At 37.7% G+C, this 69,065-nt stretch overlaps 6 protein-coding genes, 3 non-coding genes and 1 pseudogene across 13 annotated transcripts in view; 4 read left to right on the top strand and 6 right to left on the bottom strand.

The window, feature by feature from the left end:
• Window positions 1-16,152: 16,152 nt before the first annotated feature.
• On the bottom strand, window positions 16,153-30,286 carry LOC103940119 (annotated as a pseudogene).
• A 1,562-nt stretch (window positions 30,287-31,848) lies between these two features.
• On the bottom strand, window positions 31,849-34,910 carry LOC103940107 (probable E3 ubiquitin-protein ligase BAH1-like 1). The gene is made up of 6 exons (XM_009350190.3): window positions 34,479-34,910; window positions 33,017-33,261; window positions 32,672-32,920; window positions 32,448-32,585; window positions 32,271-32,329; window positions 31,849-32,190 (listed from the first exon to the last, which is right to left on the bottom strand). The coding sequence occupies exons 1-6, from the start codon at window positions 34,684-34,686 to the stop codon at window positions 32,088-32,090; spliced, it is 1,002 nt and encodes a 333-aa protein (XP_009348465.1). The 5' UTR covers window positions 34,687-34,910; the 3' UTR covers window positions 31,849-32,087.
• Window positions 34,911-40,443: 5,533 nt separating this feature from the next.
• Window positions 40,444-42,457, top strand: LOC103940097. Of its 2 annotated transcripts, none has more exons than XM_048576340.1 (2): window positions 40,444-40,726; window positions 41,288-42,457. In XM_048576340.1, the coding sequence occupies exon 2, from the start codon at window positions 41,322-41,324 to the stop codon at window positions 42,111-42,113; it is 792 nt and encodes a 263-aa protein (XP_048432297.1). In that variant the 5' UTR covers window positions 40,444-40,726; window positions 41,288-41,321; the 3' UTR covers window positions 42,114-42,457. The 2 variants fall into 2 exon arrangements, with proteins under 2 accessions (XP_048432297.1, XP_009348455.2); XM_009350180.3 differs by having other exon boundaries at window positions 40,450-40,726; window positions 41,311-42,457.
• Window positions 42,458-44,714: 2,257 nt separating this feature from the next.
• On the bottom strand, window positions 44,715-47,049 carry LOC125473539 (photosystem I assembly protein Ycf3). The gene is made up of 3 exons (XM_048576480.1): window positions 46,846-47,049; window positions 45,910-46,137; window positions 44,715-45,166 (listed from the first exon to the last, which is right to left on the bottom strand). Exons 1-3 carry the CDS (start codon window positions 46,967-46,969, stop codon window positions 45,012-45,014), a joined length of 507 nt encoding a protein of 168 aa, XP_048432437.1. The 5' UTR covers window positions 46,970-47,049; the 3' UTR covers window positions 44,715-45,011.
• A 531-nt stretch (window positions 47,050-47,580) lies between these two features.
• On the top strand, window positions 47,581-47,667 carry TRNAS-GGA. The gene has a single exon. It is a non-coding gene; the product is annotated as a tRNA-Ser (tRNA).
• A 1,286-nt stretch (window positions 47,668-48,953) lies between these two features.
• Window positions 48,954-49,026, bottom strand: TRNAT-UGU. The gene has a single exon. It is a non-coding gene; the product is annotated as a tRNA-Thr (tRNA).
• Window positions 49,027-53,563: 4,537 nt separating this feature from the next.
• On the top strand, window positions 53,564-57,696 carry LOC103965097 (probable glutamate carboxypeptidase AMP1). Of its 2 annotated transcripts, none has more exons than XM_048576478.1 (10): window positions 53,564-54,610; window positions 55,094-55,336; window positions 55,489-55,641; window positions 55,765-55,833; window positions 55,930-56,017; window positions 56,112-56,195; window positions 56,283-56,392; window positions 56,741-56,854; window positions 57,090-57,224; window positions 57,363-57,696. In XM_048576478.1, the coding sequence occupies exons 1-10, from the start codon at window positions 53,642-53,644 to the stop codon at window positions 57,543-57,545; spliced, it is 2,148 nt and encodes a 715-aa protein (XP_048432435.1). In that variant the 5' UTR covers window positions 53,564-53,641; the 3' UTR covers window positions 57,546-57,696. The 2 variants fall into 2 exon arrangements, with proteins under 2 accessions (XP_048432435.1, XP_048432436.1); XM_048576479.1 differs by having other exon boundaries at window positions 56,304-56,392.
• Window positions 57,697-58,558: 862 nt separating this feature from the next.
• TRNAR-CCU lies at window positions 58,559-58,631 on the bottom strand. Its single transcript has one exon. It is a non-coding gene; the product is annotated as a tRNA-Arg (tRNA).
• A 92-nt stretch (window positions 58,632-58,723) lies between these two features.
• LOC103963343 lies at window positions 58,724-61,350 on the top strand. Its single transcript, XM_048576396.1, has 7 exons — window positions 58,724-59,062; window positions 59,143-59,236; window positions 59,322-59,383; window positions 59,536-59,655; window positions 59,764-59,876; window positions 60,684-60,832; window positions 61,005-61,350. The coding sequence occupies exons 1-7, from the start codon at window positions 58,753-58,755 to the stop codon at window positions 61,060-61,062; spliced, it is 906 nt and encodes a 301-aa protein (XP_048432353.1). The 5' UTR covers window positions 58,724-58,752; the 3' UTR covers window positions 61,063-61,350.
• A 602-nt stretch (window positions 61,351-61,952) lies between these two features.
• LOC103963322 (ubiquitin C-terminal hydrolase 12) overlaps window positions 61,953-69,065 on the bottom strand; it is a 10,370-nt gene continuing 3,257 nt past the window's right edge. For all 3 annotated transcript variants that reach the window (XM_009376156.3, XM_018651451.2, XM_009376139.3), the window contains exons 9-32: window positions 69,058-69,065; window positions 68,436-68,545; window positions 67,813-67,887; window positions 67,332-67,410; window positions 67,090-67,236; window positions 66,937-67,017; window positions 66,707-66,826; window positions 66,476-66,598; window positions 65,895-65,972; window positions 65,692-65,780; window positions 65,497-65,605; window positions 65,264-65,332; window positions 65,034-65,144; window positions 64,889-64,944; window positions 64,615-64,792; window positions 64,419-64,520; window positions 64,257-64,328; window positions 63,885-63,950; window positions 63,614-63,679; window positions 63,292-63,378; window positions 63,009-63,125; window positions 62,817-62,891; window positions 62,632-62,718; window positions 61,953-62,518 (exon numbers count right to left, since the gene is read on the bottom strand). The exon at window positions 69,058-69,065 is cut by the window's right edge and continues 91 nt beyond it. In XM_009376156.3, coding sequence (XP_009374431.2) covers window positions 62,477-62,518; window positions 62,632-62,718; window positions 62,817-62,891; window positions 63,009-63,125; window positions 63,292-63,378; window positions 63,614-63,679; window positions 63,885-63,950; window positions 64,257-64,328; window positions 64,419-64,520; window positions 64,615-64,792; window positions 64,889-64,944; window positions 65,034-65,144; window positions 65,264-65,332; window positions 65,497-65,605; window positions 65,692-65,780; window positions 65,895-65,972; window positions 66,476-66,598; window positions 66,707-66,826; window positions 66,937-67,017; window positions 67,090-67,236; window positions 67,332-67,410; window positions 67,813-67,887; window positions 68,436-68,545; window positions 69,058-69,065 — 2,147 coding nt within the window. In that variant the 3' untranslated portion in view covers window positions 61,953-62,476. The remainder of the gene's footprint in view (window positions 62,519-62,631; window positions 62,719-62,816; window positions 62,892-63,008; window positions 63,126-63,291; window positions 63,379-63,613; window positions 63,680-63,884; window positions 63,951-64,256; window positions 64,329-64,418; window positions 64,521-64,614; window positions 64,793-64,888; window positions 64,945-65,033; window positions 65,145-65,263; window positions 65,333-65,496; window positions 65,606-65,691; window positions 65,781-65,894; window positions 65,973-66,475; window positions 66,599-66,706; window positions 66,827-66,936; window positions 67,018-67,089; window positions 67,237-67,331; window positions 67,411-67,812; window positions 67,888-68,435; window positions 68,546-69,057) is intronic.

The following is a 69,065-nucleotide window of genomic DNA, read 5'->3' on the forward strand; positions in this document are numbered from 1 at the left end:
AGAAAAAAAACAAGTGTCAACAGGCTAATTTGTACAAAGCAAAAAGCAGCAATAAAATACTTGAATACCTGAATATGATCCTGAACAGAAAGATGTGCCATCTCTATGGTCGCTGTTGCCTGAGAAGAAGTAGGCAGCTGACCTAAGCAGCAGCCTGAGAAGCCCTCGGGCTAGTCACCTCTGAGACCACAAGGATCTCAAAGACTATGGGCTCCTTAAATAAAGTTGATGGTGGTTGATTGGTCCCCTGTGCTAGGAAAGACTAGAAAAGCAAATAAAAGTATAAGTATAAACAAAGAGAGAAAACTTTAATCATAAAAAGGATTCAAGTTAGGGATGTTCACCAAGTTACTTTCATCTTCCACATAGTGACACATCTCCCCAGTCTTTGGATTAAACTGGGAAGTTGGAGTCACTACCAATGCTGGTGGGGAAATCGAGGGAGTAGGATCATGGTTTTGCATGATTAAGGAAGTCGAGGCCCTAACCTTCGCCTAAAAAGAAGAATAAATAAATTAGTTAGCATTGGTTTATTAGTTGTTGGATGATCACAAGCTTAGTTAGAGGAAGATAAAAGTAAGCATACCTTTTTGGGCTCGAGAAGGAGGAGAAAAAGGCTCGAGCTGAGTGGTTCTTTCACCTCTAATATCCTGTTTCAAAACATAAGATAGAAGTCAGTACAAATATTAAGGGAAGAAATGGTGAGTGACAACTGAGGACTCAAAGGGTGCAGGCCATACCTCCAACTCCTCAATGATAGTATCAAGGAGAGGCTTGTCCTTCTAATACATCTCTGCACCCAATGGCTCCTCCCTTGATGCAAAAATAGGCTTCTTTGTTGCTTGAGGCCCTAGCGACAAAATGAAAGAGAAAATATCAGCTTATAGTCCAAGAGAATTTGAAATTCCAACTAAACAAGAAAAAGAGGATAACTTATTGGAAACCTTCTATTTTTTCCTACTCGGCTCAGCTACAGAAGCAAAGGACTTAGAAGATTTAGAGGCTTTCGAGGATTGAGCCCTAATTCTTTTCTTTGTAAGGGTTGCCCGCGAACCTGGTATGGAGAGTTGAGCTCGAGATTGCTCATCAGGCTCAAACTTAAAGGATTCCACCACTGTTGCCCTTGTTCGCTGTATTGCTCGAGCCACGCAGTCGCGGCAGCAGCCTCTTCGAGCATAAGCATGTCTGCAGCTTCTTCTTCTAGCCTGACGTCCACCATTTTAGTATTGTCTTAGGTTGCAAAGTTCAAACAACTAAGAGAAGGGTTAACGAAGGCCAGATCATAAAATTATTATAAAATACGAGTCAAGAAAAGAAGAATACCTATTAAAAGAAGCTGGTTCTTCTGATGGATCATGTCTTTCCAGCCTTCAAGCTTGCTCGGATTGGGATATAACTTGATTGTAAGCTGCACGAACAAATGATCGTGGCCTTCTAAGAGGTCTCCTCCGTACTTCTTGGACCACTTGGTTTCCCACCAAGTGGAGAAGGTTGGAGTACATTCAAAGTTAGAGCCATGGGCTTTTGGGCAATCTTGCTTATAACTTTAAGACTGCGTCGGGCAGCCCAAAATGTGACTTCTTGTGGAAAGCGAAGAAGATATGAAGTGCTACAGTGCATAGGGTAAAAAAGGGGACTGAAATGGCTTGCTTGAAACCTAGCTGTCTACTACAAAAGTTTAGATGATAAACCTCCAACTCGTGTTCATAACGGTCGATCCTTACACCCGAGGCCAAGTCTCTCGGCTGAATGCAACTTATGAACCTTTCCTTGTAGAAGGCACTGACATTATCCCCGAAGGCATCCTGGAAGATTTGGTCTAAAAACCAAGGGTATCTTCTTAGTACTGAAACTCTTCATTCTAAGTTTGCCTAAGTGCAGCAGGTTCTGAAGAAGAATAGACAAGCCAATGTAGAATGGTTGGTGGAAGAAGTCTTAGCTAAGATTCGGGCATGAGCAACACCCTCAGGGAACTCCAAATTTAGTGCCCGAAGTTCAGGGAAATACCATTGTAACCACAATTGGACCATCCAAATTAGCCTATTAAGGTTGGTCTTGAAGGGTTCACCCCTAGTCATCTCAAAGAGGAGGTGATAAAGGTGAACGAGAATGAAGGGGCCCGTAGCCACATCATGAAAGTGATGGAGAGCTTCCACCAAGGGGATCTACTCGACCTTCATTCCTTTGGACTTGTTGGGGAAGAAGTGTTTGTTGAGCCAGTACAGAAGAAAGTACATATGCTCTTGATCTCTGTTAGCATTAGAGAAGAAGGGGCCAAAGTTCTTCTTAATAAGCTAGATGAATCCCGTGAAAGAGGTCTCATAGCTCTTAAAAGTAGAAGAGTTGTACTCCAGTCGAGTCATAAGATCAGAGGTGCCCGAGCTCTCAGCAGTTGGGCAAGAAGAGAGAGACTAGTTGTGGGTAACATCCACGACTTTGCCCGAGGGCCTTAGCCTGAAGACCTAAGCCATGTTGAGGATGGTTGGGGACATAGAACCCATCCTGAAATCAAAGGTGTTGGTCCCCAAATTCCAGAAGAGAAAAACTATGGTTAGCAGTTCGAGTTTGGCAATAACGGTGGTCTTGGAGAGCATTATGAGTTCCTATATGCCATTGTTCATCCATTTCTTCTTGAAGATGGGCTCGAACTCGTTTATCCACTGCGTCCAGTCCTTATTTTCATCAAAGGGAAGCCTCTTCGAATGTTCGACCACTTATAAGCTGAAATATCAGCCTCAGCAGAATATGGGTTGAGAGTAAACCAATTAGCCTTGGGCATATTGTTTTCTCCTGCAATTGGAACCTAAGACGTCCATACAAGTCCCAGGGAGTGCACTCCCCCTTCCTTGAAGAAAATAAAAGTATTCAAGCCAGCCCGAGGGCGATGAAGGCCTTTGAGCAAACAACGCATAGTGGCAATACCCTCGCCAAATTCATAGGATGATTGGGTAACTTTAGGTGCCATTGGATGATTTTGAAAAGAAAATGAGAAGAAAATTGGGACTAGAAGCAAGAACTGAGAGAACAAGAAAGAGTTCTAGGAAATTTGGAAAATCTAAAGGCTCTGGAAATTCGAACTATTAGAACTGGTAAGGTATTTTGGCCGAGAGTTTTAAGTGGAGGTATATAGTAGACAGTTAGTTAACGTTGAAAATCATGGGTTAGTGCAAAGGTTTAGTTAACAAAATGACTGTTTTGAATGGTGCAAGTCCCGAGTGAAAATATGATGCAACTGTTTAATCATCATTAACGCCTCAATTTGCAGACTCAACAATGATTAAAGGGGGCACTGTTTGGGTTTATATTTGAATATTGGGTTAGACTGAAAGAAGGCCTAAATGTGTCAAAACAAGGCGAATCTACCCGAAGCTCAGCATCAAGCCCAAAAGCAAATTGAAGTCTTCTCAACCAAAACATCAACCACGTATCTATGATAGAAGTGACAAATGATGGAGACCAACCTACTATGAGCCAAAAAGCATTTTCCAGTGGCACTACAAGTAAAAAGTTGATGATTCACTACCCTCCAAGAGATTTCGGGCAAGGGCAATGCCCTGACCCTTGGGCCAAATTGCCTATAAAAGGAAGAAAAGACAACAGAGACAAGGACACTCAACCAATCAAACAAACAAGCAAACAAACTTTGCTTTTAAGCTAGTTCGTACCCTTTAAGCTGAAATTAACCCAGATTCAGTCTTTTTAGCAAATAGTTTCCTTAGAAAAGTTATCTTTTCTCTAGTATAAAAGTTCGGCTACCATTCCCAATGCTGTAGCATTGATTCTCTAATGTAAATTTGTTTACCATCCATCCCTTTTAAGCATACAACCCCTGTAAACACAAAGAGAAGTGGATGCAAGAAGTTCAATCTTGACAGACAAGGTGAAATCTTGCCCGAGTCTCTTTGTTTGTTCTGTAAATTAGTAAATCTATTGATTAATGCACTCTTTAGCATGTATTCAAGTCATTTCCACCTATTTTTCTATTATAAGAGTCTCATTTGCATTTGGATCTGGTTAACTTAATAGGTATGTTTTCGTTAAGAGCAATTTGGAACCAAATAAATGACTTAAGGGGCTCTGGACTCCCTTCATTCGAACATACAAGATCATGAACTAAAAGTCCTTGTTTACAACGCAAGAAAAAAAACTTAATACAGACTTAACCCATCTATGACAATCCTTTGATAACAAGAAGTTTGAGTAACTTGGAGTGCAAGTAATCGACTTAAAACACACTTGTTCTACATCTTCTATACTGAGATAGCAGTGGCACACCTAAGCATTTAGTTAGTTTTGATTGCGAGCCTTAAGGCTTACACCTAAGGCCTCACAAAGGCACTTTTCAGAACTAACTTTAAGCTCTTATTGCAGTACACAAGGCAAGAAGGAGCCCGACTACCATACATACACATTCAAATTGCCAATATCTTGGGGAGCTGTGCTGAGGTCTAGAGACATTCTCCAGATAAATCTTTGCTCGAAATAGTTTTGGCATGCCCGATGGGATCTCATTAGTCTTGTATGCCAAGAAGAAAGAGGAAGGACCGAACCTCTAGGTGGAATACAGAATACGGGCCACCCTAGTGTCTATTTAGGTTAGAAATGACAGATCATCCAGAAAATTTTCCCTCCCTACAAGGACCAGCTATTCTAAGAAGCCCGACTTCATTTAAGAAGTCAAGAAGAAAGGTGACCAATGAAGACTTGAAGGCCACAATGGTGCAAGTGTTGAAAAGATGGAGAAGATCTCTCTGGAGACCAGAGAAGAGGTGAGTAAGCTCTGTTCCTTAACAGGAAGTTTGCAGAGAAGACTAGATCTGGAGTACTTTACTCCAAAAGACAGTCATGCTAGAAAGATGATAAGAGAAGGAAGCTGATGCGAGAATTATACGCACACAAATTAAACCCTCTTTTTATCAATTGTAGTAAGTACGTAAGTAGGGATCGTTCTGGACCGGGGATTAGGAGGGATTGTTAATCACTTGGATTCGACTCAAAAACGTAAAAACACAATATAAAACACTATACTAGACTCAAAGAATGCAAAACTAAACTTTAAAACACCAAAACAAACCAAAAGACTCAAAACAGCACCAAAACACTCAAAACTGCCTTAAAAACACTTTCTGGGCAGTTTTGAGCACTTTGAGTACTTTGGACGAATTTGGGTAATAACTTGAATCAAAACACTTAGAAACACAAACTAAGACACTTTCTAACTTATTTGGACAATACAAAGACTCAAAGGACTCAAAACAGGTTCAAAAGACTCAAAGGACTCAAAACAAGTTCAAAAGACTCAAAACTGCCTAAAAACACTAACTAGGCAGTTTCTGACCTTAAACCCAATTTTGGACGAAATTAAGTTGTAACTTGACTCAAGACTCTTAAAAACACAAACTAAATTGATTTCTAACTAATTTGACAATAAAGTAAAGGGGGATTTAGGGTTTGACGAACTTAAACTAAATGAACAAATTGCAATTAAAACAGAATGTAAATATGAAATTGATGAAATGGAATGAATGGATGCTAGCCAAGGGGTTCATCTCCACATATGTTACACTTGCATAATAAAAAGATTTCCAATTGCATTTCAATAAACCATGAATTCTCAACACCCCAAGTTAATTAGGTCCGCTTAAATTAACCTTCAAATCTTCCTAACGTTATTGAATTGGATGATTGCATACGACAACCCAAAACATTCCCCACAAGTCCCCTACATGATTGCATAATAGAGATACAAGCAAGAATCATTACGCTCTATGAAAATTATAAGTGTTAACGAGGCATTCGTTACTATGATTGCATGAAACTTATGCCAAGAATTCGTTTAACGCGATTGTTTATAAGCAACCTCCACTACTTGTGAATATAAGTTCATAACTATTACGTGAAACTCCCTTATATTCTAGCGTCATATTCATGCATGAAAATTAAGTGTGCACTCTCAATAAACATACATAAATAGGTTATCAATCAAATAGTTAAACAAATTGAATTCACAACTTATGAAACGCAATTAGAAGTAATCAAATCAAAATGCAAGCATAAACATATATTTCGAATCCCCCCCTAGCCAAGGGGGGGGTTTAGTTCCTCATGATACAAAACAAAGAGAATCAAAGAAACACCTAAACATTCCAACAACTCAAACTTGAATTGTATGAACGTTTAGGCCCTCTTCTCTTCCATTTCTCATTCGTACAAAACAAAGGGTATTGAAATTAAACATTGAAATCAAAGAAACACCTAAACATTCCAACAACTCAAACTTGAATTGTATGAACGTTTAGGCACTCTTCTCCTCCTCTTCATTGTAGCACAAGGTCTAAGGATAGGTTTGGAGGGATGGGGAGTTATGGATGGTGTAGAATGATGTGTTTAGGATAGGGATGGATGTAGGGGACCTCAAGGCTTCTTTTTGGGCAGAAAATATGAAGAATGGTGAAGTATGGATGTGTTATAGAGAGGGGATGAATTTCTGGCGTGAATGGTGAATGAATTGTGTATGAATGGGAATGAATGAATTGTGGCTGCAATGGATGCTTATTTATAGGTGAAAAGGAGGGAATATGACAGCTAGGAACTTGGTGGAAATCTGAAATGGTGATGGGAGATGCTTGTGGCTGATTTATGCATGTGATTAAAGGGTAATGACAGCTAGGTTATGATGATGAATGCATGTGCAAAGTTGGTTGAATGATTATGGGTGCATGTGGCTGATTTATGGTGCAATGATGAAAGGCAAAGTGCATGTGGCTGATTTGTGAAGGGAATGCATGTGGAATGAATGTGTGAATGATGGCAGATTGTGTATGTGAATGATTAGGGTGAATGTGCATGTGCTTTGACAGCTAGGTTGAATAAATTAAAGGGAGTGCATGTGGCTTGGCTGGAATGATTGGAATGCAATCTGAAATGAGATGTGTTGGTGTGAATTTCTGGTACAAAGGGCCTCCTTTGGTCTTCAATTTCGTCCATCTACTTGGCTTCAAGTATATGCAATCCATTTAACGCCCCAAACTACTCCAAAATGCACCAAAATGCACCATTTTGCATACTTTGCCCTTAGAACCTGAAAACACACAAAAGAAGCATAAAAGACTAAAATAACTAAAGAAACATAACGTAAATGCACGAGAACAAACCATTTAAGTCGCATGAATATGCTCCTATCAAATACCCCCACACTTATCTTTTGCTAGTCCTCGAGCAAAACAGAAAGAAAAACAAAACAAAACGAAACGAAACAAAACAAGTAAAACACAACCTAAACCTTCCAACAATCGTCTTAGGGATTTCCAATGCACATGACATGTTAAAAATCATCATTCTCACAGATTTTAGTCATCTTCACACTTAAGTACATTCTTAATCATAGTCACCACATACTATTTCACAATTAAGCATTTAAAACCATGTTTTGAATGTAGTAACATGCCTTAGAGAATTTGCTCAATTCCTTACAAGATATGCACTCGATTTTCACTCAGATTTTCTAACTACACACCCTAATCTAGTCATTTGTGAGAAGATTAATGAAAACGAACACTCACATATATATATCACAAAGATAGCAATTTCTGGAGTTAATAAGCAAGTTTAGATATGATCTCATGAATGGAATGCTACTACTTAGACGCGAGAACCAGTGACTCCATAAGCTCATATCAATTCCAAACTCCACATTTTGAAACACATAACACTCAAGATAGAAGTCAAAGGGTTGTAACGGGGCTAGGGTATTGGCTAACAATGAAAGGTGAAGGATAAACAAACATTCTTAAAGCAATAGTGAGCAAAGTATTGAATTAGGCACTTAGAATTCCCTTAAGAACGCAGAAGTCAACTTTGAACACCCAAGGGAAAACCACACAAAACTTAGGGCCATATTCAACTTTTTGGACCCTTTCTTCAACCATCAACGCTCGTGAGTTCATTCTTACTTATTTTCACTCTTTTTTTTTTTTTTTTTTTTTTTTTTTTCTTTTCTTCTTCTTTTCTTTTTTGAATCTCAAAACATACATATAAACGTAAGAACAAACTTTTACTCCCCCACACTCATTTTCTTGCATAATGTAACTCAAAAGGAATTCATTTAAGTCATGCTCACTATACTTTAAGAACAAGGGTATAGGAAAGTCCTACTCTAGGCTAGGTGAGGAAAATGTGGGTAAACAAAGAATAAAGGCTAAACAAGGCTCAACGGGGTTAAAACTTACAACATATATGAAATATGGGAAGTAAGGCTATTTGGCTATGGTGGTGGTTACACAACTTCATCTTGATATGTGTTATGCAATTCAATGTCATGCTTTGAATGAAACGGATATAAGTTCTAGCATTTAGTTCTATCATGATATAATTGCATTCTAAGTAGCAACCAAGCAAGGAATAATGAGATCATGCAACAACTTTAGAAAACAAAGAATCACAGATTATAACTCTCCAAAGAAGGTAATGGCTCGAGTCTCACAGGGTTGTAGCGTTTGTTTAAGTTCCTTCCTTCAAGCATGTTACAAAAACGAATTTTTCTTTTATGATTGCATGTGAAGTCATACATTATAACCATAACCAAGCATATACCAAGAGTAAATCAAACTTTTCTCTATGTTTATAACTCTTTTTAACAGTCATGCAATTACAAACCAAATCCTTATCATTGTGTTGGAAGGTATCCTAAGACACAAACACACAAAAACGACTTAAAACACTCTTTTTAGGCTTTTCAAAACATGTTTTTCAAATTTTTATGTGATTTTCGGAGTTATAAAACAAAACATACTAAAACACTCTAAAACATCTTAAAAACACCTTAAAACAGCAAGGAACAACATTTGAAGTTATGGGTGATAAAATCCCACGAATTTGCATCAAATATACTTAGTTACCCCCCCACACTTAAATCAAACATTGTCCTCAATGTTTTAAGCATAGATTCACACAAAACATAAGTAAACACACAAAAAGCAACTAAACATACTAAACATGGCAGAATTTAGTTAACAAAGAGAAGAGTTTAGAGACGCAAATCTGGTTATAGAGTGTAAATTCCATCTTCTCCTTGGTAATTGCATTGAGGCTTGGATCTTTGTGATTCCACAGGCTTACTCTTGAACTGCGCTGCTCCCATCGTTGATTTTCCTTTGTGCTACTCTTGAACTGGGCAGCAGGCTTCCTTTGGTCTCCCCCGAAGGTCTGAGCTTCCTCCTTTTATCTGTTTCTTTGTTCAATCTCTCCAATACGTATTGAAGAGGGTTAGAGGATAGCTCAGCATATGCAGTTGTTGCTTGTCTCCACATGCTTCAATGTGTCATTTTCCCTTGCCTTACTTGCTCCCCTTTGCAGAAGTGGTCCCTTCTCTGGAAGTGTATCAACCGTTGAAGATGACTACTCGAGAGCAACGCTAGGTAAGCAATCAGGAAAGGGATTCCCGGCCGTCGGAAGACTGACTCCAAGTGCCGGCTGATTGCTTCTTTTACTTTGCTATGCGAGTAATAACAAAGACAAAGGAAAAGACAGGGAAAGAGCATGATATGAGATACTTTTGCTTTTGACCTTGATGATATGAGATACCTTTGCTTTTGAAGAAGCGGTGAATGAATCAGCACATGTATTTGTTGTGCTGTTTCCTCCTGGGTCATCTGTACTCCAGGCATCTGGTATCATCTTTGGGGAAGAAGAAAGAATTGAGTATTTCGAAAGGCTTTGCTGGGAGTGCGCCCTCAAAAGTGAGGAAGAGTTGGGCATTTTCTTCAGGTTTGCCTTGCCATAAAAGATGAAGGTCGACATATATAGGGATTTCCCAATAGCAAGTGGTGGTGTTGTTCTTTTACCCTTGTCGACAAACGTTTTGATCCCGCAAATCTGGCTTTTTGAAATAGTGACGCCTCTTCGATTTCTGAGCAGGCGTCTCTTCGATTTCTGAACGACGCCTCTTCGATTTCTGAGCAGGCGCCCCTTCGATTTCTGAGCGACGCCCCTTCGCTTTCTGAACGACACGTAGTAGTGCGGGTGCGGCTCTTTTGACAAAGCTGCATGCGTTTTCTGAAAAGTAGAGAAAGCGTCGCCGAACTTTGCGCTTGTCGGCTAAAGATGTGTAGTTGCGATGATGGCCTCCACGTGTTTTCACTTTGTCAGAGATCTTTTGACAAAGTGAACGCGTTTTCTGAAAAGCCGAGAGATCGTCGCCGAACTTTGCGCAGGAAATTCTGGCTTTTTGAATTGGTGGACGCGTCGCCTTTGCTTTTTATAGAGCTACGGATCACCTCAAACATACACACTCTGAAGACTGCCCATTTTTGAAAATTGTCTCCGGCCCTTTGAAATTTATCTCCATCCACCCCTTCTCTTGAACACCTTTGAAAAATGGCAAACCCATCGAACCTTAGCTTAGAATTGAGTCTCAGCAGTGATACGGGCGCGCCGCGTCAAGGTAACGTATGGCACCCTTCTTTCTTATCTTCTAACGGTCCTCTTACAGGTGAAGACTCCGTGATGCAGGATGCCACAACAGCTACAATAGTAGCTAGGAACCTCCTCACTCCCAAAGATAGTCAGCTGCTTTCAGGACGGTCCGATGAGTTGGCCGTTCAAGAATCCCTCGCACTTAGTGTTCAGTGTGCGAGCTCTGTGTCCAACATGGGCCAACGCCTGCTTGCTCGGTCCCGTCAAGTGGAATCATTGATGGCAGAGGTGGAAAATCTTAAGCAGGAGATCAAACAGCTTAAGTACGAGAATAGAAGTTTGCATGTGCTTGCAAATAACTATTCGTCGGGCATGAAGAGGAAGCTTGATGAGCTGCAAGAATCTCAAGGTCGCGTTCAAAGTGACCGACAAAGGCTTGCGTCTTTCTTCCAGAGGCACCTTTTTCCTGGGTCATCTAGCGTTCCACCTAGTATTGAGGCCTGGAATGCTCTAGCTCCGATGCCTCCCGCTCCGATGCCTTCCGCTCCGATGCCTTCTGCTCCGACGCCTCGTAGTGGGGCTTCACGTAAACATCCTTTGTGAAGGCTCCATCTTTCTCCATGTTTAGTATCTTTTCTTTTTTTTTTTTTTTTTTCTTTTTTTTTTTCTATTTGAATCAAACGGCATGGAATTGATCTTTGAATGGAAGGTGATACTTGAAATGATCCGGTAATGGTTTAAATTCAAGATTGGATGCCTGAATCATTAACAACATGTTAGTATAAAAGAAAATTGAAATTGGAGGAGGTGGCTTACTTATGTGATCCAATAAGAACTCAAGAATAAACACCCCTTCTTTGAACGTTTCAGGGACTTTGCACTTGGTTAGATTTGATGTGAGGATTGGTCCTTGTCTTGTGTCATAAAATTCAACTTCTTTGGGGTTGTTTATCTCAAGAACGTCCTCTTTGATGAATTCATGATATTCCCTACTTTTCACCTTTGGAAGGGCTTCCAAGGTGTCTTTTTCACTTTCTTCTTCCTTGGAATTCATGAACCTGCAAGGAATAGGGATATTAGGTGGAATGGGGTTAGAACTAATTAAATTTGGAACAACCTTACTTGAATTAGATGGCGTAGGAGCAATAGGTGCCTCCGGCAAAGGTGTTTCCACTCTTGTCGTGGGTTGGGTGTATTCCTCTTCCTTGTGATTTGATTTTGATGGTTGAGGGTCCGTTCCAACCTCCTTGCTACTTCTCAAGGCAGTTTCAGATCCTTCCTTCGGATTTGCAATGGTTGAAATAAGGAGTTTGCCTTGGTCTTGAAATTGTCCTACGAACTCCGCGATCTGCCCAATTTGCTTTTCCAAGTAGTCCAACCTTTTGTCTTGATTTTGCCTTGCTTTGTTTAGATCTTCTTGCCCCTGAGACAAATTGGTGAGTAACTTACAAACCGTATCATTATACAAAGACTCACTTGAATTTGTTTGGGCAGGTTGTGGTGGCTGCATAGGTGTTGTATAGAACTCCTCATATGGTTGCCAATATCCTTCTTGTTGAATATGTTGAGGTTCCCACCACATAGAGTTTGAATGATCACTCCAATCCGAATTGTAAGTATTGGAAAACACGTCGTTCCTTGATTGATTATGATCAAATGTACCAACTCTTTGCGTTTGGTACTCTTCCATAAGCTGTGACAAAAGAGAAGCACTATCAAGTGCCATGTCTTGCTTCTAAAATCAACAAAATAAAACTAAAAATATATACACACAAACGAAAATAAAACAATCCAAGAGATTAGCAAAGTTGCTAATCCCCGGCAACGGCGCCAAAATTTGATGCGAGAATTATACGCACACAAATTAAACCCTCTTTTTATCAATTGTAGTAAGTACGTAAGTAGGGATCGTTCTGGACCGGGGATTAGGAGGGATTGTTAATCACTTGGATTCGACTCAAAAACGTAAAAACACAATATAAAACACTATACTAGACTCAAAGAATGCAAAACTAAACTTTAAAACACCAAAACAAACCAAAAGACTCAAAACAGCACCAAAACACTCAAAACTGCCTTAAAAACACTTTCTGGGCAGTTTTGAGCACTTTGAGTACTTTGGACGAATTTGGGTAATAACTTGAATCAAAACACTTAGAAACACAAACTAAGACACTTTCTAACTTATTTGGACAATACAAAGACTCAAAGGACTCAAAACAGGTTCAAAAGACTCAAAGGACTCAAAACAAGTTCAAAAGACTCAAAACTGCCTAAAAACACTAACTAGGCAGTTTCTGACCTTAAACCCAATTTTGGACGAAATTAAGTTGTAACTTGACTCAAGACTCTTAAAAACACAAACTAAATTGATTTCTAACTAATTTGACAATAAAGTAAAGGGGGATTTAGGGTTTGACGAACTTAAACTAAATGAACAAATTGCAATTAAAACAGAATGTAAATATGAAATTGATGAAATGGAATGAATGGATGCTAGCCAAGGGGTTCATCTCCACATATGTTACACTTGCATAATAAAAAGATTTCCAATTGCATTTCAATAAACCATGAATTCTCAACACCCCAAGTTAATTAGGTCCGCTTAAATTAACCTTCAAATCTTCCTAACGTTATTGAATTGGATGATTGCATACGACAACCCAAAACATTCCCCACAAGTCCCCTACATGATTGCATAATAGAGATACAAGCAAGAATCATTACGCTCTATGAAAATTATAAGTGTTAACGAGGCATTCGTTACTATGATTGCATGAAACTTATGCCAAGAATTCGTTTAACGCGATTGTTTATAAGCAACCTCCACTACTTGTGAATATAAGTTCATAACTATTACGTGAAACTCCCTTATATTCTAGCGTCATATTCATGCATGAAAATTAAGTGTGCACTCTCAATAAACATACATAAATAGGTTATCAATCAAATAGTTAAACAAATTGAATTCACAACTTATGAAACGCAATTAGAAGTAATCAAATCAAAATGCAAGCATAAACATATATTTCGAATCCCCCCCTAGCCAAGGGGGGGGTTTAGTTCCTCATGATACAAAACAAAGAGAATCAAAGAAACACCTAAACATTCCAACAACTCAAACTTGAATTGTATGAACGTTTAGGCCCTCTTCTCTTCCATTTCTCATTCGTACAAAACAAAGGGTATTGAAATTAAACATTGAAATCAAAGAAACACCTAAACATTCCAACAACTCAAACTTGAATTGTATGAACGTTTAGGCACTCTTCTCCTCCTCTTCATTGTAGCACAAGGTCTAAGGATAGGTTTGGAGGGATGGGGAGTTATGGATGGTGTAGAATGATGTGTTTAGGATAGGGATGGATGTAGGGGACCTCAAGGCTTCTTTTTGGGCAGAAAATATGAAGAATGGTGAAGTATGGATGTGTTATAGAGAGGGGATGAATTTCTGGCGTGAATGGTGAATGAATTGTGTATGAATGGGAATGAATGAATTGTGGCTGCAATGGATGCTTATTTATAGGTGAAAAGGAGGGAATATGACAGCTAGGAACTTGGTGGAAATCTGAAATGGTGATGGGAGATGCTTGTGGCTGATTTATGCATGTGATTAAAGGGTAATGACAGCTAGGTTATGATGATGAATGCATGTGCAAAGTTGGTTGAATGATTATGGGTGCATGTGGCTGATTTATGGTGCAATGATGAAAGGCAAAGTGCATGTGGCTGATTTGTGAAGGGAATGCATGTGGAATGAATGTGTGAATGATGGCAGATTGTGTATGTGAATGATTAGGGTGAATGTGCATGTGCTTTGACAGCTAGGTTGAATAAATTAAAGGGAGTGCATGTGGCTTGGCTGGAATGATTGGAATGCAATCTGAAATGAGATGTGTTGGTGTGAATTTCTGGTACAAAGGGCCTCCTTTGGTCTTCAATTTCGTCCATCTACTTGGCTTCAAGTATATGCAATCCATTTAACGCCCCAAACTACTCCAAAATGCACCAAAATGCACCATTTTGCATACTTTGCCCTTAGAACCTGAAAACACACAAAAGAAGCATAAAAGACTAAAATAACTAAAGAAACATAACGTAAATGCACGAGAACAAACCATTTAAGTCGCATGAATATGCTCCTATCAGAAGCCCTGAGCAAGAATTGGCTATTCCCCTATTTCCCTTACTCGAGGAAAGGAAAAAAAGAAGAAAAAAGAAAGTAGGGCATGAGGCCAGCCAGCAAATATTAGAAGAAATCCTAGAGACATAGTTGCTCGACCCACTACCATCCTTACTAGATAGTAGGGGGCAGGTCGGGCAAGACAAAAAGAAGTACGGAATGAACCAACAAGTAGGAGAATCCAATGGAAAATTTGTGTGCACAACTGCAGGCAAGCCTCTTCCTTATAGGCCACCACCCAACCCGAACCAAAGAATGAGACTTTCTCGAACAACGAGCGTAGCATGAAGTGAGAACCTCCTTACACCCCACATAATAATACAACCAACCAGCAACTTAAAGATGAGTTAGTTAAGTTGAGAAGAATGGTGGTCCAGAATGCTCAACCCTAAGCCTACCCGCTGTTCAGGATCACCTACCAAAAGCCCTACCCCAAGTATATTGATGAGCAGAATCCTTTTCCCCTCAACTTCAAGATGCTTGTGTTTCCAACTTTTAGTGAAGAAGATGGCAGTGTGTTCTCTAGGGATCACATCTTCAAGTTTTCCAATTACTGGGTCCAGAGACCTTTTCCAAAGAAATCTTTGCCCGAACACTACCAACATACAGAGGTGGGGGGTTCATTTACATTCGACTCAAACAAATACGATTCACATTTCTATTCGAATTACAAGTTAAGGAGGTTTTCACACTCTAACCCATGGGTTCCAAGTGAAAGGAGCAAAATTAACACAAATACATGAAAATAAAGCTTTCAGACAGGTTTTCAGCTCACTTCTTTTATGCATTCCCGATCATAATAAAGATGAGGGGGGCATAGGGGACCATTAAAGATTACAAGTACGTCAGAGAATTATACGAAACGATTTCAGCTTCATTTCTCGATTCCGACAGCGACTTGAAGGGAAGGGTGTGGGTAGGCATAGGGGTGCAGACGTGAATGTGCGTGTGCATAAAGAGAGTAAAGCTCTTAAAGAAAACGTGAGCAGGAATTAGCTTCCCTGGATTCATATAGTGTTGTTGTGATCTAATGCTGCTTTTATTCTTTTCCTTGTCTTCAAAGCCTCCATTCCCAATATTTATTAGCATATACTTTCATATATATAAATTTGTCATTGATTGTTGATCATTTTCCAACAAACTTGTCGACCAAACAACAACAAAGCCTTATTTCACTAAGTGTATTCGGTTGTTTGAGTCTTAAAACGTCACTGAGCTTGGTTTTGCACCAAGTCTTACGTTAGCTTCAAGTACTCTGTCTTTTCTTAAAGTCTCTTTCCAAGTCTTCTTCTATCCTTTTTGCCCTAGTCTTCCTTTACCCCTTTCCTAGGTCTTAAAAGTTTCTTTTTAAGTCTTCATAGGTCTCCCTGTAACTTGTTGACTATTGTGTTATAATAATATTTGGGTAGCGAAATATAAAAAGAAAGTTAAGTTGAGATAAGATCAACTGTTGGTTATTACATGTAAAGATACTAGATTAACAAACTTAATGGAATTAATAAACCACAATGGGAAAAGATTCCAAAAAAGATAATCAATAACAGCCGCATTGCAAATCACTTCAATAATTCATCGACTTGGAGTGTAGAGAAATTGTAAAAAAATCCTGAATAGTCCATATCTTCCATTGACAAGGCAGTATGGACCATAAAATGGTTCAGTCTCTCTTGCTCCTCGTCGATGTTCTTCATTGTTAGGGTAAAGAAGAATCACTGTATGGAAGTTCCCGTCACCAGCATGAGCAACAACTATGCTGTTGTTAGGAAAAATGTTAGGCACAAGGTATACACTCAGCCCATTTAATCTTCCATGCTATTTGTGAACCACAATATATTTCAGCTCACCTCCCTACTGAGTAATAGGAATAGAGTCATTTGATCAGACATTACCAAACCAGTTCCGATGCATCCAGCTCTTGTTTGGACCTTTATATCAATTCTCCAAGGCATGATAGAGGAACACAAACATCCTGCATATATGAAAAGTAAAGGAGCACGCTTTAGAATTCAAGGAAACAGCCAGAAGAATGTAATTCTAATAACCCATTTAACTAATTCATATACTTCCATTCTTACAACCGAAGAGAATTAGTAAGCAAGACAATGGTTGAGACTTTTGGGAACTCAAATGAAAAACTGAGTTAACTTTTTAGAATGTATGATTCCTGAAAGTGATTGTTGTCAACTAAGAATGTTCAACAAATTTTTAAATATTAAAAAAATGTTTTGGCAACTGTGTGTGCAGATATAAACAACAAGGGAAAATTTGAAATAGGTCCAATTTTATAGATTATCTTTTGAAATAGATCCAATTTTTAATGACTTTTAACTTTTGAAATAGGTCCAATTTTTAGTTACTTTGGACTATTTCAAAAAACCTCTATAAACAAATGCACGTTGCCTCAAAATTAGGCTCCATTGCAAAACATGCCCAGAGTGCCTTCTTTATCTACACGTAAAACAGATATTTAAATGGATAAAATGACAACAAGGACGAGTTGTATCAAGCCTCTGGCTTGAATCTATCAAAGATATGCAAGTATGGTATTCAAACAATTTGAAATCGAGTTGCAGTTTAACCTGTAAGATTGGACAATACGTGCATTCAGGAACAGAGAGTTCCATTTGTTGGAGAGAGCTGACCTTTATAATTAGTTTAGTCCTTGTAATTAGGATGTGATTAGGGTAGATATTATTTTATATTTCTTCCCTTGTAAATCAATATTGAGTTGAATATCAGAGTGCGCGACGAACGAGATTACAAAAGGGAATTGTTATTGACACTCCAAAATTCTCAATCTACACTCCAAACTTTCTATATTTAGAAAGAAAAATACACTTGTGAGGAGTGTAGAATGAGATTTTTGGAGTGCCAATAACACTTCCCTTACAAAATAATAAGAATATTATTAAACAAACGAGAATGCCGAAATGACTACAAAACCTTAAAATGCTACATCGTGGCAAACTTGTTCTCTAATGAATAACAAAGCGCTGTATTTATAATAAACTAACCCTAATCTTTAACAAAACCTAATTCTAACGGGCTGAGCCCAAATCCTAAATCTATTATTTTCCAACACCCCCGTCAAACTCATAGCTGTAAACAACATGAGTTTGCCAACAAGTAGATGTGGATGTAGGTTTCATTAGTCGGACAGACAAGCAGGCTTCACAACGCGGACAGACAAGCAGGATCCACAACGCGAATAGACAGACAAGCTCCGCAACGAGAACAGACAATCAGGCTCCACAACATGAACAGACAGGCTCTGCAATGCGAATAAACAAACAGGCAGGCTTCGTAACACGCATAGAAAAACAGGCAGGCTCCGCAACGCGGATAAACAAACAAGCAAGCTCCACAACTCAGACAGGCTCTGTTAGGCGAATTGGCAGACATGCAAACTTGACTTGACTGGCAAATTGATTCTTGCTGGCAAGCTACATCTGGTTGGCAAACTGATTCTGATTCAGACTGGCTAGTGTTGAGAGTATGAAAAAAACCTGTCACTAAACGGACGAGATTTTCATATCTCAATTGTAGCAACAAACGAACAAACACAAACGCTATCACTCGAGTGGTCACAATTCCAAGCACTCGAATGACGGTCACAAAACAATTCCAAACAACCAACAATTCCTGCGGGCCTAAAAGACATCAAACCAAAAAATGGGCGGCAAACAGCCTACAACCCATTTTTCCCTTCTGCCCGTGTAGGCCTCAACCTCAAACAATTTTTTTTTCTTCGTTCTCCTCCTTCTTCCTTTGGTTCTTTCCAGATTGCATAAATGTAACAATCGATCGTCAGATTGCAAGTGAAATCGGGTTCATCAGATTGCAGTTGTGATTCTGTCAATGGGGTGGTCAGGCAGCAACAGTGGGGCAGACAAAACGAATGCGGCATGACGCGATGGTGACCTGATGTGGGCAGCTGATGTGTTCAGTAAATCTAGTCAGGCGGGCCTGGTGAGCATAGCGGCCGATATGCAGCAGCAGGTCAGGGAACGAAGCATCTGGAGTCCGGGATGGCAGCGGGTATAGCAGCGGTGCGAGACAGAGGTGTAGCAGTGGTGTGGTGGATCGGTCAGATCGGCGGGTCTGGTTGAGGTTGCAGGCAGCAGTCTGGTGGGGGGTCCGGAATAGATGCAAGCGGTTTGACAATGGCGTTTTCAGATGGTGGTGCCAGACAAAACGAAACTGGGTTTGTCAGGACGTTCAAGATAGGCGCGAGATGGTGGTGGATTCGTCTGATCTCCGTGCCGGTGATCAGATCGTTGCAGAGGGAACAGGAACAAACGCAGCGGTGGGCGACAGCAGGGGTAGCGGCTGGTGGCTCGGTGCGACTCCAGCTTCAGACTTTTAACAGATTCTTTTCTTTTTTCCTTTTTTTTTTTTTTTTTGTAACAACAACGAAAGGGTAACTCAAACCAGAAAATGAAAAAGTTTAACGAAATAAAACTAGACAAAAACAAACAGGAAGATAGCCAAACTGATACGAATAAACAAGAGCAGATTAGATCCAGAAGAATCAAATCTTCTCTGATACCAAGTTGAATATCAGAGTGCGCGACGAACGATATTACAAAACGAGAATGTCGAAACGGCTACAAAACCTTAAAAGGCTACGTCGTGACAAACTTGTTCTCTAATGAATAACAAAGCACTCAATTTATAATAAACTAACCCTAATCTCTAACAAAACCTAATTCTAGCAGGCTGAGCCCAAATCCTAAATCTATTATTTTCCAACATAATGAACAATATATATTTCCCTCCTTGGTAAGAAGAATGATAACATAGAAATTAAATATGATAACATAGAAATTAAACCCTAAGATAAGTCCTAATTAGCATGGTATCAGAGCAAAGATCCTAGGATTTCTGCTCTGCCCATTCCCTCAAGCAAACCCAGCCTTCTCATGGAGAACCCCATCCTAACCGATCTTACCCCTATCCTAAACCGTACAACCCTAAACATTACTACCATAACCGACCCTACCATGGAGTTTGGTCTCAAATTGTCGAGATGTTTGTTGCTGAAAAAGACAAGTTGGGCTACTTGTTTGGAAGCAATCCCCAACCCTCTATCGACGATCCGATCTTCACCAAATGGCATACGGTGAATGCCAAGGTGAAAGGATGGCTCATCAATTCTATGGAACCCAATTTAATTGGGTATTTTCTTCAACTACCGACAGCGAAGTGTGGGACGCAGTTGCTTGCACATATTATGATGGCTCCAATTTGTCACAAGTCTACGATCTTATCTGCAAGGCCTCTTGCATGAGGCAAGACGGACGATCGATGAAGACATACTATAGTGAACTTTAATCTTTGTGGCAAGAGATTGATTATCGTCGACCCAATCCGATAAAGTGCGGTACTGATATTGAAATTTATAATAAAAATGTTCAAACTGATCGTGTATATACTTTGCTTGCAGGCTTGGATGAGATGTTTGATAAAATTCGTAGTGATATTCTAAGAACTGAGCCCCTCCCTTCCGTTGAACAAACCTTTGCGTATGTTTGCTAGAAGGCAATACCACACATCATTATGAATATCGAAAGACAGTTGTCAAGTGGGACAACGATGGTGGCTCAACCTGCAGCACGAGTTGCGGCTCCACCTCATCCCCATGCCCCTAAGAAACCACCTGCACCAAGCCGAGGACTGCAACGCTAGGCGACTGCTTGAAGCCCAGCATAAGGCTCACTCTTTGTTGCTAAAACGGCCTCACGGCCCACCATGGGCCCCTGTCCTCTTCGTCTTAAACCACCAGTCCTGGTTGGTGGTTGCACTTACTGCGGCAGTGAGAAGCACATCTGCGATAATTGCTTTCAATTGCCCAGCTATCTTGATTGGTAGGAACCATTAAAGCTTTAGAAACAAAGAGAACGAGACGAGTAAGCCAATCTTGCAACCTCAGTATCCCAACTATCTTTGATATCTCAGGATAATTCTCCTCTTGTTTCAAGTTCTTCTGATATGTCTTCGATGTCCTTAGGTAACTGTGGTTATGCTTTTAATATGAATAGTGATGATACTCAGTCTGGTTGGATCATTGACTCCAGTGCCACGGACCATATGACCTATGACCCATCTGATTTAGCATATGATACTGTTCCACTTAGATGTAATATTACCAATGCTAATGGTGTCACCTCATCGGTGACTGGCGATGGTATTGTATGTCTCACGCCTACTCTCTTTTTTACTCATACATTACTTGTACCCTTACTAAAGCTTAAATTGATGTTTCCTAGCCAAGCTACTGAGCGATTGAATTGTTGTGTACTAATGTATCTGAAGTTTTGACTTATTCAGGATATTCTCACAAATGAGATAATTGGTCGTGGTACTAAGAAGGGGGATCTCTATTTTGTGGATGATGTCAGTACAGGACGGGTCAATCTCACACAAGGAGCTATTGATCACAAGCGGCATCAGATATGGTCGTGGCATCACTGTTTCGGTCATCCATCTTTCAGTTACTTACAACATATATTTCCAAATTTATTTGTTGGTTGTTCTGTTTCAAACTTTAAATGTGACACTTGCGTACTTGCAAAGAGTCATCGTGTTTCTTATCCGTTGAATTCTGATAAAAGTGTTACTCCTTTTAGTCTTGTTCATTCGGATGTTTGGGGACCATCTCCGATTACTACTTTATCTGGTATTAGGCGGTTTATGATTTTAATAAACGATTGCACACGTATGACATGGTTATACCTTCTTAAGCATAAAAGTGATGTGTGTTTGGCTTTTAAGACATTCCACACCATGGTTCAAACACAGTTTTCCACTAAAATCCATATTTTGCATTCTGATAATGGCGGTGAATATGTTAATAATGATTTTACACATTATTTTACTAATCAAGGAATCCTCCAAGTAACTACTTGTCCTTAAACTCCCAACAAAATGGGGTAGCTGAGTGCAAAAATCGTCATCTATTAGAAACAACTCGGTCTTTATTGATTGAGGTATAGATGAAACTTGACCCATGTGCTCTCTGTTGTATTTTTATAGGGTACGGACTACATCAGAAAAGATATTGTTGCTACCACCCCCCTTCGCGACGGATGTAGGCATAACGATGTCATCAACACCCATGACAACAGCGCTGCCACTTGCTGATTTTGGGACTTCTACTAATACTACTCCCCCTTCGTCTCCAAATATAGTACACTAGATAACCATACTCCTGATAATATTCCTAAGGTAAGCTCTACTATCCCTGTTGATGTATCCAATCTTTCGAATTATCAGTTACCTTTCAGGCACAACTGACGAAATCCACCTAACCGATATTTACTGGAAACAACAAAAGGCTTTAAATATCCCATTGCCAACTATGTGTCATCACATAAATTATCAGAACCTGGCAAAGCCTTTGTACAACAAATATCCAATGATAGCACACCAAGTTCATTGAAGAAGGCACTATCTGACTATCGATGGACCAAGGCAATGGTGGAAGAAATGGATGCACTTCAGAAAAATCAAACATGGAATTTGGTTTCGCTACCCCGAGGAAAAAAGAGAGTCGGATGTAGATGGGTTTACACCATCAAGTATAAAGTCGATGGTAAGAGTGTTACATTTTTTGGTTTCGCTACCCCAAGGGATACGCTCAGATGTATAATGTTGATTATACACCCCCAATAGCAAAGATTAATACGGTAAGAGTGTTACTTTTTTTGGCGGCTAACTTAGATTGGCCATTATAGCAATTCGATGTGAAAAATGCTTTCTTACGTGGCAATCTTAAAGAATAAGTGTATATGGATATTCTAACACACCCCGACCTCGATATCCCCAAATATCAGGATAGGCATGTGTTGGCCGACACCTGAGGGTGACGAAGTCATTTTAAACTTGCATACAAATAAAATATGTAATTAGAAAGAAATATACCAATGCAGAACCGTGTTCAGAGCATACAACTAATCAAGAATAATTTGAAAGAATCAATATAAAATGATACGAACAAAGGAGTGGGTTCTACTCTAAAAAGAATCGAAGATACCTATGTGGAAGTGTCCTAACGCAGGGATCGTGTGCCTTGAATCGAAATCCTGAAGGGGACGCAAAATCAAAAGAGTGAATGGACTAAAGTTTATAATAATCGTACTAATAATAAGAAAACCATTTTCTTTATGAACATACTAACCCCTTGTTTTGAAAACACATATAATACTACATAATAGGTTTTCTGAAAACTCTAGCATGCCATGAAAAATGGTCATAAAACATGTAGGTGTAAACCAATGCTCAGAAATGGTAATATAGTCATCCGAAGGCAAATTTGTAAATCTCCTCAATGATGTACTCAACTAGGGGTATCATGGTGGCCCGAAGGCATAAAATCACCAAAAGTGAAGTTGTACGACATTGGGTTACGCCAGTGAAGAAATCATGGTCTATCACCTGAAAGTGAAACTGTACAACTCTGAGTTACGCTAGAGAAGAGATATATGTGTGTGTGTGTGTGTGTGTGTGTGTGTGTGTGTGTGTGTGTGTGTGTGTGTATCTATATGTATGTATATGCAGTGGGTCCATCACCCGAAGGTGAAGCTGAACGACATATATATATGTATATGCAGTGGGTCCATCACCCGAAGGTGAAGTTGTACGAAGGTGAAGTTGTACAACTCCAAGTTACGCCAAAGAAGAAACATAAGGTTCATCACCCGAAGGTGAAGCTGTATGACTCTAGGTTACGCTAGAAAAGAAACATATACATATAACATATCACACCGACACTAGCCCCGAGCTAGTGAAGCTAGGGGTATGTCATAAATATCATCAACTATGTCCTATGGCCATAGACGTCTACATACGCGGTTGTGTGTATGTGTTGTATGATAACCCACTAGATAAGCACCGAAAACGTATCTCAAAAATCTCAAATCAAATCCCCGGAGCTCAAAAGCTCAAAGCCTCTTCTCATAAATCCATGATAATTCATATTCATAAATCCGTAAAATAAATCATATATGTAAATCCATAGAATTTCATATTCGAAAATCCAATAATTCATAACCTTTCGTAAAATGTAAATTTGATAAATCATAAATAATGCATAAAACGTAAAATCATGAAATCATGCTTTTTGTGAATGCAATCCTAATATTTTACAAAAAAAAATGCGAGTTAAGAAGGGGTCCACTCATAGTATTTCATTGTTGATGAGCCGCTCGAACTAGAGAGGATGATGTCGCTTCCCACCAACGCACATAAATGATAGGATTAAATGCACACCACAAAGTAGCACACGAATGTCCTATTGATTTTCTTTATTATCATTAAGATTTGTCAATTGTAGCATATGAAAATAAGGGTCTTTCCCGCAGAAGATTGTTTTATCTAACTAGTTAAAATGTCACAAAAACTGGGCTACTGTCCCTACTGATCAGCCACCGAAAAATAATTATTAGACCGACTTACACTTATCTAAAGTCTATGAAATTTAATATTCAGATACTAGACACATAGAGCTACACTCACACAAAGTTTTAGGAATTTTGGAGTTGATTTGCTTTTTAAATTAAATCGAACAAAAATAGAACAGAAACAGATTTTAAGTAGTTCACAAATTAAGAAAAACGAGTTAAGGGAATTGCTATCCACCACCAAATAATCATGCAAACATGTTATGTTTCATTCAAGTTCCTTTTATTTCCAGATGAAGATGCTCAAGTTGGCTCAATGTTAGAACTCAACCTATTTCTCTTTCTTATGTAGTATGTTAAGAGAATGGCGTTTTCAACTTAACTTAGTCCCTAGCATGCAACCTAGAATGGCGTTTTCATAGATTTAACAAGTAGATATCATTAAGAACGAAAAGAGTTTGAGTCATCACAAGGCATCGTAAGTACTAGCGTTGTCTTACTTATCCTAGAAATTGGTTCACATGTTAACCGCAATTAACAAGTACTACTCTAGAACATATGTAAGTCCTCATTTGACAAGGGTAGGCACACACATATTCATAATATTAGAATCCTAGATATGCTTACTAAGTATGCATCCGTAGAAAACACATAAAGAATTCATCAATGAGACAAGTAGTGAACCAATTTTCATCTATTCATAAAGTAATTCAAACGAAATGTCATAACAAACTTGCAATCATATTCAGGGCTTCAAAACAGCCCCTAACTACTAAAAATTAGTTACACATAATCCTTAAATAAAACCAAAAGAAAGACATGAGTTTGAGAAGATAAAACCGAAAGAAGAGAATGCCAAGATTTCCTCCTTCCTTTCCTTCCTTCCCCAACGCTGCCTTCTCTTTTTTTCTTTCTTTCCACTACCACCTGCAGCCTTCTTTTTTTCTTTCCTTTCTTTTCTATCTTTTTTTTCCCTATCTTTGCCGCTGGGCATTCTCTTCCTCTCCCATAACTCACCAAACTTAATAGCTATTTTATTGTCATAAAAGAGAAGAAATGGAAATACAATTTTAACTCCTTGCTAGCCTCTTAGTAGTTCACCTGCCATAGCCTTTATGTCAATTAATCCTCCACTTAATCCTCATCTTTATTTCCAATTTAACTTTGCTAAAACTTCTCTTTCTCTTGATTTGTGTGACCGGCTGACCATGGAAAATGGGAAAGAATTATGTAGGTTTTTCTTCCTTGTCGGTTCAATCACATAAGCTTGTAATTCTACAAATTGTCATGTGCTGGTGACTTCACCAAGTAATTCCAACAAGTTACCTGCAGGCAAGTTAAATGAAAATGATTTAAGCCACATGTAACTTCTATAGTCAAGTAGTCTATACTTCAACCAAAGGCTATGGGCATAAAGATTTAAATTATAAGAAATCACCTGATTAAATTAGAACCAAGGAATTATAACATGATTTTTCTCCAACTCATTAATTTAATTATATAATCACCAAACCATGTAATTCCTTTTATTTAAATCCAAAATTTAACTAGAAAATGTAGCTTTCGGGATAAAAATATATTTGAAAATATGCAATCATCAATAAACACAATTTGAGACCATTTAGTAAAACTCTACCTAAATGATAGAATTTGGGAAAATGGACAGCGGATTCAGATTCGCCACGTTGAAAAAACTAAGGAGGGACCTCGGGTTCCCCCACGCGCCGCCACGGGGCGGCTGCTCAGGAGGCCACGGGCCACCGTACACGTTGCCATGCACCGAGATGGGTTGCCGAAAAGGTTGCCGTCATGGACGGTGGAGGTGCGTGTGCTCCATTTACCAGCCATGACAGCCCCTACACGCACCCATGCACTGACCCATGGAACTAGGCTTGGGTCTGGGTTATTGGATTGGATTCGGGTCGAATAGGCTTAGTTGCTGGATTGGGCCAGGGGTTACTGGGTTGGATTTGGGTTAAGGTTAATAGGTTGGGCCGGTTTTGGGTCAGGTTTTTGGCTCATGGGTCGAGTCGATCCAATTTCAGGTCGTGGGTCAGCCAAATTCCAAGAAAAAGAAAGCCGAAGCTTCCTAAACTACAATCATCCTCAAAGCTCGACTAAAACTAGTTATTCAATATACCAAATTGAAGCTCAAAGAACAAGGAGTCGGAATATAACTTTGGTTTCCTCGACAGTGGTCGGAGTTGGCTAGAAAATAACTCAAAAACTGTCGAACCTTGTCATAAAATTTGGAAAACACTTTCCCGAGTTATTTTCATGTTTAAACCTTCACCAAAACCATTTTTATTCAACAACTAAATAATCTAGACCACGAGGGAAGAAGATCGAAGGGTGGTCCATGACTTACCTTCGTCGAGGATGGCGATAACTTGTCGGATTCGATATTGCTCAAAGATAATATTGTGCAGCGAGGGAGGGAGGGAAAATAAGGGATTTCTCAGCTTGGCTTGGGCTTGTGAGTCCATCACTGATCGTCGGGGAGAGAGTATATGAAGTTTGGGTGCTCACAGAATAGCGAGTGTTGGTGGTGGTGGCGGCGTGCCAGTTTACAGAGAATGAGAGAAAGAGGTAGCTAAGAGAGTTAGAATGAGAGAGAGAACGGGGAGTTGAGGTGGTGGTCTGTGGGGTGGCTCGCCGGAGAAAGGTGTGTAGGTGCTGCTTAGAAAGGAAAGAGTGATTGAGAAAAATGAGGGAAATGAAGTTCCAGATATTTGAGAAGGGAAGACACATGGCATAATGAGAAGTCGGGTGTGGGCCCCACGTGATAGAATTTATTAAAATAATAAAAATATCTAACCCTAATATCTAGAATAATGAATTGACTATTTTGCCCCTTTACTTCTTAGTTCAGTAAAACGTTTATTGCAGCTCCAAATTCAATTATATTTGCGCCTATGCATCCACAACGTCAAGTGCTAGAAGGATACGCCAAGGAAACAAATCTTACGTGACACAACAAGACAGTCAACAAAATTCAACGTTTTTGCCTCATAAGGCATTTTCGTAAATTCACGCTTTAAAATTAATAAAAACTGTAATATTTGTGGACGGGTCGTTATATATTCCAACTGGCTATGCATAGGTTTCACAACTCGAAGTAGTGTGCAAGTTGAATAGGGCATTGTATGGATTGAAACAATCACCTAGGGCATGGTTTGGTAAGTTCTGGACTGTTATAAGGAAGTATGGGTTCAGGCAGAGCAATTTTGATCATACACCTTTTTTGAAACGTCAAATGGGTAAATTGACGACACTCATTATCTATGTAGACGATATGATTGTTATGGGTGATGATAAAGAGGAAATCTCAAGGCTAAAAGATTATTCAACAACCGAGTTCAAGATGAAAGATCCTGGTGGATTGAAATATTTCTTGGGAATAAAAGTAGCTCGATCTAAACAAGGTATATTTCTATCTCAAAGAAAGTATGTTTTAAACTTGTTAGCAGAAATTGGAATGCTTGATTGTAAACTGGCCAACACCTCTATAGTCCAAAATCGTCATTTTGTCATGCACCCTGATCAAGTTCCCACTAACAGAGATCGTTATCAAAGGCTAGTTGGAAGGCTAATTTATTTATCTCACACCAGGCCTATCTTGCATATGCAGTGAGTGTTGTTAATCAGCTTATGCATTCCCCGAGTGATACTCATATAGGTGCGGTTGAACGCATCCTACGATACCTTAAGTCCTCTCCGAGTAGAGGTATCATGTTTTCCAAGAATGGTCATTGCTGGATAAAAGGTTATACTGATGCAGATTGGGCAGGAAATATTACTGATTGACGGTCCACATCTAGCTACTTTACATTTGTGGGAGGTAATTTAATGACCTGACGGAGTAAGAAACATAAAGTGGTTGCTTTATCAAGTGTAGAGCGGAATACAGCGGTATGGCAAAAGGAGTATGTGAATTATTATGGCTTTGGAGGTTGCTCGCAAAACTCGGGTGTCTTTCAATGTCAACGTCAGGTTTGTTCTGTGATAATAAAGCGACCATTGATATCTAACACAATCCATTCCAGCATGATTGTACGAAACAAGTGGAAGTTGACAGGCACTTCATTAAGGAAAAGCTGGATGGGAACATTATTCAATTCCTATTCGTAAAGTCAGATGATCAATTAGCGGACATCTTAACTAAAGTTGTTGCGTCTCAAGCATTCTACAACTCTCTCGTCAAGTTGGGCATGAACGACATTTATGGACCAACTTGAGGGGGAGTATTGGAGAGAGTTGACCTTTGTAATTAGTTTAGTTGCCTGTTTAGGTCCTTGTAATCAGGATGTGATTAGGGTTGATATTATTTTATATTTCTTTCTTTGTAAAACAATATTGTACAATATATATTTCCCTGCTTGCTGAGAAGAATAATAACATAGAAATTAAACAGCAAGATAAGTCCTAATTAGCACCATTAATGGAAGTGAATAAGCAGCCATATATTTTATGATGCATAAATAAAATAGCAAGGAGGACAAAAATGTACAAGCCAAGAACGTACAGCTATATGACAAGTTACTCGCTGTTTTTCTTTGCATTAAGTTCCCTAATTTTGATGCCAATTAAGTGATAGAAGTACTAATTGCAAAAGGTGCGACCGTGCGACTTTGTATTAAGTAGAATTGAAACAAAAGAAAGTAGAATTGGAACAAAAGAAAATTGTAAGTGCCTATAAAGGATACCAGGAGATAATTTAGCAACCACAAAACCACTACTCTACTACTACAAGATTGGGATGTTCTCCTCTCAATAAATGTAATTAGCCAAAATTAAAATTTAAAATAAAAAGCAAATGACAGTCAAGATGTAAAGAAGGGACCTAAACCTGTGCCTATAGATTCGAACATCAAAGTTGTAGTTTCAGGCAATTTTTTCCCATTCGCAACGTTGATAGCCCTCACTTGAACCTCATCCAGTTGTTCAACCCTTGAAACCTAATGGTTATAAAGAAGACATCTGTGAAGAAACTGAAAATATGAATTTAAATATGTAATATGCGGTTATAGCTCTACCTGAATTCCCGACAGCATAGTAGCTATAGAAACATCTGCTGCATCCTTGGTTGAAGGGAGATTACACATAGCAACCTACAATTTAAATTTTGATTAATAACATAATGAAATCACAAAAATTATAAACGGCTAGAAGTAATCAGCTGAAACAAAAATTATGCAAGAGTCCATAGAAGTAGACGTATCAACTTACCACGGAGTGTTACGGAATTTTCTGAAGCCGCAGAGTGACTTCTGTTATTACACCAAGCGTTCTTCACTTCCAATCACCAGGCGGGTCAAATCATACCAGTTACGTGCAAAGTTTTTAATGTTCACAACACGCCTAACTACCTAGAAGATTAACCAAATAGAATAGGAAACAAACCCGGCAGCACTCTTTCTAGCACGAGAGATGCAATCTTAACAATATCTCCATTTGCAAGTACTACCTGGAAGATGAACAGCATAAGAAATACAACATTACAAATTTGAGTCGAGTATCAATTAGAGATTGGTGACATTATCACGCATGGTTCCATACCTACATGCTAAAAACAAAATCATGAAAATCAATATTAAACTAGACCAACGAAACTAAAGTTTACATGAATATCGTTGATAGAATAAAAAACCAATAGTGCAACAAGATAATCAAACTATTAATTGTATATGAGTTTTAAATGCTACCAATTGGTGACAAACACTTAAACAAGTAAAAATGAAATGGTTTGGTTAGCCGGTCATGATTCCATTGAGCAAGGAAGAACAGACATGCAAGTCATCGTCTTGAAGAGGAGGCCTCAAACGTTAAGAGGGAGAGAGATCTTAATGTGATCAAAACTAAGTGGTCAGCAGGATCAAGAAAGATTGGAAAACACGTGTAAAAATCTTTCATTCATCTTCACAACTTTCCAGGTCTTTTCAATATCATTCTGAGATTTCTTACGTATTGTGTGTTTATATTAAGAGAGATGCTAAGGAAACTCTCTTAAAGTGAGACTCTTCAATTTTCATGGACCCTCACTTTACATTTTAGCGTTAATTCTCATGCAAACACTATCAATCAACACATGTTGAAGAGTTTTCAATCTAAAGTTGGCAGTCATGAAGCATAAACAGATTAATTTTTAAAAAAAAAAAAAATTATATTTTAATTTATACATAATTAATTGTCCCATCTTCTTCCCAAATCTGGAACCCATTAAAGTTACTGCATCGCCTCTGGCTTCCTCCGTCGTCATCCACACCCGCTCCCCTTCTCCTCCTCCCATGTCAGATTATCTCTACCCAGAAAAATGTCCACAGAGAGAGGGGTGGGACGGGGGAAGAAGAAAGAGAGGATAAACGGAAGAAAATAGCCGGCGGCAAAGAGGTGATATTTGAAATTTTCTATTTTCATTTTTGAGATATCTGAAATGTTAACTAGAGAAATGTGGCGAGCATCCCCATAATTAATGGTAGGTCTAGCAAACGGGTCTGTTTTGTCATTGTTATGTCATACTCATTATCTTAACGGGTTCTTAAAATGTGATTTGATAACGACATGATTGGTTAATGTTGAGAATCAATGTCATTTGTAGGTGAAGTAAGTGTGTGAGGTTGGTGAAGTAAGTGGAGGTTGTAGGTGAAGTAGGTGGATGTTGTAGGTGAAGTAAGTGTGTGGTGTAACTTTCATTTGGTTTGCTATAAATACCCAAGTTCCCAAGCATTGTAGATCATCCAAGGAAAAACAAAGCCTAGAGCTAAATAAGAAAAGCTTTGCTAATTAGTTTGTTTTGTGAGCTTTCTTTAAGAGTGTGCTCTATTTTCTTCTTCTTGGGATCATTAGAGTTATCTTGGATACTCTTCTTATTCAACAGTTAACGGGTCATTTCGTGTCGGATTAATGGGTCATACAAGAAATTGACACGCCTAATGTCTAGATTTAGCAAACGATATTTTTGTTAAAAATGAGTCTCACATTGATAGGAGGATGGACCTTGCATAGGTTTATAAGAGGTTGGGCTACTCCTCATATTGCCAATTGGTTTTATAGTGGGTTGTACCATGTGTGAAGTCAAATGGTCACAAGACATGTGCTCCACGTCACCCCGTTGTGTTGTCCACATGTTAAACTTGAAAATTCTGAGGGGGCATGTTGAGAATGAATCCCACATTGATGAGAGAATGAATCTCACATTGATGAGAGGGATCTTGCATGGGCTTATAAGTAAGTTGGACTACTTCCCATATTGTCAATTGGTTTTATGGTGGAACCTTAACTTTGTTCATAGTATTAGAGCAGATTGTCCCACGTGTAAACCCAAACGGCCACACGTGCTCCACATCACCCTGTTGTGTTGTCCACTTGTTAGGCTTGAAAATTCGTCGCACGTAAGAGGGCGTGTGGAGAATGAGTCTCACATGGATGGGAGAAGGGACCTTTGCATGGGCTTATAAGTAAGTTGGACTACTCCCTATATTGCCAATTGGTTTTATGGTGGAACCTCAACTTTCTTCATGGTATCAGAGCAGATTGTCCCATGTGTGAAGCCAGCCGGCCACACGCACTCCATGTCATCCGGTTATGTTGTCCACGTGTTAGGCTTGAAAATTCACCACACGTGAGGGGGCGTGTTAAGAACGAGTTCCACATTGATGGGAGGAGAGACATTGCATGGGCTTATAAGAGGTTGAGTTACTTCCCATATTGCCAATTGGTTTTAGGGTAGAACCCCAACTTTCTTCAATTTTATTGGGGTTCTTAAAGGGTGACCCGCTAACGGCCCGACTAGTTAACAGATTGACCCGAAACCCATTATTTTGTGTAATTTTGTGTCGGGTTAACAAGTCATGCAAAAAATTGCTAAGTCTCATTAATGGTGGTGAGCAAAAATAATCTTTCAAAACAATTGCTAAGCCTAGTTACAAGCGTCAAAGAATGATCTTGTAAAGCGATGAATTTGCATCATTAAACAATTTATTGGCTAGATCACGGGAGATTCTTGGTTGTCTCCCAGATATACCATTCTCTCCCTATATCTCTCGTCACGTGATTATAGATATGGGGCCTCTGCCTCCTCTATCTATCAATCAATACACCGCGTATTTGGCTTGCATATCCCAGAACTCCTTAGTTTGCTTCACTATCTCTGTGCGTTCGGCGTTATACCTCTCTTTCCAATAGTCTTTGCACCTGGTAGGGTGTTAGGAGTCAGAAAAGGGTAGCTCTCTCACAATAAGTTAAAAACCATTGAAGACTTTCAATTTTCTGACCTTGTTTTCAAGAGCAGATCTAGTTCCAACATGTGCACTGCTTTAGCAAACACTCCAGCCTGCATTCGAGGAGGATACGAACTTAGGATCAAACGATATATGATATGCAATTTTAATCTTTTCTTTCAAATTTTATATAAGATTATCACCAGTTTCTTCAAAAAACTAGCTACATACCTCTCTGCATAGTGGGCACTTTGCATCCAGGCCTGCAGATTTAGGGCCTTGGAAAATAAACACAGAAGCAGCTGCGCAAGCACAAGGCTTGCAGAACAGGTGGCCGCAGCTCAAAGCATATGGATTGAAAACAGTTTCCTGTGAGTCATACACATCAGAATTCAGAACAGTTACGTACAAATGCCAACTTTTTCTCATTCTGAATGCAAGTGAAAGGACCTTACCAAGCATACAGCACAAGTCAGATCATATTCCATCTTTAAGTTGTCAGGAAGCATCAATGTCATTGTAGGTGGTGCCGCATCGAGATCACAGGAAAAGCGACCAGAAACCTCATTGAGCTCTTCATCATCTAATCCATCAAGATTCAAATAAAAAGCACCCAATTCTATAAGCCAAGGTGATTGTAAAATCTCAATATGTTGAGCCCGCATCTTGGATTTGAAAAGCTTGCCATTCTCAGAGCTATGTATCTGTAGTATTAGATTTTGAACAAAGGAACACTGTTAGATACAGAACACCCTCAACCAAGTTAGCAAGGAAAAAAAAATGACCAGTTGCGTGCATACTTTATCATATTTCTCAAGGATTTTTCTGATAGCAATTGCGTTCATCGTAACATACTCGATCAGCATCCGCCCTTTTTCTACCATGGCTTGTTGATCATTCACAAAACACTGACGGAACCGCAGTAAGTATCTTTGCGCTCCGGTAGCAACATGCAGATGGAGGAGATGTCTGACTCTCAAACTAAAACATAGAGCTATGTCCGAAACCTCCTTCATTAACTCTGTGAAAAAGGCCTGATCACACACTACAATATAGAAAATTGATAGCAGATGAGTGAGACAACGGAATATGGTTATAACTTATAAGTAAGCAACAATGCTAACACCGAGAAGAAATAACAAATAACTTTACAGATAAGCTCAGTCTACAGAAATATGTTAGTCATGATATGTCACTTCTTTAACAAAATTCCCAAATGTCCACATCCTTCTAAGAAACAAGGAAAGTAGGAAAGCACGATTGGGGCAGCATCTCACATTCGTTAGGAAAGTTGGAATAAGTCCTTTTTGTTATTTGAAAATACCTGCACACTCGGTTCTACAAAGTAAAACTAAACCCGAAAAGGGGCAAAAATGCTAAAACGGCATGGTTTATGCCTATGATTTCTTCAAATCCTTTGAGCAGAATGCAGCTTACCTGGAAACCAATTGGGTAAATCTTAATCTTAAACCCCGAAACCTTGATCATACCAAAAATCAAAACCATGTTTCCTGACTTCTTTAGAGATAGGCCCTTGTAACTCTTGTTTACTAAAATTAAACCTATCTATCTTTAAACATTTAAATAAAATACAAAATTTAAGCTTGTTGACATGTGAAAAAATAAGTAACCTATTATTAATTTATGCCACAATACTCTAATTATGTTAATGAATTTTATTATTACCTATAATAATGATGAATTTTGTTGAGTATTAATAGACATGATTTGAGAGTTTTTTTTTTTACTTTCCGTGAAATCCTTATTTCCATCTAGCTTTTATTTAAGCAATCCAACCTTTTAAAATTCAAATAGTGGTGCACTATTGTGTGTGTAAAATAATTTACCTACATTTATTTATAAAGCATAATTTTTGTGACATTCATTAAGCCAATATTATTACATATATTAGGCATATTTTATTGTTATTATACATTGCTATGAATTTATAACATTAATTTCTTTTTTTTTGTAAAACTACTAATTCTTTCTTACAACCTCATGAAATTAATTGTGTACATTAAAACATTCAAATAATGGTATTTTAAGCATCCGAAAAATTTTAAATATGTAAAGTCAGACATAATTAATGAATTTACTTATGTGAAACCTAAGTCAATGAGCTTTATTAAAGTCAAAAATTTATGTCGAATTTTATATGCAGAAGATTGAATTTCACGAGCTAAATTACATTTTCAGTAAAACACCAATTGATAACAAGCTTATTAAAATAAATTAAATAATTGGGGAATAAATTCTTACAAGGGCAAGATTGGCATTGGCACAACTGCTGATTTTGATTAGAAGCACCTTCTTGTCCTTGAGCAGCTGAAGATTCCTGCAATGCCTTGCAACTCTGACAAGTCTTGAGAACATTCTTCAGCCGCTTGTACTCGACATGCGAGCAATTCTCCGAGAATCGTACCTTTTCCTTGTGCAAAAACTCGGTGTAAGTCTCTCCAAATTTCATATTTCCCGATGAATCCAATGCAAATCAGTCCGGCTTCTGAAACCCTAGAAACCGGGGAAAGCAGGAGGAAAATGAAAAATGAACGATTTGGAGTGAGATGAGAATAAGGGGGAGGCGGCGGAGGTGGGAGAAGGTTTTCGGAGCCGAGCTCCTACCCAAGGCTCGATTCCTTCTCAATTTTCTCAGGAAACAAACGAAGGTTTATAAAGGAAAATGAGTGGTGGCGACGGAGCACACGCGGAAGTCGAAGCGAGTTTAAACGGGAAAATAGCGCGCGCTTTTTAAGGGTTACCGTTACGCGTTTACTGAGTTGAACCAAGTTTAAGAGAATAGCTTAGGTTGAACGACAAGACACAGTCGTCGATAGTTAACGTATATTCTTGGAGTAATTTTAGGAAATAACTTAGGTGAAATGGGTAGACGCAGTCGTCAATAGTTGACACATATACATCGAATTTCTTTCAAAAAAAAAAATTATACAAAATATACTGTCATATCACGTAAATCGTAAGGTGCTTCTATTCTAGACTTTTAACAATTACGTAATTTTTTTGTTTATTTATTTATTTTGTTTTGAACAACAACAACTTCGTAGTTTGAAGAAAGGTTTTACAAAAACTACTACGTATGACCTATCACGCAACATGCATATACGGTTTGAAGAAATTCAACCCCCCAAATATTGCTTGTGTTTTTCTTTTCTTTTCTTTTCTCAACTTTTGCATATTCGCTAAGTTTCTTTTGGTCACCACAAACCACCAAATAATTTATTCAGATTTTTATGTATTTCATGTACACGATAATCATTCCCTAGATTTGGACGCTAATTGTAAATATTTTACATTTTAAAATTTTTTTACTGATTTTAATATTTCGTTTAAATTTGTTTAATTACTCGGTATAATAAAATTGTGTTGGGCTGCCCCTTTTTTTTTTTTTTTTTTTTTTTTTTTTTTTGAATGAGATGCAACTGTAGATATTCATTAGGGGCAGAAGTCAAGTCACTTCAAAAACCAGCAAAGGATTACAAAAATATGATCAGTCTTAAAAAAGTACAGCCAGTTACATAAGGCCCTCAAAAAAGAGGTTAGTGATTAAAGACAGAGGGCAATCAATTCATTCACTTTGATCCTCAATACTCAAACTGTAACGAGGCATACGATAAGCCACGGTGTTGCCTTGACGAAGAATATGGATACATAATCCTTCAATGATTATAGGAAGCCAAAACTTAGAATCTTCTATAATGTTGCGAATGGAAGACAAATTACAAGAAGAAACAGAAATAGCACCCATCGAATCTCCTTCAATGATAGTGTTGTGGAACCCCTTGACGTCGCCTAAACCACACCATCTCTAAGAGCCAGAGCCTCTGCCTGAGGAGGGAGAAGACATCCCGAAAATTCTTGCAAAAACCAGTCACGAATTGTCCTGCATCGTCCCTAATCGCGATACCCGCCCCTCCAATTTTCTCAACCCCATTTCAAGCTCTATCAAAATTCGTCTTCAAATGACCTTGAGGGCGTAGCGACCATTTAGTGGGGCTAGGAATAGAGGAACAGGGATCGGAAGAGTAAGAGTTTATTCTAATGAATTCCTACCACCAAGGGATGGCCCGAACCGCAGCCAAATCTGGTGGATCGCATTTGTCATTCCAAAACCTAGCATTCTTACAGTTCCAATTTACCCAAACCATCACCAAGGCAACGTCAAAGCTGTCGCTGGAAGGTTGGTAGCAAGCTCAAAAAACCAGTCCATCACAGATGGTGGTTCAGGATGTCTTGGCAAAGAGTTGAGAAGGGGGAGCTGATCCAAGAGCATCGAGCGAAATGACACTCTTTGAAAAGATGAATCGTGGAATCCACACAGGAGTTGCAAAAAACACATAATAGATTTGTCGATATTTGTTTCCTCGCAAGGTTAACCCTCATGGGGATGAGGTCTCTGCATAAGCGCCAAGTGAACAGACGAACCTTGGGGGGAATGTTAGCATTCCTGATTTTTTTTACCATACCTAATTAATTTGAACTGCTCCTAACACTGAACCGGTTACCTAATTTGGGTCCCCAAATTTTCTACTAATGAGTGTGCTGCAAAAGCTCATCCTCTACTAGTGAGTGTGTTGCAACCCTTCTTGGTGATTTCCAACAAGCTTGAAGCAAATACTCTAGAAAATCACGAGATACTCATACTCTTCCAGCCCTTGTGACAAAGCGGATGAATTCTATGTCTATTGTGGAACTGTTTGTTTGTGTTGCTTCAAAGCCCAATTTGGATATTGATATTCAAGAGAAATTAGATTCTATTGTTGTGACTGATCCTTCAGTTTGTGATAATCCAAAACTCCTAAGTGGGTCGGATTCTACTCTCTCGCTCCCGTCGGTAGAGTCAAGCAACCTTTTTTCTGTCTTGGCAAAGGAGGAACATGTTGACTCTAATCATTACTTGGCCAATACAACGACTCTGGGCATCCCAATGGCCTCATTAAATTCAAGGTAAAAATATTGCTGCTTTGCCAATGTTTAATTTATCATATTCAAAGAAAAAAAAATATATAGAAATTTGAAAAAATAAAATAAAATAAAATAAAAAAAAGCTCTTTGAAGGGTAAAGTTACAGATACCCGAGTCAACATGCATATTGCCCATATCCAATTATCAATATCGGGTGCTGGAACATTCGGGGCCTAAATGGCCCCACTAAACATATGGAGGTTAGGAATTTTGTTACTTTTCATAAACTTGATCTTTTGTATCTTATGGAAACTAAAATTAATTCTGGAAATGATAAGGGTATCTCCAGTTTTTTTTTTTTTTTTTTTTTTGGAGAGTGGATTTTGATCAATAATTATTGCAGCCACCATTATGGAAGAATTTGGGTTAGTTGGAACCCTTCAAAGCTTTCTGTGTCCAAGTTGGAAGCTACTAATCAAGTAATACAAATCAAGTAATACACTGTAACATCAAGCTTTTAGAACCTAGACTAGTTCTTTTTGCCTCCTTCATCTATGCCTCTAATGACGTTGTTATGAGGAGGAGTCTTTGGGTCTAATTTAGTTTCCTTTGCTAGTGTTTTTTCTAGCTCCCCTTGGATTGTTTTAGGAGATTTTAATATCACTAGAAGGTGTAATGAGATTGCTGGTGGTTCTCAACGCTTCACCAGTGTAATGGAAGATTTTGCTTATTGCCTCTTCAACACTGAATTTGATGATCTCAATGCCACTAGAATTTTCTACTCTTGGAGCACCAAGCAGGATGATTCAAAGTGTATTTTGAGAAAATTGGATCGTGTTCTGATGAATGAAAGGTGGACTGAAACTCTGCCAAACTGCTCTGCTGAATTTTTTTTCCCACTAACATCTCTAATCATTCTCCCATGGTAGTCAAATTAGGGCTCCCTTTCCGAAATCGAAAATTTCCTTTTAAATTCTTTAACTTTATGGCTGACAGGGATGATTTTATTCCTACAATTTTTAGTGTATGGTCTAATGTAGTGCAGGGCTCTAAACAATTTCAGGTTTGCAAAAAACTCAAGCTTATTAAGCAGCAGCTCAAGCGCCTCAACAAGGATCGTGTTGGAAATGTTTATGATGTTGTTGTTAAGTCCAAGGCTGATTTAGATATGTGCCAAACTCATCTAATTGTCAAACCAAGACTTTGCTCTTTCTTATGGTCTGGTACTTGCTTAGGGCATTATGCAACTAAAGTGTCTTGGTCTGACAATTTTATCCCTAAGGCTGTGGGGACTTTGGCTTAAAGAGATTACACTGTTAGAATAAAGCTCTTATGATCCGTCATTTTTGGAGCTTAATTTATGGTGCTTCTAATTTATGTCTAATAGGGTGAAGGCTTATTTACTTCAAGGTAATTCTTTTTGGAATGCCCATTTTCCTTCCATTTGCTCTTGGAATTGGAAAATTTCTTCATCTCAGAGGGCTAGTTAGACTCTTCTTCTTTCATGTCATTGGTGATGGGCCATCCACCTCTTTATGGTTTGACAATTGGCACCCGCTTGGGCCCTTTACACTTAGATGGCCTTCTAGTATCATTGAGGAATCAAGGCTCCAACCAAATTCTTTGGTCAATGAGATTATTGATGAGAATGGTTCCGGATGGAGGTGGTCTTTTTCTTCCTCTAAAGATTTATTGGAAATTCGAGTTTCTATGTTCCACCCTTCTCCTAACCTGTTTAGGTGTGATTTTATTACTTGGACTTTGTCACCCAATGGAAGCTACTCTGCCTCACCTGCTTGGAATATTATTAAGGAGTCTCATCCAAAGGTCTCATGGGCTAGTCTCTTGTGGTTTGGTAAGCATGTCCCAAGGTGGAGCTTCGTTCTTTGGCTTGCTATAAGGGGTAAGTTTTCTACTATGGATCGGGTGATGGTCTTTACCCCTTATGCCTCCCCTATTTGCTCTTTTTGCTTGATTGATAATGAGTCTCACAATCACTTGTTCTTTGAGTGTCCGTATAATGCTAATATTTGGTCTCATGTGCTTTCAAAGTGTTGTTGTGATCCTCCTCCTTTGGATTGGCATGAGTTTATCACTGAGGTTGCTAATAATGGGACGCGTAAGTCATTGGATGTTAGCATTAGGAAGTTGTGCCTCCAAGCTGTTGTCTATGCTATTTGGAAAGAAAGGAATAAGTGTAAGTTCAGAAATGAACACTATGTTGCTATCTTTGAAGCCATTATGAATTTTATACGCTTACGGTCATGTTCTTTGCATATTCCGGTTTTTACTGCAAATGTACCTATTTTTCAAGAATGGAGAATTCCTATGTAGTTCTCCTTTTAGTGCTGATTGTTAGGTTGTTGTTTTTTAAAGCCTCTTGTTTTTTTTTTTGGTTGTTTTAGCTTGGCCTTTGTTGCCATTGTTGTGCTATAGTTTGTTGCTTCCTTTGGTTCTTTTTTAATATAATCATTCATTTACCTCAAAAAAAATTAAAAAAAAAATATTTGGGACCCCAAACAAAAAAAAAAAAAAAAAAAAATTATTGTGGAACAAATCCCCTAGCATATTGTTTGAATGAGGAAAAAAAAACTTGGATTTAAGTCATAATTTATAAATTGACATGCACCAATTCCCTTATTTAGATTCATAATCATAGAAATTTAGAATTTCCTCATAGAAAAAAATTGAAATTTGGGACCACCAAATTCAAATTCCATGTAAATAGGTGTCATTTCTAAATTGCTATGAATGAGAGTTTAAAAATAACAAATTCAATATTAAAATTTCATTGTTCTTTTAAGCTAACCAAACAAGAAATTTAAAAATTCTAGAAAATAAAATTTCGTCATTCCAATTTCTGTTGTTTTAAAATTCCTTAGTAATTTGCCACTTAGTACTACAGTCTAGTGGTATTTCTCTTCACTTATAACTGAGAGGTCTTAGATTCGATTTTTGCTAAAGACAAATCTGAACCACATTATTGCTAGCCCATTGTGAGGCTAAATCTCATCTCCCTCTCCCTTAGTGTATATAATATCGTTTGTTCAAAAAAAAAAAACCGTAATAATCTTAAATTTTCTCATCTAAATAAAGTGTAATGTTCATGGAATCCTGAGGTAACTTTGTGATAAACCCCTTTTGACCAATTTTTGAAAAAAAAAAATATATATATATATACACACACACACACACACACACACACTTATATAGAGTTTTGACTCAATTGAGAAGGTGTAACAAAATATGTGGGGTAATTGAGCAATAAAAAATATGTGGGTTAAATATCAACAAAAAAATATATGTGGGGTAAATTTGAACTGTTCAGTTGACAATTGTTCCTCCATCAACTCGATTCGATTAGCACCCGGTGTCTGTCGGCTGCAGTCGGCAGAGGATAGACAGCCTCTCTTCTCCTAAACCAAAAGATTCAGGTTTCAGCTGCGAACCCAACTGAAACCGATACCCACCCGCGCACCCGACCCAAACCCGTTTGATCTGAGATTCTGAGATCCACCGCCCAGAAGCCGTCCCCGAATCAACAACCACCGACCCATCACGCCTCCTCCTCCTCCAGCTTCCTACTGGTAAATTTCCCCATTTGGATTTTCTTGTTTGCTCTTTAATCTTTGCTTGTGTAAGCATGACTCTTTGCTTCGTTAGCTTCTGGGATTGTTTGGGTTCTTGAAAATGCATGAATTTATTTGAAACTTTAATCCAGTTAAAATTATTCAGTTTTGTTTGATGTACAACAAGACTCTCTCTTTCATTCAATCCAAAATTATTAAATTTTGTTTAATTTTGCACAAATAACCGTCCATTTGTTCGATCTCCAAATCCAATCAATTTTTGTAGATATGATATTTAGATGAACATAAAAATTTGGATGCTTTAATTCCATCTGAAAAGAAAAGTCCGTGCATATACCAAAAGTTTCGATTTTGTTTGTTGCACTCGTTACTCATTACTAGCTCAATAATCGCAGTGTTTTCGTCGGACTTCGTTTCTGGATTTTGATATAAACCTACTGTAAAGTTTTTTACTGGGTAAAACCTTTGCATTCTGAAGTATTCGTTGTATCGTGTTAAATCGCTTAAGATACGGAGGCGAATTTCAAGTCGGCAATGATCTCATTGTTTCTGATCCAGTGAACATTTGATTTCACGAGCAGGTTCTCTGCTGATGGCAAAGAAAAGGCAAACGCAGCTTGGGGTTGCCCAGCACAAGAATAATACCTCCACTGGTGGTCTAATTGAGTCTTCAAACTCCGATAATGATCCTGATCTGCAAGATAATTGGGTGATAGTTAAGAAGCAGAGAGTCAAAATTCTGATACCTCCCCTGCCCGTTGCTAATAAATCTCCACCGCCAAATCCAGGACCAGTCCAGCTGCAACCTGTGGCCGGAGAAGCGGAAGGAAACAAATCACAGTTTCCTGTCGAGACTGAGACATGTCCTAAGACGACTTCAGTTCAGGAGCAAAAGAGGATTAAATCTATTGCTCATAAAAGGGTTGTTCAAGTTGCTAGAAAATCTCCTCCTGCTGACTACGTTTCAACATTTGGGAAGTCAATCAAGCGAGGTGTAAGAATGGAATTACGAAATCCAGATCAGATTGCTACTTCACAGTCTCGTAGAACACCGGGGGTATTTAAAACCTCAAAAGCCATCATTCAGCCAAGAAAATTACGACATGGCCCGAGTATTTTCCTTGATCAGGGAATGCTGCTAAATCAAAAGCTGAGAGCTCTGAATCTTGAGAGGAAGCTTCAGAAAGCTGGCGGGTTAAGCAGGTGGTTAGCATCACTAGGACTGGGGCAGTTTGTTAGGATTTTCCAGAGGAAAGGTCTGAGTAAGTTCCAGTTGGTGAATCTGACCATGAAGAAGCTCAAAGACATGGGTGCCAATGCAGTAGGGCCCCGGAGGAAACTGATGCACGCAATCGACTGCTTTTGCCAGCCGTGCTTCTTTTAAAAGCATTCCGGAATTCATTTAGGATCAAGTTGAGAAACAAAACCTAAAACCAACATCTTTTTCTGCGAGTAACATCAGAAGCAGCGAGGTACGTTGTTCCCATTTCGATGTGTGCAGTTTTTGGATTGTTGCATTTTATGAAAAGAAAATGTCTACAAACTACGGCAATGTCATGTGAGTGCTGGTTGTATGGATAAGCCTTGTGTCAGTTTTCTACGAGCATTCAGAATGCTACATGAAGTAGGTTTGTAACGTTTGTTTATGGAAGTATGGGTGTAAATAATTGTGTCCATTAGATCACACGCATTAGTGGATCTGTCAAATTATATGTTTCTGATCCACCACATGATATTTTCGTAAGAGGACATAATGTGGTGGCGATGCTCACCATTTTACGGTGATGGATAACGTATTATTTCACCGGAGGTCGATGTTTGAGTGACACAAATGTGGTGGCGATGCTCACCATTTTACGGTGATGGATAACGTATTATTTCGCTGGAGGTCGATATTTGAGTGACACAAAAAGAGAAACGAACTTCTTACTCCTTCATGTAAGGACTTCATTTCGGCATGGGAGAGAGGTTGGCTGGTACCACACTGATTCTAATTTCAAGTGAATCCATATAATAAAAAACAATATTTCACACGTTACCCATAAAAATTGAATTACTCATTTTGTTTGGGAGTTGGTAGTGTTTTTATATAAAACTAAAAAGAAACCAATTACGAAATTTGGTTTAGAGTATGTTTGGTACTTTATTTAAATTTAAATTTTTAGACGTAAAAATATTTTCTACAAATACTTTTTGCGTGTTACACTTTTGCATACTTGTTTGATTGGACGATTTGCAAAAACTGAAGTCAAAATAACTTAAAAATTAGTCTACTTATAAAAAAACACAAAAAGTGTGTTTTTAGAATTTTTAAATGCCAAATCAGTATTTTCTCACTCCTCTCCTCTCCTTCCTCTCCTAATCCCCTCTCTCCTTTCTTTCTATCTCCTCCCTTCCAAATCACTCTCTTATTTCTCTCTCTTCTATCTCCTCCCTTCCAAATCACTCTCTTATTTCTCTCTCCTCTCCTTCATCTCTCTCTCTCCTCTGACTCTCTCTTTGGATATCTTTGTCTATCCAATTGGTAGTAGTTTTTGAATTCACCCGCAGAGAGAAAGGGGGGGGGGGGTTAGGGTAATTTTTTTCTTTTTTTTTAATTATTGAAATTAAAGACAATTTTGAGTACCAACAAGTTTTAAAATCTTAAATAAAATTCTTTTTAAAAGAACTTTTTAAAAAATGTTTTGAAAAATTCTAAATTTTTTTAATACGCTACCATATAGGTCCTTAGTTTTTAGAAATTCGAGAATAGTAACCCAATGGATCGAAAATAGGTCGAATCTTTATCTACAAAGTTGGGAAGTATAAAAAAAATGATTGCAATTGTTGTCGGTATATGACTTTTTCACGAGAGAGAGAGATTTAGATGCACCAAAGCTTAATGCTGTGGCCACTCACCTTGGGTTGGCATGAACACTCAACCAACTCTGCTTTTGGTATGACATTACAAAGTGGGAAATGAAAGTGAAAGGAAACAAAATAGACACTCGGATTCTCATTCTTTTCCATTGTAAAAATCAAGCTAAAAGGAACATGTTTCGAATCTACAAAATGTTTTTTGCATGAAAGTGGTCGTTCTAGTAGATAGAGTATTCATTTTTAACTCAATGTGTTTCTGGTTTAAATATTTTCCCTTCTCTCTAGTCTAGTTTAGGCCTTTCGCATAGTGGACCGGAAAATATGAGTTCTAAGAGAGTCATTCTAATTCTTGTAGTTCAATATAGGGTAGTGATCTTCACCCGTTTTACCTCTCACATACCCTTTCAATATAGAACTAGTAACAATTTTTGAGGGTGTGTGCCAGTAAAACGCAATGTGTAAAAATCATCACCCTATATTGAGAGTTGACCGAAATGGGCACTAAATACTTTTCGAGAGATCTCCTCCAAATCACTGGTATGGCTATCAAAATCGTGAGCATCAGCGTGTAGGTTCCAGATCCAAGTGGTAGTATCAGGTCCCTTAGCTATTGTTCTTGAGAAATGACCCGGTCTGGCCCATTCCTCGAAAGAAGTTTTTACGGGATCCCTATCTACCAAAATTTTAACTTCTGGTTCCGGCGAACGAATAATCATTGAGTCCTCCTCTTTCCGGACAACACATACAAAGAGACCCGCCAATAAATAGTTAAGTAATTAGTGAACTTATGAGAGATGTTTAGACTTAGTTTTTTTCTCTTCCATCTCCCATCTATCTATTTTCTTTAGTTATTCACTAGAGCAATTATGATCTGGAAGTTGATCCGGGGCAAGTGTTCGGATCTATTATGACATAGCCGTGAGGCGCTTAACGGACCCTTTTAATCTTATAAAACCCCTTTCTGGGCTTTAATTGACGCAAAAACCATTTTTTTGTGCAACCTAGTGTATTCATATCTCAATTATAAGTTCCTAAACAAAACTACTTTATACTTTATGTCTTACATAGAACATATTACTCTGTTCCGTACTCTATTCCAAATCAAAATTTTGCTAGAAGTCATTACTAAGAGACATCTCAGTATTTAAATTTAGTCATTCGAAGGTCTGTTTTATTAGTTTTAATAGAAGAAAAAAAAAAAAAAAAAAATGGATTCTCCACTTTATCTGTATATATCGTTTATTCCTACGAAATACCAGACGAAATAGAACGATCTTAGAAGGGATATAATGAAATTCTTTGATTGGTTCTTCCCAGAGAAATGATCCTCGATAGGGACAACAAACAATTAATTAGAAAATGAATTATAACAAATATAAAAAATCTATAAAACTAAATATCTAAATTAAATAATAAACAGTTCTTATTCGAAACGCCTTGTAATCTTCAACCAATTCTGTGCTTCAATATAATTACCAGGAGTAAGCGCTATTGCTTGTTTCCAATACTCGGCGGCTTGATCGAACCAAGCCTCCGCAATTTCGGAATCTCCTTGTTGAACGGCCTGTTCTCCCCGGTCGGAATAGGGGGGTAAATTCCTTCCCTTAGAACCGTACTTGAGAGTTTCCGACCTCATACGGCTCAGCGGTCAAATTCTTTTGGTGTCCTATTTTTTAATTACCCTATCTAATTGAATGAGATTTCTCAGAGATATATCCCATTTTTTTTCTCGAGTTAACCAAAAGAAAGAGGTTAATTGCATAAGTTTCAAACTCAAATTTTTCTTAATAATCAGTTTTATCTTTTCTCCCACCTTCAGAAAACTAAAGCATAAGCATTTTCACTATCATTCTAATTTTCTGAAAGGTAACTATCTCGGTTTCATATATAAATTGATATAGAATCTTTGAAAAAGACCTTCCTTCATAAGAAGGAAAAGACTTACTATCTTTGGGATCTGATGCTACACCGCTGCTCAATACCTTAGGGGATCAACTCTATTACATAAGTGGATTCCTAACTTTTATCTCATATCATGACATAAGCAAGCAGTTCTTATTGTATCGGACCAAAACCTCGCGAATTGATCTTTACGGCGCTTCTTCTATCAATTAGATCCTTTATCCATAGAATAAAGTATCTAGGCATACCTATTTCTTCATATTTCGACTTTTATGAAGTTTATTTCTTTGCTACAGCTGATAAAAATCGTTGTTTTGAACGATACATATGTAGAAAGCCTACCCTTTGTTTCTAGTATTTATTAACGGATTTGTTCCTTCTTTCCTTTTTTTATTTCTATAGTGGAGATAGTCGCACGTAATGACAGATCACGGCCATATTATTAAAGGCTTGTGGTAAGAATGGGTTTCGCTCTAGTGCCCGAAAATAATATTCTAAAGCTTTCGTATGTTCTCCGTTACTTGTGTGGATAAGGCCTATGTTATAGAGTATATAACTTCGATCATAAGGATCAATTTCTAATCGCATAGCTTCATAATAATTCTGTAAAGCTTCTGCATAATTTCCTTCGGATTGAGCTGACATCCGTTACGGTCGTCATTCGATTAAAAAAATCTCCGTTTTAGAACCGTACATGAGATTTTCATCTCATACAGCTCCTCCTTTATGTGCATAATGATAAGAATACGTGGAATAAAAAAAGATTGAAATATTCTCATTATAAACTAAGTGGGGATGGTGTTTTTACAAGAAATCTCTAGCCAACCTTCTTGTAAAAGATCTTTACTTAACATCAAGCATGTTGGTATTAGATAAAAAGTTACTCCAACAATTTCTTTGTCTTCAACGCCCTTTTATTTGCAGGAATTAGTCACTTCAACAGTCTTCGATGGTTATACAGGTATCCAAAAAACGAACGAGATGGATGTTTGTTGTCCCAACCATTCTTGTTAGTCCCGATCCTGATAAGGAAAAGGGATAATTTATAACAAAGTTTTCGTGTGTTGATTCCTAGGAGTAGTGCTTCTTCCCCTATGCCCTCTATTGGTGGAGACCTAACCCATAGGTGTAATCTCCCGCTCAATACTCTAGAATCGACAATTGAAGCATCTGAGGCTGCATTAATCGGGGATACACGACAGAAGGGTTTGCTTTATTTACAAACTTCACCTTCAACAAGCATAGATTTATTTCAATAATTTTTTCCTATCTCGAATAATGTTGTCTTTCTCTTAAGATTAAGAGTAGTAAAAAATAGAAAAGAAAATAAAAAAAAGAAAAAAATCAAATCGCACCATCTCTGTAATAGGTGAATGCCTCTTTTTCTCCCGAAGTTCTCGGAATTATTCGTAATAAGATATTGGCTACAATTGAAAAGGTTTTATCAATAAAATTTCCATTTATCCCAGATCGAGACATAGGTGTATTAATCCATTCTATAATTTATTTTAATTTCATTTCGTGAGAAAATGATCCCACAAACAAAGGAATTGTACAGTATGAAATAACATAAAAATGGATTCATTAAAATAAAAAGGAAGACCTTTTACTCATACTCAAATTGTTTTGTTTTGACAGGAATCAATAAAAAAAAAAAAAATCCGGGGGACGGTTCATGAATTTGAAATCAATCTATGGGTTAAGAAGTTGGAGTAAGGAGTTGTTGTTGAAAAATCTAAAACTGGAAAGGCATTTTAGAATTTTTATGAAAATTGAATAATGATCTAAAGATATCCATTAAACACAGTCTAAAAAAATGGATCAATCGTTGAATTCGTTTCAATTGAGAGATTAAATCCGGTATAAATATTAGAAAGGGCGGAAACCCCATCTTCGCAAACATGAATAGATATATCTTTATTTTACAATTTTTCACAAAAAAGATTTATGCGGAAGGATTTGTCTTTGATGAAAAGTTTTCTATTTTTAGAGTTCAATTTTTTAATAATTTTAATTCAATGTAGATACCTATCCAAAATAATATGAATGACTCACTATTAACTCGGTTTTTTGGCCATAATCATTATGTAGGAGAGGTGGCCGAGTGGTTCAAGGCGTAGCATTGGAACTGCTATGTAGACTTTTGTTTACCGAGGGTTCGAATCCCTCTCTTTCCGTACTCTTCACCTAATTCACCAATGTTACTGACTGCAATGCATCAAATAAGAATGTATACTCCAACAGTTAGACCTTTCTTTTCTTTGATATCGATTATGTATTCCTAATCCAAATCTTCTGTGGTACGAAAAATACTGGGCAAAATGGACAAGGAATGAAAATCCCCTACCGATCTATGATACATGAATGAGATCAAAATCCCCAGATCAAACCCCTTACCTTACTTACCCCGGGTCCCTTTACTTAAGCCAAAATGGAGAGGTCAAAATTGTCCGAACCCTTGTTATTTTAGTTGGGGTTAAGTCTGACGAGAGTAATATTCTACAACTAGCAATTCATTTATTTTCAAACCGACCCATTTACTATCTATTATTTGATTGACGAATCCTTCATATTGGAATGGGTGAAGAGTCAAATGGTTTGGCAACTCCTCGCGGGGGGATGAATCAAGATAATTTTGAATCAGAGCCCTCGATTTTTGCTCATCCCTCACTGTAATAATATCTCGGGGTTTACAGCGATAACTTGGTATATCTACTATACGACCATTAACTAAAATATGTCTATGGTTAACTAATTGGCGGGCTTGAGGAATAGTCGAAGCCATACCCAATCGAAAAAGGATGTTATCCAAACGCATTTCAAGTAATTGTAGTAAAACCTGACCTGTTGATCCTTTGGCTTTTCCGGCGATACGAACGTATTTAAGTAATTGTTGTTCTGTAAGACCATAATGAAAGCGCAATTTTTGTTTTTCTTCTAAACGAATACGATATTGAGATTTTTTTCCGGGGCGCGATTGGTTTCTAAGATCGCTTCCGGCTCTAGGCTTTTTACTAGTTAGTCCCGGTAAAGCCCCCAGACGACGAATTTTTTTGAAACGAGGCCCTCTGTAACGTGACATAAAGACTCCTTATTTTTTATGAAATTTCATAAAACAAAATTAAAACTAAACTAAAATATGATAAATTAATCGAAATTTACTGAAGTATTGTATTACAAAGAATAATTAGAGGAATTGTATCAATATCCGGACCTTATTGTATATAAATAATTGTATTATATAAATAAAAAGAATTTTAAATAATAATAAAAAAAAATTCAGGGTTCTTTTCTTGATTGATTTGTTCTACAGAGACCGAACTCCTCCAATCCCATTTTTATTCATAATTGGAAGTTCCTACGAGATGATAGGGTGACCCCTTGGGAAAAGGGAAAGAAGTTTTTCGCTTTGATTTCACATTATCAATTATGTAAAAAATCAAAAATCAAACAAACGGAGAAAAGCCGGCTATCGGAATCGAACCGATGACCATCGCATTACAAATGCGATGCTCTAACCTCTGAGCTAAGCGGGCTCACATAACATAAATTGTACACGTATACTAATTTAGTAAACTACTGAGATATTAATTGTTCATTCTTAGCTATTTCATAAGAAATATGATATATAGAAAAATAGAAATTCATAAGAAATATGATATATAGAAAAATAGAAATATCAAAAATAAGGAAGAATAGAAAATAGAATTTTAGAATTTCCAAACATATTGGATATTTGAATATTATAGAACATACCTATTAATATAGCGATATTATTAAATATCGCGATATAAAATTTTGATCTATTTCTCAAATATATGTTTATCAATAATAAATATCTTAATTAGCTTAATTAGATGGTAAGATTTTTTTTACTATTCTATGTTTACTATTTTTTATTACATAATTTTATTATATTTCATATATATTTTATATATGGATCATATATATTTTATATATAGAAATATATATATTTCATTTTAATTTGAAAATATATTTTAATATATCATTTTAAATAAAATCGAGTAAAGTAATGTAATTAAGTTTAGAATCTTATTCTATTTCTATATTTATTGTATATTACAATCTTATAATATTATTATTTATTATATATAATTCGAAATAATTTCATATTTAATTAATAAATAATTTTATTTTGAATTCTCTTCTAATTCTAAATTAACGGAATGGTTAGTTATAGCCATTTTATTAGTTTTAGTTATGGCTATTAATTGAATTTAAAATTAATAATACTCAAATCTTCCTTTTCGTTTTTTTGTTATGTTATAATGTTTTTTTTGTTATGTTATAGAAGGCCTGCCCTAAGAATAACATGAAAGATAAAAGCGCAATCCAGATCATAAAGAAACACTCCTTTGGTTTCATTCGGAAAGGTGAAAGCTAAGACGAAAAAAAAAGAAAAAGAAATCGACCGTTCAAGTATTTAAAATTTCACGCTAAAAACGGTAGAAATAGGGGCATATATAAGTATAATAAATATATATGTTATGCGACCTATATTGAATTGATAATATAGAAATGATAGAATCATTTCTGATTGGACCAAATAAGGGTCTCCGATAGAGATGAAAGAAAATATACAAGAAATCAAATAGTAGAAAAAACTTTTCAATATAGGAACCGGTATCTAATGAATTCAACCGGTCCAGCATAATAGAAATGAAAGAAAAGGAGGGGGGCGGCATCATGATGTGATCTTAATCACATCAAAAAAAAGAGGGGATATGGCGAAATTGGTAGACGCTACGGACTTAATTGGATTGAGCCTTGGTATGGAAACCTACCAAGTGAGAACTTTCAAATTCAGAGAAACCCTGGAATTAAAAATGGGCAATCCTGAGCCAAATCCTGTTTTATGAAAATAAACAAGGGTTTCATAAACCGAAAATAAAAAAGGATAGGTGCAGAGACTCAATGGAAGCTGTTCTAACAAATGGAGTTGGCTGCATTGTGTTAGTAAAGGAATCCTTCCATCGAAACTTCAGAAAGGATGAAGGATAAACCTATATACATACGTATAGTACTGAAATACTATCTCAAAATGATTAATGACGACCCAAATCTTTCTTTTGTTATATTTATATGAAAAATACCTCTCCATTACATCAAAGTTATTAAACAATTGAAAAGTTATGTATGAACTAAGATGGGGCGTGTAAAAAGTATAAATTAGATAAGTCAAGTCTCTCAATTGTGTTATAAGAATGAGAGGACATCCTAATTGACAAATAATAGTATGAATTTGTGAGGGTCCTACCTCAACAATCAATCATGCGATCACACTCGATCATGCGACATTCGATTTGTCATTTCAACGACATTTATTGGGGTGTGAGGTTGTCCAATTTCAATTACGTGCCGCTTGCTGACACCTAGTTTCCATTGACAGCGTGAGAGATCAGTCTCAAGACATGATTCGTATATATATAAAATTAAAGTAGCAATATTGTTTATAATAAAAAAAATATTTTTATAACAAATCTTTTTGTGTGAATTAGTTGTCACCATTTTTTTTTTTTTTTAACAAACGATATTATCTATTTTAAAAGAGTAGAAGAACAATAGACAACTTGCCATTTTTATTGGGGAATTTTTATTTATTTTTATTTTTAGCATATGAACAATGATTATGTTACTCTTCGATTCTAATCCTAAAAATATGAGAGTTTTAACGTAAAGCCTGCAGTACTGTTCACTTTAATGAAAAATCATATTTTTACACTAAAAAGTCAAACCTGATACTATTCACTTTACCTTTTATTTTATCATTATCGTTAAAACTCAAAGTTTTCAAACCATTTTCATTAGTTTTTCTTAAAAATATGTATGAGAAGTAAAGTGCTCCACTTTTTCATGTCTCGTCTTCACTTTAAAACCCAATTATTAGCAGTATGGCTGTCTTGGTGCAAACCCTTTTTCGTTTAGGTGGAAAGGTATGGAATAGTTGGTTTTTGCATCTACTTTTTTTTTTAGTTTTTTGTTTTTGAATAAACGATATTATCTACATTAAGAAAAAAATAGATGGTTTAGTTTCACAATGAATTAGAATCAAACTTAAGACTTCTCACTTGCAAGCGATGGAATACTACTAGATGGTAATATTAACTGACAGTTCTTGCATCAACTTTTTAAAGAGTATATGAGGTGAAAAAAAATGTGAAAATTTGGTTTTTTTTCTTCGTCTATATAGGTATCAAATTGTGATTTGTAATTAAAAAAATAATTTCTTTATGTAATGTCGTCACTCTTTTTTTCTTTTTCTTTTTTTAAAAGGGGACTGGTAAATGTGAAACAAGTTACCACATATGCTATTATGTGTACGAGGCCTCGTACCTTATACTCAAAACTTATACGCGTACCTTGAACTCTAAACGTAAAAAACAACTAACAATCATATGTACAAACCTCGAGTTTCATACTTGAACTTAAAAATCAAAACCTAGATTGGAGGTAAACTAGTGCTAGTCCAAAGACTCCAAAACCCTAATGCAATTAGACACATATGAATCTATGATATTGGACTAAACTTTTCCAATCACATTCATTAATCCACATTTAAGTTTCTTTTTTTTTATTAGGGAAGAAATTTGTAAATTATGATAAAATTGCAGTTTAATAAAAACTTGTAACTCAAGTAATTAAAAATATTCACTTTTATTTTAACGTCTATTTTTGTTTAAAAAAATCTAAATAAAAAGTCCCTATTATAGTTTTCAAGTAGAAACTTCTTTGGTGCTTTGAAATATAAAATATTTTGTACTTTTTTTTAATAGATTGATATAATTTTACATTAAAATGAGAGAAAATTCGAATAAGTCACATAATGAGTAATCTAGTTTGGTATCAAATTCGTAATTCACAAGATTTAAATCTAAGACTTTTCAATTTTAAATAAAAAAGAATATTACAAAATCATAATAATAAGTGACAATATTCCGTACTTTTTAACTGTGACATATGCACACACTGCCACCATACACATTCCCCTCAGTCAGTTGCCCGAGAAAAAGAAGGATTCCCTTCCTTTTTAACTGTGACATATTCTAATCTCAACACTTTTGCTTTTACTTTTGCTTGTTCTAGGAAAAATCGGTGGGCCATGAACCCAAATTATATTAAAAGATTTAGTGGGCCAACATCACATCTCCAATCACCTCGACAGCGTCTCTTCTTGATTTGCACATCTCAAACCCATCTTGTCGACACCCTTTCGGTCCTTCGCTTGTCTTCGACTGTCGTTGCCATGAAATAATTTGGTTTATAGATTTTCAGAATGTTGTGCATCAAAATGTTGATTCTACTCTGCATTACTCGTGTTAGAAATATAAATTCATCAAATATAGGTTGCCGAAGTATTGAATATTTTGATATATCGACATGTTTTGGACATATTCTGAACACAATTTGAAGACAATTAACGATTTAGACACAATTAAGACATAACAAGAGTTTTTTTTTTTAATTTTTTTATTTTTTTAAAAACATTTTGAGGCTGTTTTGGAAATATTGAAGCTAAAATTTAAAAAAGGTTACCGATCTCAACTTAACTTAAATCCTCATTTTTTCTATAACTTGTGCCTCCCTCTTTAATTCTCTTTCTTTTTACAGTTCTTGAGTCACTTAGTTCCCCATCCTATGCGCAACAATTAACATCTAGCACGAGTACTTTGTTTTATTATAAATTTCAAGTATTATTTTTAATATATGTAATTTATTATATTTTAATTGTTGTATTTTAACGATGTGCATATCCTTGTTTTTTTTTTTTTTTTTTTTTATAAATTTACCATGTCGTCTTATCGTGTGTCGCCGTATTTATATCCTTGCACAAGAGTTGAGTTGACATGTATCAATTTATTATTTAGAAGTAGGTTTTTTTTATAACTAAATACTATAAATATGAAAAAAAGAAAACTATTCCATTTTAATATGAAATAGTAACTCCCACCGAAACTCAGAACTGTTAGGCCAGCAGCCTAAAAGTCCCAAACCCCCCAGTGAAACCACCACCCTCATCTCTCTCTCCTCCTAGGCTCCTCCCCCCAACTCTTTCTCTTTCTCTCTCTCTCTCGCCTAAACGTAACTTTCTCTCTCCTCTCCATAACCAGTATAGACTGTGAAAAAGTCAAAATGGGTCAGCTCCTCCCTAGCTCCACCACCCTCTTCGCTTCAAAGCCATCACCCACGTGCACCTTCCTCTCCCTCCTCATCATCGGCATTCTGGGTTTTTATACCCTGCATTTCCCCCAGCCTCCACTCTCCTCCTCAAATTCCCATTCTGCCCTCCGATTCCGCCAGATTTTCCTCTCCCACGCCACCAACGCCACCCTCTCCTCCTACCTCCGCGCCCTTACCCTCCATCCCCACCTCGCCGGCACCCCGCCATCCTTGGACACCGCCAGCTTCGTCCAGGCCCACTTCCTGGGCCTGGGCCTTGTCACCCGCTCGGCCCACTACAACGCCCTCCTCTCCTACCCACTCCACTCCTCACTCTCTGCACATTTTAGCAACGGCTCCCGCGTGGACATCCCCTTAACCGAGCCCGGCCTCAACAGTAATCGCGACGGCGTCGTTCCACCGTACCACGCGTACTCCCCCTCCGGGTCGGCGCACGCCAAGCTCGCCTTCGCCAACCACGGCACGGACGAGGACTATCGTGCGCTGGGGGAGCTCGGGGTGAACGTTAGCGGGTGCGTGGTGATTGTTAGAAGAGGCGATGACGTGTCCAGAGGCGAAGTCGTTAGGAAGGCAGAGAAAAACGGTGCGCTGGCTGTGCTATTGTACACCGAGGGGGCCGGTGGTCAAGCGAATGGGGGGTTTAAGAAGGGTTTTGAGAGAGGGTTTGTTATGAACGGCGTGGGGGACCCACTGAGCCCCGGGTGGGCCGGGGTTGACGGAGCCGAGAGGCTGGACCTGGACGACCCTGAGGTACTAAAAAGGTTTCCGAAAATTCCATCCATGCCCCTGTCCGCGGAAGCTGCCGAAACCCTTCTGGGGTGGCTCGGCGGCGCTACTGTGCCGCCAGCGTGGCGGGAATCGCTGCCCGCCGCAGTGCGCGGGGTGGGGCCTGGCCCGACAGTGGTGAATTTCACTTACAAGGTCGGTTTTTGTTGGTGCCCATTTTTCTCTGTTGCATGGATTTTAGTCAAATGTTGTGTGAAAGGTAGTGGCTTGGAAGTTTGGCAATGCGTGGTTTTTTGACTTTGGTGTTTTCTGTTATTTCTGTTATGTAATCCGAACTGGTGGTTGTGTAAAGTTTAGCCAAAATTGGATGTGGGCAGTGGGGAGGTGTTATAATTTAAGCTCTACATTGGAGATTTTTGCCAATTTGGGGAGGAGTGCATTGTGCTTCTAAGAGCAGAGCTTGTCTTTTAGTCTCTCTGTTAGAAACCTGTTGTTTTGTCACTTTCTGTTGCATCATTTACTTTGTAATCGATATCATTTTTGCAGCTATAGCCGTAATCTATCTTTTATATCATCGTCTTTTGCTTTTAAATATTTTGCTTACCTACCTATAAATCTTCCCTGCTCCCTCTCTCCTTGTATATATTCTCTCTTATATTTTCTGTGTCATAATTTTAGGGGGAGAAAAAGGTGGTGAAGATTCATAATGTTTTTGCTGTCATAAGGGGTTCACAAGAGCCCGACCGCTATGTGCTGCTTGGAAACCATAGAGATGCGTGGACGTATGGGGCTGTTGACCCCAATAGTGGAACTGCAGCATTACTTGACATTGCTCGTAGATATTCTCTTTTGATGCGTTCAGGTTGGAATCCTAGGAGGACGATTATTCTCTGTAGTTGGGACGCAGAAGAGTTTGGAATGGTACGTGATTCTGCGTCTTCATTACCAAAAGACTCTGGCCAGTCACAGTCATTGTTTTGCATCAGATATTTAAGTGACTTTATTATATAATACTTAGGTTTATTAATCAGAATACTTGAATTTATTGATCTCTCAAGGTTTGGTGTTCCCAGGTAGGATCTACTGAGTGGGTTGAACAAAACATTGCCAATTTGGGCTCCAAAGCCGTTGCCTACCTTAATGTAGATTGTGCGGTTCAAGGACCAGGATTCTTTGTCCGCTCGACTCCTCAGCTGGACAATCTCATTCTTGAGGTCACAAAGAAGGTAAACAAAATAATCATAACCAGTAACTACAAATAGAAGAAAGTTATTTTCTTTGGGTGTGAGTCAGTGTTGCACCTCGTATTTGAGTGATATATCCTTGACTGCTATTCAATGTGACCTCAGATTAAAGATCCAGACTCGGTGGGTGCCACTGTATATGAGAAATGGATGACCGCAAATAGAAGGGTTGATGTAAGTGATTATCTGCAATTCCCGTTCTTGCTCCATACTTTCATGTATTATCCTGCCATGACAGTTTTGGTCACATGTTCTGTCATGGGTTTTCAGGTCCAAAGACTCAGTGCAGTGGATTCTGATTTTGCCCCATTTTTGCAACATGCAGGGATTCCTTCCATGGATATGTACTATGGAATTGGTACATCTTTTATTTTCCTTCTAATAAGTCGGATGGAAAAATTGAGTTTTATGTTAATACTGCAGTAGTGTGATGACTTTTCATTCGTGTTCAGATTTTTCTGTTTATCACACTGCATATGATGCTTATGAGTGGATGATAAACTTTGGAGATCCTTTCTTTCAGAGACATGTGGCTGGTAAGCATACTTTTTACAGACTTGTCCACAAAACTATCTGTTGTTGAGTTTTTTAATATTTGAAGACGATTCCTTTACTGTTAAAAGTTCAATGGAACTTCTCCTCAGTTGCTGGAATGTGGGGACTTCTTGCCCTTCACCTGGCTGACGATTCAGTTCTACCTTTCAATTTCCTCTCTTATGCGCATCAGTTAAAGGTGTGAATCTTCTCCAAATTTTGTTATTAACTTCTTTTGTTAAATTATTTTGTGAAATACGGATATTATCATTTTTACTTATGGCTTTCGTTTTGGTTGAATCAGTAAACGTAAGAGAGAAACAGGTTGCAAGAATTAAAATTTTTATCATGGATAGAAGGAAACGATGTAATAGGAAAATTATTTAAAGGCGAATCTTCATCAGTTTAACAAATGTGTCAAGAATACTATTGTATTTTTATTGTACGTGTGGGTAAAAAGATGGGCGGTCTAAGCTTTTTTTTCATGCATATGGTTGGTCCTTTTTAAACTAAATTCTAAACCGACATCTTTATGAATTTTGGGCAGCATTATGAAGATGTTTTGAGCAACTTGTTGGACGGGGGTGTATCTCTACATCCCCTCACAACAGCAATTCAGGAGTTTGCCTATGCCGCCAAAGAAGCTGAAGATGAAGCACAGGTAAAATCTTCAAAATAGACATATTGACACTTCGTTGTTGCCGTCTATTAGTCAAATAATGTCAAAGGTCAACAATGTCATTTTTGATATCGTGTTGAAACTAAACAAGTGAAATTATAATGACATGCATATAGCACTGCATTGGTTTATTTTCTATTCTTGTTCTGAAGCAGAATAAGCATAAACGTTTCTGGAAATTCTGTGAAATTTATCCCTGTAATTGTTTGAAGTGCAGGAGCTGAGAGAGCAAGAAAATACAAGTGAGCTTGTAATTTTGAAGAAGCGGGCACTGAATGATCGGCTGATGCTTGCTGAAAGAGGCTTCCTGGATTCAGATGGACTCGAAGGAAGACAGTGGTTCAAGCATCTTGTAAGTAGTTTTCTTTTTCCTTGACTTCCTAAAGCTGATTGAGAATCAGTAGGTATTGATTATGGTAGTTAAAAAGAAAAGAGAGACGAAGAAGGGTACATACAAACGCATTGCGTGATCACTTTGCCCCTCTTGTAGGTTTATGGGCCTCCTGGTGAGCATGGAAGCAAACTATCCTTCTTTCCCGGAGTAGGCGATGCAATGCTTCGAGCAAAGAGAATGAGTAGCAGAGAAGGGCAGGCCAAAATTCAGCACGAGATCTGGAGAGTTGCCAGAGCCATACAGAGGGCTGCAAATTCCCTGAGAGGAGACGTTTTCTGAATCGTGTACACAGAATGAACAAGAAAACCTCGAAAACATTCCGGCGCTGGCGTATATTTATGAGCATTGAGTAGAAGAAGATGCAACTTTTTTGCCCTGTAATACAGACATCGCAGTGTTTGTAAATAGTAACTTAGTTATTCTGTGTAAACTCAATTTTCCGGCTGAAGATTTTGATGTGCTTTCCTTATCAGAGTATATTTGGTTTTTTTTTTTTTTTTTTTTGGCAAGTGAGTCGGATATAGTAGGTAATTATTTGGTTCGAAAATTTTAATATGTAGCCAAATCGCATCCAACGGACTTAAAGGCTGCGATGGGATTTGCATTTTCATTTTTTTATTCCGATAAACGATGGGTACATGTAATTTAAATGATGTTTGGGTTGAACTTTAGAGACGGGGAGGGTTGAACTTTGAGATGTTTGGGAAGTGTTTTTAAATGATGAAATGGTTTTTTGAGAAAGTGTTTTTGATATTAATCATTTGTGAAAATGCAAATTAATTATGGAAATGTATTTGATGTGTTTTCTGGTTCTTTGTACATGAAACACTTCAAGTACTTTTGGAGTCTAAAAATATTTTCTCTCAAATGCTTTCAGTCATTTAAAAGTACTGCCAAGATGAGCCATAGTTGGTTCAAGAGGAAAACACTAATCAGTATAGCAAATCTAATCCAATTACTTATTTCTAAATTCAAGCAATAGATTAGAGAGATTTTTCGGTCTGTTCGAATGCTTGTAAATGGGCAACAAACACAAGGGATGCGTGTTTTAGTGCGTGTGTGTGGTCGGATGGCCACGTTGTATCACCGCACGACTTAAATTGTTTGTAAAAAAAATCACAAAATCACATAAATATGTTTTATTGTTGTGTGTATGGTCGGATGACCACGTAGTATCACCATACAACATAAATTGTTTTTTAAAAAATCACACAAAAAAGCAACAAAAAAGGAATTTTTTTTTGTAAAAAAGTCACATAAAAAGCAACGAAAAATGAAAATAAAAATCAGTTCGCGCCAGGTAGGGGTCGAACCTACGGCCTTCTGCTTAGGAAACAGACGCTCTATCCACTGAGCTACAGGCGCTTGTTAGTATGACATGCCCTATGTATATTTATAACTGCTACTACATTTACTTCCCGCCCATGTAATTCGAAATGAAATAAAAAGGAGCCAAACAGAAGAGTTCAGAACTAGAGAGAGAGAGATGGAGGAATCGATTGGGAGCTTGTGCAAGGGCGTAGCGTCCTTCTGCAACCACCTCCAGAGCAGCTGCGACGCCCTCAAAACTTCCGTCGACCGCCGCCCCATCCCTCTCGATACGGCGTCGTCCACCTTCCTCCAATCCCTCAACCGCCGAGTCTCCGCCGCTAGCACCCAACTCAACCTCCTCGATACGATGTCGTTCGGCACCGTCTCCTTCGAGGAGCTCTTGGGCCACTGCTCCGAGGTCTACAAGGACAACCAAACCCGCCTCCTCCACCTCCAACATCGTCTCTCCCCCTCCTCCGTCGCCGGTACTAATTTTCTAGCCAGCCAAACACGCCTTTAGATTGTAATTATTCATAATTTCTCATTAGTTATGGTTTTATTGCAGAACTTGAGATTGACGACGATGAAGATTTTACATCGACGACGGTTGATCAGGAGCACGGATTCGATGCATCTGTCATTGATGAAGAAGAAGATTTGTATCCTTATTTAAGAATTGAAAATTTAAATTTATAAAATTGGGAATTGGAATTTCGATTTGTGTTTTCTTAGTGTTTCGATTAGATTGGACGAGTCTCTGAGTTTGAAGAAGCTCGGGCTTTCGGATGCATCTCTTGCATCTTTAGGTGAGAAAATTGAAGTCAAAACCCTAAATCTCTGTTTGTTTGTGATTTCTAGTTCACAATGCTTGAATTTCGCTTTCTTTTTCTTCGTAGTTTCTGTTTAATATTCGTCTTTGCAATTGATATTTTTGGTTCTATCACTCATTCTCTTGCAGCAAATGATAAAAATGAGGACACTGATGTATCTATGCATGAGTTGAAATCCTTAAAGGGGTCATATGATCCTTCCACGAAGACCTCAGGAGCTTCCGGAGACAGATTGCTATCTGATTTTGGTATTTAACGCTGTGTTTTATAGTATGTTTCCATTGAAAATCATCGGTTTAGCTACGAACAAAATCTTGCGAATATTGCCCATTGATGTTGGGCATTGCTAAATGTAGGTGAAGTGGAGGATAAGCCAAAGCTAGCTGAAGTTCATTTGCCTCTTGTAAAGGTGTCCCCGGATGATTACGAGAGTCTTCCTTCCTACATGAAAAGTTTAGCACCTTGGGAGGTATGAAATTGCTACAAGTTTCTTGTGATTGCATTCTTGTTTGCAAGCAATGCATGCTTTAGTCAAGATAATGCTTAAATCATATGCATCACGATTCATGAAGGAACTTGCTCTTGTACCGGCATTTGGAATCCTTATGTTGATAAAATATAGAGAGGTGTATCTATCTGAGAAATGGACTAAATTATGTTTTCTAAGAAAAGGCAAGAAGATTGCGTAAGGAATTTATATTATACCGAAAGCTGTAAGATGTTGGATATCAAAATTAACAGTTTCAGCTCATAATACTAACTAGTGATAGAGTTTCCATGTCATTTGTGCTTGAGTGTTAAGAATGACATCCTGAAGGTTTCCAATTTAGCAACCCAAAAGGTGATAGAGCATGATATATCTCAGTTTTGTCATTGTTCATCGTCAGGTGTTGAAACATTATTTGAGGATGTTGCATAGCAGATTTAGGCATGGTTCATGGAGTTCATGAATATGTATGATGCACTGTGTAACCCAGATGATGTCGATATAGTGTCTTCATATATTCGTATAGCTCTTGCCATGTCTTCATCGAGCAAGAAAAATGAAAGGAAATAAGAATGACATTAGGGTAGAATAAGATCGATGGTGAGTTGCTGACAAACTGACCGTGCTTTCATGTGCATGTAGAAACTTACGAGTTTTAGTCTAAAATGAATACATCAATCCTCGTCAAAATATCGCAATTTGCTTTATAGTTTATGCATAATGTCAAATTTTCTGTTCATTTTGTTTCCAATTTCTGAGAATTTGTGTTGTGTTGAACTCGACTTTAAGGACCTGCTTGCCGCTGTCGAGAAGATTAACTCAAGCCTGAAACAGAAAGCAAGGGGGACTAATTTCTTCCATCAAGATGAAATTTCAACCTTGGGCTTAGGCAAGTTCTTTCTTTCACTTCTTCCAACTGATTTCACGCAAGAACAATGGTATTCCTTCTGTGCATCCATACTTGTTGGCATATGCGCACATATTTCATTTGAAATCTCTTTACCACCAAACTTTCATGAGGCAATCCGACTACTTTTCGTAACTCCAAAAAATAGATTTTTACAGATGTCAAATTCAATGGCCTGATTTGGTGCTGTTTCATTGATATAGGGCCGAAAGCGAGATCTTACTTGCTGCTGCTTGTACGCATGAATCGATTGGTTGTTGAGACCGTAAGTGGTTTAATCTCATACCGAGTTTTGTAATGAGATGTATATTAATATCAGATGGAGTTCATGCACACGAATATAGTCCAATGGAAAGGGGAAAAAAAATCGCCAAAAATCTTGCTGGCAGAACTGGGTGAGCCGTTTACGCAATTATGCAAGGAATCGACGAATTACTTGTTTAATTTCTTTTTAAGGCCTGTCTGAGAACTGTTTCATTTTTAGTTTTTGGTTTTCACTTTTTGTGTTAGTGATGGTGAGAGTATTTATATACTAGTGCATTTTACTTACTGGTCCTGCCCCCGCATTTCTTTAACGAGTGCTTCTGTTTACTCCCCATTCTCGTCTTTGAACACTCCTGGAAACTCACTCAATTAAATTAATTTGCTTTGGACATCCATCTTCTCATCTCCTTTCTTCGGGTTATTCCACATATGGGCATGTAGGGATGGGCATTGGGTATGGTAGTGGGCAACCGCAGTTAATTACCTATAACCGTTAAGAGCTATAACCATGTATGTACCCATATATCCGTTAAGTAATCGTATCCTTAACCGCACATAACCGTACCTGTAACCATTTACGCACAAGTCTTCACTTTCGACAAAATTGAAGAGTCAGGAGACAGATTGCGTGTGTAAACAGAGCCACTCTTCTTTAATTCAATGCTGAGGCTGAGAGCAGCAGCCCCAGAGGCACTGCTTGCTATGACTAGTGGATTCATCCGAACCTGATATAAATTTGTTTTGGCATTGTATAAAGTATGAAATATAACAAAATAAATGCAATACGAGTGCTCATTTACTTCGGTGTGTAAATCAACATGTCACACACTGGATGGATGGAACTGTAAAGCGGAAAATAAACAGATCGATACATACAAACATGCCAATGTGAAATCGTATATCTTATACAATCTGAGAGCCAGAATTCTGAACATGCCAACCATGCTAATACAAACCCGTTTCGCAGTTTTTTGTTTTCCAAGGGCTTCACGAAAATGAGAGAAAATTAATTGAACACGAAAAATAATATTACGGAACAATCCTACATGCAAATGTAGCCAACCGTACCCGATATACATGCCCTCAAAATCTCCTTATGTACTGCTAAACTACAATGGAGCTGTATAAGGAAAGCAACCAACCTCCGAAAGCAAGGCGGTGCCTTCAATAAGGAGGTAAAGAAAACAAACAACAGAAACAGAGCACATCTCTAGCAGGGGGAGATGATCTTCCCCTTCCCCGACCACGTGAATGAATATTTGATCCCAAACGACAACAATCGATTGCTTGACCAAATCACCCCTATATGAGCTACATCTCGTTTGCATCCTGGCTATTTTCCGACTGCCTCCGTGGCACTGAGGGATGCTAAGTACAAGCTGACGCACTGGTCGAGGACCATCAGCTCTTATTAGTTGTATATTTTAACCGGCTTCTCATATGTGTGACGGTTCTGCAAAATATTGTGAGGTGAATCAAAACCAAGAAACGGGAGGTATCCATTTATTTGATAACACTATTTTGGCATAAGAATGTGAAATTTGTATAACACCAAGCAGCATTTACCTGATTTGCTGCATAAGCTCTCTTAGGAGCATTATCAGAGTGCTCCAACCCAAGGTACTGCTCCCATGCACCATAAACATCTCTTCTCTGAGAAAAACAAAAACCATAATAGTGGAATTAAAGAACCGGCAACGCAATAACGGCTATATCCATAAGCACAAAATTACAATAGACCATAGACATACCTGAAAACGGCTGGAAACAACATCAGAATCCTGCAAATACTCTGGACGACCAAGTGACAAGAATGCAAACTTCCACTGCACAACCACAAGGGAAATAGATGAGGAACAAAGTAAAGAACTATTAATTCTAGCGGTAATACAAATCTTTTCCTCCAGCAATGTTTGAATGTATATATGGTGTGGATCAAGTACCTTGGCGAACTCCTCATCGGGGACCTGCAGTTTCTTTTGTATCCGTTCTTTAACTTCAGCTAAAGTTTCACCTTCATGGATGACCAAGAAGAAAGGTTCCCCAAAATTTTGTACTTGCTGTTGAAATGTACAAAGAACAACATTGTTACTAAAATCTTAAAAGTATTTGAATGAATCACTCTTCATCTTTAACTGAAACAGTAATCAAATGGTTCTACCAAGAAAATATCAATTAATAAGCAAAAATTCCACTTTCAAAAAATTTTATTAAAATTTCCCATACCATCTGGTTCTGTGCAGTGTCTTTTGTAAAGTGGTAAACATGAATCAGGCGATCATGGAGACCCAAGTTTTTCTCTTCTTCTGGAATCTGATGCACGAGGAACAAAGGAAAACAAAAGGTCAGCTGCATAAAGAGCACCGGTAAAAAAATATCAATCCAATTCAGTCCTATGAAGTAGTAAGGATGCTAATCCAGAAAGGGAAAACCAACTAATTACAGATCATGCCCATAAAACTACATCCGCAGTCTAAAAAATTTCAATTGAATAAAGAAACTTCCCAAAATAAAACTAAATAAAGAAAAGGGGGCGAAAGGAACTTGCCTCCTCTGCACGCAAAGTCCAGTACTGGTCATTTATATTCTCAATTTTCTCACCATGTGGGAAGATCTGAAAACAAACAGAACGAACTGAGTGCAACTACAGACTAAACTATATACATTAAATTGGAGGAAATAATTTCTGATACAATAATATCCTTTAAAACATGCCAAACATTACAAATGGGGCCACGCTAGATGCATATCATTTCTGGGAAAAGTGACCCAAAAATAATTTACCTACATGCCGATACAGCTGATAGACAAGTAATTACCTTGTAGATCTTGTGATAGAAAACCTCAAGCAGTCGGAGTTCTGCCTTTGGATGAGACAGTTCTACCTGTTTCAAGTGCACCATTGAGTAAAATCTATTATACTGAACTTTTAAAGGAGGCAGAGATAATTATTTGAGCATCTAATTATTTTTTCAAGTTATGATTATCAGTGGAAACTGAGTGAAATCCATTATAGACAGCCTTAAGGACTTAAAGTACAAAAACCTGTAGGAAAAAGGACACAGATTTTTAATTAAACGTAATATAATATGTAGTGCACTGCATCGGTGCTACACATACATCAGGCTAGTAACTCTAAAACGAAAAGAAAACGCACATAAAATTTCCAATATGATTGACAGAAACCATACCTTCGTTTTAAGTACATTAATCACGTCCCCTACAGTGCTCTGTTTGGGCAATCTAATATTGTGAATCACCACCTGTAAACATATCACTCAAGATTATGATCTGCACAATGATGTAATCGCCGTCCATTGCCAGAAGACGTTGAAAAAAAGTCTCACTCATACCTCATCTTTTGTAGCATGATGAAAAGCAACTTTTAGATTTTTTAGGCCTTGCAATTCTGGCAGGGGGATGTCCAAGACTTCATAATACAGGATATCAGAGCTCTGAAAAAGGAAACAAGCATAATAAGTAGCCACGCCACATGATGCTTATGAGAGTGAAAATCAAACAGAGGAAGGTCAACAAAGTGCAACTTACTTGATTGTAATGAACTAACATATCAGTTAAATGCTCTACTCCCCGAAATTTAATTGGTTGGGGCTTAGGTTGCTGAGAATAGCAGTTATGTGCAGTGAGTCTTATTTTGGTGGGATCATCCAAACCAATTTGGCGAGCCAACTTCTCCACCACATCATCGTAAGTGTGTTGCTTTGACCTAAAAAATAACAAGAAAAAAACAATTAGAGCACTGAATAATAGAACGATGATGGGCTGTTCAACTATGAGGGACAATGGTTCAGGAAGTACTTACAATTCTAAACTGAAATCCTCCTCCTTAGGTTTCTCCAAAGAACGGAAATGAACAACCTGTAAAGTATCAAATCATTCAACATAGTTAGGTTTAACATTCAACAAAATACAGCTATAAACAAATTAAATGTTTCGACAGCTTGTACCTGGCGATTGTGTACGTATTCCAAAAACGAAGGAACATCAGGATATTTACATTCTTCTTCACTTTTAAGAGGAGTAGACTTCTGAAAGCAAATAATATCCCCATCTTCAATCTGGAAAAGGAAAGCAACCGATGGTTAACTAAAAAATACCTAGAAAAGCATCAAAATGTTAATTCCTATACCACACACATACTTACAATAGACCAAGCATGCAATATAGCAACAGTTACCTGACTTAATCGAAATGAGGTCTTCTTGTCAAGGTGTTCGCACATGATACAAGGCTCAAACTTAATTTCCTGAATTTTAGCACAAATACATATATAAAGTTTGCTTAAAGTTCGATAGCAAAAGAATGCAACAAATTATATAGTAAATGTAAACATACATATATAGTCTACATGTATATGTGTGTGTGTGTGAGTTAGGACACAACGATGCTACAAAATTAAGTGAAACAAACCTCATAAAGTTCAATTTCTTCCTCAGGGGCAAAACCAGCCAGTTGATTTAATTTTCCTAAAATCTCTGCTGGCTTACTAGAACTCTTCACGAAAAACCTACCAACAAAACTGGAAACAGAAAAGAAACTTAAGTTAGCAAACAAAAGTCAACAGAGAAAAAAAAAATTTAGCTAAGCAGAAAGGGCAGGAGGTACCGTAGTTCTCGTTTCTCAGGCTCATAAAGCTTAAAGAAAAGAAGAATATCTTCCTTGGTTTTGTCAGGCGGAGGAATAGGACGTAGATCCTGGAGAATTTATAGAAATAATAAAATGGAAGAAAAGATCCCTTTCATACACAATTAGAACTGCAATAAGCCTCACTACACAGGTAGTAACAAGAATAGAGTAAGACTGGTTACCGGCCCAAATGCTACTTCCAAAAACAGCTTTAGCTCTGCATTGTTTGTTTTATTTGATACCTCTCTCAATTGTCCAACCTGAAAAACGCAAGCCGTCATCAATAACTTGGCATAAGGCACCTAGACCAAGCTCTTCTTGGAACCGAAGTGCAGTTAAAAACACTCCAATCAATGGTTTATCACTGACCAACAGAATTTATTTTTATAGTTGAATAACTTCATTTGAAACTGCCTCAAACAATACTGAAATAAGAATTATTATCCGAATTCCAAAAACCCCATACATTAAGCACTTAAGTAAATTACAATTTCACAAAAGAGAGAACAATTATAATCATGCACCATTCGTTCATAAACTTGAGCAGTTCAGTGTTAGACTCTACAAAGACAACATTTGCCAATAAATCCAAGTGGGAGAAAAGTAAGAATAATAAGAAATTAAGAATTGGGAATTACAAGTCGGAAAAAAAAAAAAAAAGAAATGGGAATTATGAAGAAAACAAAAAATAAAGCATGCAGGCAAGGAGCAAGGCATCTTGTATTGAAAATCTATTCAAAGGTCGGAAGTGCAAAATACATACCGATTGTGTTTCTTCCTGAGGTGTCAATGGTCGATTGGGGCGATAAGTGTGGTTTTGTCTCTTGGCCCAAATCCAGAAACGCTGAAACTGCACTGGTATGCCAAACTCTTTTGCAACGTCCTCCTGTTAACCATGTCAAATTTAGGAATTCCCATACTATACATAACCCCAAATAGGTAGAAAAGAATAAAGAAGACGTAAATGCACAAAGGTCAGCTTGTACCGGTGTACCTTGAAAAGATTAAAGGGCGTTTGTTTCTCAATACGGAAACTATGAACTTTGTCATGGTCCACAAGGTCAAAATAAATATCCCTTCCAATTTGTTCTGTCAGATCCTCATCTCGAGCAACCTAAACACATCATTAGACTTTGCTATAATTTTTTTGTTCCACACCAAATATCTGTACTACCACACCTGAACAAGCAATGGTGAAAACAGGGATAAATTAGAAATCTTTACCTTAATAATTGTATAGAGGTGTGCTTGTGCCTTATATTTCCTTTTGTCCTCTTTCTCTTCTTGTTCTTTCTTCAACCTTATCTGAAATGAAACTAGAATGTCAGTTTAGTTTCTTAGTTGGAAACTGGAATCCAGAATTATGTTTGATGTTACCCTTAGATGTTCGGCTATGTCTTTCTCATCCACGTTACATATTATTTTGTCCTTATCACTATCCCGTATATACACAAGCATGTATGCATTTGAGTACTTTGTAAATTTGAAAGGAGTATTATTGAAGCCAGGATTGGTCTGTGGCAACTGTTGGAAAGAAACAACAATAGGTCAGTTGACAATTAAGAACTCCAAAGTTAAGGAGAATTATAGCAGTTGAGATACAGCCAAAAATAAACTACCTCTTCCTCACCACCATACTGCTCTTCTAAAGCCCTCTTCACATCCTCTTTTGTCACACGTTCATCATCAAATTTGTACCTAAAACAAGACATGACAAATTACATCATCAACATATATGAAATGCATGCACAAGAACACTCAGTCATGCATAAAAATCCAAATAAAGAAATACTAACATCAAAGTAATAGTTGAAAAAAAGAATGCGTATAAGTTATAGCAAAACAGTTGCTTTCTTTAAAGTTCTCAATCAGGCAGTCAGGTAACCAAGTTATGGTGCCAGAATCCATTGGAAAAGCAATGTAAGAAATATAGATTCCAATAAAACCTACTTATTTGATCAAGGAGTAACCAAAAAAAGTAAGAAGCAAAGCAAAAGAGAAGTGTGAGAGAATGTCTGTCTGTGCACGTGCTCATATGTGTTTTTCTATGTGAGAAACTGTAAACAATTACAGAGAGAAACAATTCCAGGAGATCAGTACCACTGGTCAGAGAGGGTTGGTCTGATGAAAGCATAGTAATGTCCACCATGCACCCCACCACTATGAACCAAGACACTGCAACAGTAGATAATAATCATAGTAAGTAACCAATTACAAAGTAAAAATTACGAAGCTCCACATAACATGAAGAGTACCTAACATGCAGATGCAAAAGCAGGTTCGAATAACTGTCTTCATATATGTCATTGGGATTTTTTTTCAATTCTATAACCACTACTGGGCACAATTGACGAATTAAACCTGAAGCTTTTCCCATAATCCCACCCAATCAACTAATAGTACAGAGGCACAATGCCTCAATAGTCGTAGGCATGAAAGAACTTTGATAAATAAGGAGACTCCTAGACATCATGAATGACCATGGATCAGATAGTTATTCAACGCAGCTTCAACTTCAATGGAAAAGATTTGATTTATCCACTGGGGGATTATATGTCAAGGTGAAGTAAAATTGAGTATGTTACACTCAGTTAAAAAAAAAAAAAAAAAAAACATGCAGAGTGCATGCAAAGGTCTGGAAAATAAAATTCATTGAAATAACATGCCAATTTTAGGAAACAGACGAACTATATTATATCAACAGTACATGGCAAAATAGATACCTATGAAGGGTGTAGAGGTTGCGAACACTCTTATCTGAGTCAGGTGATAGATATTTTCCATTCTCCCTATCAAGGTCAAGTTGGAGAGGAAATTCATAGCGATCATTTATCTGCCAAAAACAAATAATACAACATTCTTACCATGATAATTTATTTGCTTTCCATTTAAAAAATGTTATTATCACACCAAACAAACATAACCCAAGGGGTAAAACGAATTTCATTAGTATATAACTTCGAAATGCACTAGATTGAGAAAGTTCAACTAAATGGGGGGATCACTTCTTTTCCAAAAAGAAAGGCAAAAAAAAAAAAAAAAAACAACCAGTTAGTGGGATAAGACTTGGTTGTTGTTGTTGTTAAAATGGCAAAAAGAGAACCATATAGATTAGGTTTAATCGATCTTTCAGCATTCAGTCATAAAACAAAAAATTAAAATCAACATTAGAACCATTAGGCAAAGGCAAGTCGTTCACCTGAACTTATACAAAATTTGAAGATACATATTTGACATGCTACAGTTTTGTTTTCAACTAAGAAGCTGTTCATTACAATTCCAATGCTTCATGTAATAAAACAAATAGATGAAGCCGAAGGAGGAAGATAAACTTCCAGTACAAACCTTAACCA

This window comes from the organism of the source record quoted next, unplaced genomic scaffold (genome assembly GCF_019419815.1).
Source record: "Pyrus x bretschneideri cultivar Hongxiangsu unplaced genomic scaffold, Pyrus_bretschneideri_v1 Contig9, whole genome shotgun sequence".
Taxonomy (NCBI): Eukaryota; Viridiplantae; Streptophyta; class Magnoliopsida; order Rosales; family Rosaceae; genus Pyrus; species Pyrus x bretschneideri.

What these genes read in the sequence shown, in the direction of transcription:
- LOC125473539 (XM_048576480.1), bottom strand. Translation starts at nt 46,969, where the DNA reads ATGTCTCGATCTGGGATAAATGGAAATTTTATTGATAAAACCTTTTCA. An exon ending in ATTCACCTATTACAGAGATG is followed by an intron (nt 46,138 to 46,845) that starts GTGCGATTTGAT and finishes GACGACCGTAAC; the next exon opens with GGATGTCAGCTCAATCCGAA. An exon ending in TATGGCCGTGATCTGTCATT is followed by an intron (nt 45,167 to 45,909) that starts ACGTGCGACTAT and finishes CCCCCTATTCCG; the next exon opens with ACCGGGGAGAACAGGCCGTT.
- LOC103940097 (XM_048576340.1), top strand. Translation starts at nt 41,322, where the DNA reads ATGGCAAAGAAAAGGCAAACGCAGCTTGGGGTTGCCCAGCACAAGAAT.
- LOC103965097 (XM_048576478.1), top strand. Translation starts at nt 53,642, where the DNA reads ATGGGTCAGCTCCTCCCTAGCTCCACCACCCTCTTCGCTTCAAAGCCA. An exon ending in TTCTTGAGGTCACAAAGAAG is followed by an intron (nt 55,642 to 55,764) that starts GTAAACAAAATA and finishes ATGTGACCTCAG; the next exon opens with ATTAAAGATCCAGACTCGGT. An exon ending in CTTATGCGCATCAGTTAAAG is followed by an intron (nt 56,393 to 56,740) that starts GTGTGAATCTTC and finishes AATTTTGGGCAG; the next exon opens with CATTATGAAGATGTTTTGAG.
- LOC103963343 (XM_048576396.1), top strand. Translation starts at nt 58,753, where the DNA reads ATGGAGGAATCGATTGGGAGCTTGTGCAAGGGCGTAGCGTCCTTCTGC. An exon ending in ATTGATGAAGAAGAAGATTT is followed by an intron (nt 59,237 to 59,321) that starts GTATCCTTATTT and finishes TGTTTCGATTAG; the next exon opens with ATTGGACGAGTCTCTGAGTT. An exon ending in CAGATTGCTATCTGATTTTG is followed by an intron (nt 59,656 to 59,763) that starts GTATTTAACGCT and finishes TGCTAAATGTAG; the next exon opens with GTGAAGTGGAGGATAAGCCA.
- LOC103940107 (XM_009350190.3), bottom strand. Translation starts at nt 34,686, where the DNA reads ATGAAATTTGGAGAGACTTACACCGAGTTTTTGCACAAGGAAAAGGTA. An exon ending in TCCTTGAGAAATATGATAAA is followed by an intron (nt 32,921 to 33,016) that starts GTATGCACGCAA and finishes CTAATACTACAG; the next exon opens with ATACATAGCTCTGAGAATGG. An exon ending in GATCTGCTCTTGAAAACAAG is followed by an intron (nt 32,191 to 32,270) that starts GTCAGAAAATTG and finishes ACACCCTACCAG; the next exon opens with GTGCAAAGACTATTGGAAAG.